The sequence below is a fragment of the Epinephelus lanceolatus genome, chromosome 5 (genome assembly GCF_041903045.1).
Source record: "Epinephelus lanceolatus isolate andai-2023 chromosome 5, ASM4190304v1, whole genome shotgun sequence".
NCBI classification, from domain to species: domain Eukaryota; kingdom Metazoa; phylum Chordata; class Actinopteri; order Perciformes; family Serranidae; genus Epinephelus; species Epinephelus lanceolatus.
In genome coordinates, this window is record NC_135738.1 from 42,041,815 (window position 1) to 42,102,762 (window position 60,948).

At 40.2% G+C, this 60,948-nt stretch overlaps 1 protein-coding gene across 1 annotated transcript; it reads right to left on the minus strand.

Annotated features, from left to right (window-relative positions):
- Nucleotides 1–9,200: 9,200 nt before the first annotated feature.
- On the minus strand, nt 9,201–56,129 carry trhr2 (thyrotropin releasing hormone receptor 2). The gene is made up of 6 exons (XM_033634757.2): nt 55,989–56,129; nt 44,975–45,794; nt 42,333–42,465; nt 41,750–41,901; nt 39,161–39,284; nt 9,201–18,649 (listed from the first exon to the last, which is right to left on the minus strand). The coding sequence occupies exons 2-6, from the start codon at nt 45,355–45,357 to the stop codon at nt 18,062–18,064; spliced, it is 1,380 nt and encodes a 459-aa protein (XP_033490648.1). The 5' UTR covers nt 45,358–45,794; nt 55,989–56,129; the 3' UTR covers nt 9,201–18,061.
- Nucleotides 56,130–60,948: the final 4,819 nt, after the last annotated feature.

The window sequence follows — 60,948 nt, forward strand, 5'->3', positions numbered from 1 at the left end:
CTCCACCATTAAAACACTGTTAAAAGTCTAGAATTATGTAACTTGGACAAAAACCAGTGCAGACTTTTCATTGGGTTGAAGTCTCTTCGAGCTGATTCAGTTCCAAAATTAACTGAAACTAATGGGGCCCCTGGAAGGTAGGAAAACCCCATTTAGAAATTACAGTGGCACTTGCATGAATTGGAAATTGTTTTTCATCCATCTATCTATCCATCCATCCATCCATTTTCAACCACTTATGGGTTGTGGGGACAGCAGGCTGAGCAAAGTACTCCAGCCTTAACCCAGCTACGCTTTCCAGCTCCTCCTTGGAGATCCTAAGGCATTCCCAGGCCAGACGAGATATGTAGTCCCTCCGGTGTGTTCTAGGTCTGCCTCTGGGCCTCCCACCAGTTGGACATGCTCGGAACACCTCCAACGGGAAGTGCCCAGGACGCATCCTGATCAGATGCCCAAGCCACCTCAACTAGCCCCTTTCAATGCAAAGAAGCAGCGGTTGTTCTCCAAGCTCCCTCTGGATGTCAGAGCTTATCACCCTATCTCTTAGGCTGAGCCCAGCTACCCTCCGGAGGAAATTCAATTCGGCCGCTTGTATCTGGGATCTCATTCTTCCAGGCACTATCCAGAGCTCATGACCATAAGTGAGGGTTGACGCTGCACCAGTCTGCTGGTCTATCTCACTGTTCTGGAGGTCACAGTGTGATGAAGCCAACAGAACCACATCATTTGCAAACGGCAGAAATGCAATTCTGAGGTCCCGAAACGGAATCCCTTTCTCCCCCCAGCTGCGCCTTGAGATCTTGTCCATGAATATCATGAACAGAATTGGTGACAAGGGGCAACCCTGGTGGAGGCCAACATCCACTGGAAATGTGTTTGACTTTGTGCTATGTATGCAGACACGGCTCTCACTTTGGTATTCCTGCAGTACCCCCTACAAGACTTCTCATGGGACATGGTCAAAAGCTTGCTTAAGTCCACAAAGCACACGTAGACTGGATAAGCAAACTCCCATGACCCCAACAGCAGCTCTGCAAGGGTAAAGAGCTGGTCGACTGGCATCGGGGGCAAGGTACATTGTGTGCACGGCAGCAGATAGGGGTGGGAACCTGGGTGTGCTGACCCCTGGTGCTGCAGACTGCAGACAATCACCCAAGACCAAGAGGCAGATGGTGCCTTACAATGCCCATATGCATGTTGCACACTTAAAGGGGCAATAAGCGAAATTCATCATTTCTAGATTGAAGGAATTAAAAAATTGCTATGTGAAGAATTAGAGGTGTAATTTCATCTGGAGTATAGCATGACCTCACACACCCTCTCTCTGTGTTGATCTCCAGCCCATTGTTTACAAGCTGGTCCGGCTGTGTGTTCATGTACGTTCATGTGAACCCCCCCCCCCCCATCCTCCTCCTCCTCCTCTCGGAGCCCTTGGCCCTCCCTATAAAACGCTACAGCCAGTGAGCAATGGCAGCGGTTATTTTCGAAATGAAATGGCAGAGAGCAGAACGTCCACCTGAAGAAGACCAAGATCTGACATTACCTCTAAAGAAACAACGGTTGTTGGCGAAGAAGTTGTCGGATAAAGAAAGGGACAGAACCTGGATTAACATTGGCCTTGCATTTCCAAGGTGGAGAGCACTGCGAGAGCTAAAGGGGCTACAATCTGACTTGGAGCTAGCTCTTCTTCTCCTGGACAGGTACAACATAAAGTCAAATGTCTGTTTTAGTTAGTGTTACAGTAACGTTAGGCACATGTCGCTATGTCGATTCAATTAAATTTAATGTTACAATCGTAGCATGGGTTAATGTCCGGAGCTTCAGTCCCAGCAATGGGTCAGGCGTTTCGGTTGTGTTAGGTGTGTAGCCCGGCAGCCCAGCTAATTTGCAGTTAGCATTGTAAAATGTAGCCCGGCGGGCAGTCTGGCGGCTGTGTTTAGCTATTCCCCTGCCTACTTCAATGATGATGGTACCTGTAATAAATGTAATATATTTGCTGAAATGGAAGCGAGGCTCAGTGACTAGAAGAGCTGGTAGAAGCGCTCCGTAGCTGCAAGCTACTCCAGTAGCCGTAGTAGCTCTAGTGCTAACTGTGGGAGCTAAAGCTAACATTCCTCTCTTCTCCGGGAGCCAGAGGAACCCCAGAGAAACATCTTCACCAACTCTTCACTGTGAGCCCGTGAGCCTGGCGGGCTCACGGGCTCACAGTGAAGAGTTGGAATGTTAGCATAGCAACCGACTAGTGCTAAGGCTAACGTCCCCACGCCAGAGCTCGCCGGAGCCGAGGAGCAGGCTCCCGGAACGTTAGCATAGCAGCCGACTAGTGCAGGCTAACGTCCCCACGCCAGAGCTCACCGGAGCCCAGAAGCAGGCTCCCGGAACGTTAGCATAGCAGCCGGCTAACGCTAACATCCCCACGCTTCTCGGCTCCAACTCACTGAGCCTGGCGGAGAAGTGTGAGCCCAGCTCCCGGCTCAGTTGGAGCTAGCGTGGCAGCCGAGTAAGTGCTAACGCTAACAGGAAAGCAGGGAAATAGCTAAACACAGCAGAGACCGAGAGTGAGTGAAAGACATTGCACAACAGCGAACCTAGCGGTGAAACGATTTCGCTTATTGCCCCTTTAAGCCCTTAGACAGGGAAAGATATATACATGTTAATTCCACTGAGTCTGACCACTGATTATAGTGCAGTAATACTGTAAATTAGATAACTATGTGTTGAAACATTGAAGCCAAACCCAAAAAACGACCAGGGATTTCAAAGGCAATATAAGATGTTAAACATATTATCAGGTGGCTGTAAACAACTGTTGTGCAGCTGTTTACAACAAAGTCTTTAAATCTGTATTTCTTTGTAAATTTTGCATTGATGCAGCAGAATGATAATGTTTGTCCATAGAGAAGGATCCTTCCTGCCACACACAGCAGCATGCAATATTCATAACCACCATATATGATGCATATAAATGATGCATAAGTTATGCTAAAGCACCACCTGTAATGTTCAAGAGCTGTCAAAGAAAATATTAAGTGTTAATCATTCCTCCTGGCACTGCATGCCTTATCTTTAATACACAGCTTCCAGCTCTGTTCTGTATGACTTGGTATCCTCATATTGTAGTATGTACTGTATGTAGGTTCTCAGCTCTAATATACTTGATAGTATCATTTGCTTTCTTTCATTTTAATGCTTTATTTATACATATGAATAGACATAAGTATTTATCAGATTTTATTATATACCTTATATAATATTATAATGCATATTATTATCATTATTGTTATTGACTCCATTTCTATTGGTGAATCATGACAAATTTCAGGTTTTCAAATCTTATTGTCACATACACTACTCCATGGTACAAAATAAAGTGAAATTCTTAAATGCCTTGCTTCAGAACAAATGTAACAAATAAATAAAATAAAAATGAATCTATCAAATGCAGTAGAAAAGTAATCTAACAAAAAGAAATAAAAACAAGATTAAAAGATAGAAACAATAAAAAACTGAGACACTGAAACAGTGACACCAAATAATATTATTAGTATGATTCAAATATTATTAGTATGATTCAGTGTTAGTAAGTTTCAAAACTGAAATATTATCACAACATAATATGTGCTGCACAGTTATTGGTTCAGGACCCAGCAACCTGCCCTCTCTCCCTACTCTTCCAATACAAACAGTTGGTCAGTGGCCTTCAGCATCACTCACCAATGCACTGAAGCACCCTTTGGTGTCTGTATGCAATGCACCACCCTAGCTAACAACCACCCTAAACAACTGATGTAGTTTAAACCTAACCACGTACTTCTGTTGGCTAAACCCAAAGAAGAACAACTAAAAATGAAGTCAACCCATGTTTAAAGTTTATTTTTAAACAAGACTATATGTATTTAAGAAGCGGAAACTGTACATTTCCTGTTAACATGGAAGTTTATTTTGAAAAAGCACAATGCGTGAAAGTGGAAATTTACCTAGCGCATCATAAGGTGATATGTAGGGCCACTGACCAAGTCTCAGTATTTCCATTCAGTATTTCTGCCTCAACTGTCACCATCCTGGAGAAGGTTACATTGTAATTTGTTATGCCACAAGTATCTTGAATCAGTGTATTGAAATTATGATTCCAATTTCCTCCAAAAGCGTAACTCCTGATGGTCACCAATAAAAACATTATCATTCACTAATTCACAGGGAGTAATGAGCCACAGGTGAACAGAGATGAGGTGGGTGTGGTGGACTGGCAGGAGCAGGAGATGTGTGGACAGGTAATAGGCTGTGGTGGAGAGGAGGGGTGAGAGGAAATATACTGAGTGAACTGAGAGAATGGCATGTTTGGCAGGAAAAGTGTACACTGTCACGCTGAGGTCATCCAGCTTGCTCTCTAGAGGTAGGTGATGAAAAAATCAATGTTTGTTGAATGAATCTGACTGTCTGAGTGTGTATGTGATGATAGAAGTGTGTTGAGGGTGCAAAAGAGTGGAATAAAATTCTGCAAAAAATTTAATAAAAACGAAGCAAGCACATTGGCTGCTATACCCACCTGCGCCATCTACAGCTCTGCTGTATCAAAAGACTGCTTTTACCACAAGTGTTCCTGGAGTTTTGACCTCTTCTGACTTTTTCCCCTTCTCTGTGGACCTTGGAAATAGCTTAGATTGTGCCAGAGATCCCTACTCTGCTTCTAATCATGTGATGTTTAGAGTGTTATGTTAGTTTACATTAAATTAATGAATTATTATCACGAATGCATGAATGTGTTAATTGCATTTTGCTGTTATACCACCTATGCTGCCATTACGGACACAAATCAAGAGACAGACCTGCCCCTCTTTTACCCCTTTTCCCACCAACATGGAACTGGTTCTGTTCTTGTTCCTGCACCTAATTTTGAACTGTTCAGAGCATTTCAACAGAAAATAAATTGGTTCACGTCCTGAAAAGTTGGTTCTCAGCTGGAACAAAAAAAACAACAAAAAAAAAACAGGTTTTCTTTGACCTGAAGTGTGAACCATGACATCAGTGGGCGTTATACATTCTACAGGTTCGAAAGAGAGGATGGAGAGGGCAATGATGGAGATTCGAGTAACTGTCAAAAGAGGGAAAAAATGAGCATGCAGTGGTCTCATTAATAGTTGGTCCATGCTTGTTTTCTGTGTAAAAACTAAAATCGGTGGTGACAGAAAAAAAGTCTGCTAGTAATCAATATAATCCACGATGTTTACTTCTGTCTTGCATTGTACAACACCCTCTGTTGATGACACATCCTTGGCTACAATGGTTCCACACAAAACTAGTGGAAACATGGGCTGGTTCCCTGGATAACTGCAAGGTTCCAAGAACCCTGAACAGAACCAGTTCAAGTACCAGAGCTAATTTCATCAAAAAGGGGTATCTCTCTCTCTCTAAAACTCAGAATAAACTCTGATTAAATATCAAATATAAACCAAGCTTCTGCTACTGTATTGCCTATTTCTCACCTAAAAGCCTAGCTGTAATAGCAAGAGTTTGTGAACAGGAAGTGGGCAGCATACTGTTTCCTGCATAGTGAGAATGGTGGCTGGAAAATCTTGGATCAAATGGTAAAACTAAGCAGCACTAATCAAATGTTTTCAGAAACATGTTTTCGCTTACTGCTTAACTGTAACACGAGATTGTTTGTAGCCAGCTGGCTGCCACTTTGTCAAAATGACAAGTTTGGACATCTCCCACCAGTGGAAAGCTTTTATTAGCCCAGCTAAGTGCAGTGCATTCTGGAAGTTGTAGGTCTTCTACTTCTTTAGCAAAAGTGAATGCCACAGTCCTTTTTCTGTTTTCTCTGGTCATAAGGCAACAATTTCAAAAGTATTTGCATCTTTCTATACTGCATAGATATCCTCATTTTATGAAAAGACTCTTCCCATCTTTCCTGTGGTGAAATACTTCTTTAAGTAAATTCCACCACTGGTAAAAGAACTTCTGTATATAAAATGAAACTGCATACATTCAGGACAATAAAATCTAAAAGTAGTACAGAGAATTGTGTTTATTATATTTATCTAAGACTTGTAAGTAGATATGGATGTGTCCAGTTGAGATCAGGTATTTTACCAGGAAATACTGAAACTGGATGGTGTGTCAGTGTGTAAGATTATGTTTTTCTTTTATTACTTGTATTAATATCATTAATGTTAATATATTTATTATCACACACACATAGATAATTGTGAACTTGCAATTGTATGACTCTGCACATGCACCTGAAGTCATTTCAATTTCCTTGGGGTGTCTCTGTCCCTCTCTCTCTTTAAGGATGTGGCATCTCAGTCACAGTGTTGATTGCAGTCTGGAGAGGCGAGATTTTTGGCCATGACAAGATGATGGGTAGATAGCTTTAGATTAGTTCCTCAGAGTAGGGCCAACCACCAAAACACACACACACACACACACACACACACGCAGGGGGAGTGAAACTTCTGAGAGAAACAGCTATCACTACAGAGCCAGACAAGGTCACTAAGTAAGAAGGAGAGAGACATCTGTCAGAGGAAAAGACAGACAGTCATTTTTAACACTGAGTTCCGTATGCGTTGACGATAGAGCTCAACTGGCATGTTTGATGCATTAGAGTCAAACTGAGTCTAGAGTCTGACTAGAAGTCAGAAATTACCCTTCAACCATATCAAACAACCACAAAGAGCCCTAGTAGCACTGTAGTGTAAGGATGACAGCAGGAATGTCAATCTGCTTTTCTGTCCGTTCAACATTTTGATCCAGATTACAACAAACACTGACAAGATTGTCATGAAATTTGGTATGGATGTTCACGGCTCCCTAAGGGTTGACTTTTAATTTACTGCCATCATCAGGTTGCTCAACCAACACTTACTCTGAAAATAATGGTGAGTTCAAAGGAACTTACGGTTTTCGTGGTCCACAGAGGTTGAAGTTTATGTTCTTCTCTCAAGTACCATCATGAGACCAAAAATTTTGCTTGTGCACAAAAGTGAAGTTGCAGAAGCGGTGGTGTAGTGGTTAAGCACTGTTACCTCACAGCAAGAGGGTTCCTGGTTCAAAGTGTGGTTCCTGGTGTGCAGAGTTTGCATGTTCTCCCTGTGTCAGTGTGGGTTTTCTCCAGGTACTCCAGCTTCCTCCCACAGTCCAAAGACTTGCAGTTTGGGGATAGGTTAATTGGTGACTCCAAATTGACTGTAGGTGTGAATGTGAGTGTGAATGGTTGTCTGTCTCTATGTGTTAGCTTTGCGATAGTCTGGCAACCTGTCCAGGGTGTACCCAGCCTCTCGCCCGATGTCAGCTGGGATAGGCTCCAGCCTCCCCCCCCACGACCCCCAAGAGAATAAATGGTTACGGAAATGAATGAATGAACAAACTGATTGAGTACATTCATAATCCACAGAGGATGAAGCTCTTCCATATTGGACACTCCATTTGCTTTGGTGGCACTACTCATCACTTTCTTGTTGTGGGGTGTAATAAACACTGCAGCATCTGGAAGCCTCTGGCCAAAGATTGGACTCAAGGGCTAATTTCTGCTCAATGTTAGATACATAAACGGATACAAGTTGAGCTCTCCGTCTATACTCTGCATTCATTCTGTCTGTATTTGTACACATTGCAGATTGAAGGGGCAGCGTAGCATAGTTTAAACAAGATATGACCAGAGGAGACAACAAAGACATAAAAATGGTGGATGTGAACAAATCTGTAATTAAGTGAATAGAATGAGCTGTCTGCATGTTGCAATGTATTCATGGCCTCACAGACCACCACAGACCACCACTGTCTACAACAGTGGTTCCCATCCCAACATTTTTCTTGAGGCACCCATATTTTTACCATTGTACATTGGACTTTATGTCCATGAGCTCATCCTCAGCCAGGAGGTTCTCCACATCATCTTCTTTTTTGAGGAATGGGTCTATGCGTCTTTTGAGACATGTTCATTATATCCGAGAAACACGAGTGCATCTCCTCCTGAGGCTGCCCCATGTGGTGGATGAACTGTCTGGCCAAAGCATCCGGTACCTTTCCTCTGGACTGTTCCACTGACAAGGGAAACTGTTGCAGGTCTCCCTTCGACAGTTTATTTTTTCTACTGTATATTCCATTTAATGCACAAATGCATCGCCTCTTTGCACTCTATTACATTGGCATTAGCGCCCTGCATGTGTTTGTTTGCCTCATTGTACAGACTGAATAAGTCTGCCATATATGAAGTCTTGAGAGAAACTCAAACTTAAGTTCAGGTCTTCACAGAGATGTTTGCTTGCCAGTGCGTGTCTGTGTATCAACAGACCACCCGCTGAAAAGTTAAAGGAAACAGTGGAGGAGTGGGGGCTTGAGGGTAATAGCGTGCGTTCACAACAACGCGAGGAACATCATCGCAGCAAACAACCCCACGAGAGTGACCTGATACTCGGTGGCTTGCTTTGCACACACACTTCAGCTCGACATCAATGATGGATTCAGTGTGTACCTCAAAAAAATAATCTCCGTGGCTGGCAAGCTAGTAAGCCACTTTAACCATAACATGGTCGCCAGCAAAGCCCTACAAGATAAGCAAAAGCAAATTGCACTGCCATGCCACCGGCTCATCCAGTCTACAAAGACGCAGTGGAATTCAGTTTGTGACATGTTTGACCGGCTAGTGGAGCAAAGGTAGGCTGTGGTAGCCATCCCATCCGACCAGACTGTCACCAAGCTAGATACAGCAAGAGCTGCAGGAGCTGCAGCTGCGCATCAGGTCTCCGCAATGCTCCCACCACCAATGCTCGATTAAGGAAAGTGCTTACAATTTGCAACCCTAGGTGCTGTCACTTCACTATGACACTTCGCCATCTCACCATCAGCTCCACTTACTTCCGTGTAAACTGCAGAAGGGATTTTTTTCACGTTACACTTGCCCATATCCTCGTGATACATATTTTTATAAATGTATTAATAAATTCAATCAGATTAATAACCCTTATGTATTTATGTTTGACAAATATATTAATTATATTTTGGCACATAACACATTAAAACTATAACAACCCTTAAAATGTATGGCTCTTTGGCACCCCCTTAAGAGGGTTATGCCCCCTCAGTTGGGAACCACTGTTTTTGAAAACCACCATTCAGAATTTACAGCCATAGTAGTATACTCAAAAAAGTGTACCACCAGAGGTAACAGTCCAAAAGATTTGTGACTAAGACGCTTCAACAAATATGTTTTATTGACTTTTGCAAAATACAGAAAGAAAGCCACTGTACTGCACATGCTAACTATGAAATCACAAACCAGAGCGCATTGCATATTTCTCAACACAATAAAACATCATCTTGCTGCAACAATACAGATAAAGCCACTTTAAAAATCAATACCTTTGAAAACCTGTAATTACAGAACATTTAAAACACAACAAACCAGCAGCTCTCCAGGGCTCAATAATGACAGAATTACACACACACACACACACACACACACACACACACACACACACACACACACACACACTAGCGTATCCAACGGAGTTCTACAATGCTACTGTCAGTCAATCCACACACTGGAATTATCTAAAATGAAAAATATGGTATAATATCCAATCTAAGTCATTTTAAAGGGGTTTTTTAAGTGTGCAGTACAGATATAAGTGGGTGAGTCACTGTGTTCTGTGTTAGCATTTTAGAAATAATTACATATACTCATCCAACTGTTTCTACTCAAGTGGCAGTCAGAGAATTCATATACCATGAAAAAAATTTCACTCCGACACTCTTCACAACTCCCTGCCAGGAAAGCATGCACACACATGCCCGATTCTACAAACACACACATCCAGACATACATAAACACAGTAAAATAAAGACTTAAAAATTGCACCCAACAGCTGCCAATACACACATAAAGGTGTTACAGAGAAAATGTTTTTAACGTAGAACATTCTAAAACTTCATCACCAAACGACTTGTTACACCACATATGTATATACATATATATATATATATATATATATATATATATATATATATATATGTGTGTGTGTATTTATATATATACACATATACATATATAGACTAAGCACAAAAAGTAACGACATTTGTGTTTGGTAGATTATTTCTTTGTTGTAACAATGCTTCTTGGCAATTAATCTTATACCGTTGGAAAGCCTGAGTATGTGGGTTGCGCCCATGCCAAATCTTCTCAGCCTTTTTGTGCTGTTGCTATTGACTCTCCCAAATATTAACTATCCTATTAACTATTATATAGTATATAAAATGGTACAATGTGTGCAACAATAAAGTGTTAGAATAACATAACAGTAGCATTATTATTAATTACTAAACATGATTTACTTCATTGTTTGTTAACAGTAAAACAATTATAATTACATTTCAATTAACTTTCAATTTACCATTTATTAGTGAAGCTTGTTACAAAGGGTTACCCTTTTTTTGCCCTTTAATTGTATGGAGTGTCATATTGTGGCATATTTCAGCTATTTGATTTGGTTCACCAATTGCAAATTCAGCTTTCACTAACTTCATTCCCAGTCACAGATGGCCTCTGTGTTAGGCAAGATAGTACTGATAAATACACTGTACGCTACTTATCCAGCACCAAATGACAGACAGAAAAAGTAAGCAACTAGATGCTAAACATATTGGACCACTCTGCACCTTTTTACAATGCTAATATGTCTTTACTGTGTTTACAGCTTGTTGCACTACCCCTATGTAGTCCAAAAAAAACATTACATTTTTCTTAAAGTTTTAATAAGGCTGCAAATGTTTTAGGCTATTTTCATTAAACATCAGCACTGCTAAATACACATAGCACATTTTGAAAAAGCTAAAATATCCTGTAAATAAACCAGAATAAATTTTGTTTACTCAGTGGCAATAAAACAGACTATTTTGAGCATAAAAACACAAACATATTTTGTATACCAATCACGTCAATAAGCCAACTCGATCCAGCAGGATCAGTGTAGGCATGCAGCGCATTCTAGAGATCCCAGAAAACTCAAAGTGAAAAACAATCCAATCATAACTTACTTATCACTGACAGCACTGCACATCATTATTTACAGTAAGGAACAAGAACATGTTGGCCATACTTACATGCTTACAAACCTTCCTTTATTCCCAAAAAGATTTAAAAAAAAAAAAAAAAAAAAAGTCCTGTAGCTAATAAATCCTCATATTGACTGAGTCTTAAAGAAAGTTATTTAAACTCACTTTCTTACATTAAAAATGATACCAGGGAGCTAATATCACTCAATATAGTGTTGACAGTTAGTGTTCTCGACAGCTAAAGGGTAAGCTGACTTATAGGACAAGTTTATGGAAACAAATAATTGCCATAAGGTTTGAGTCTAAGTAAATGTAATCACTACTGAGTACAACTTCATTTCTAACATTTAAATCTATAATATTTAGGTCCCAAATATGGTAATGCAAGATTGAAATATAAGTTTTAATTATATAATGAAAAAACTGCACTTTTTTCACAGTTTACATCTGTGTCTGTAAAAACATGAATGCTTCACACACATCTTCCCCCCCAGCAGCACTGAAGGTCTTTACACCCAAGGTGGACACCCAAGATTACTGTCACCAGTTTCGTATCAGACCAAATGCCTGTTCCTGAGATATGACATTGAATAATGGCCAGAAAAGCGTTTTTGTGGAACATTATGATGTCACAGTGAAGTTGACCTTTGACCTTTGGGCTATTAAATGTCATCACTTCATCATTAAATCCTACATTTGTGTGATATTTTGTCATAACTAGTCTATAAATACTTAAATTGTGGCCAAAACCATCTTTTGTGAGATCACCGTGACCTTGACCACCAATAAGTTCATTGTTGAGCCAAGGTGTTCTTTAGATATTGCGTTCACAAGGATGCGACAGATGAGGTCACAGTGACCTTGACCCTTTGACCACCAAATTCTAACCAGCTCACCACTGAGTTCCAGTGAATGTTTGTGCCAAATATGAGGGCATTCCCTTAAGGTGTTCTTGAGAGATCTGGTTCACGAGAAAAGGACATGAAAGCTGAACCACAACATAGTGCCTCCAGCCACAACTATCATCAGCGGGAAGGGAAGAAAAGTACTGCACAACTTAAAACTGTCTATTAAAATAGATTTTTAAAGAAAAATATATCAGTGCTTAATTTTCACAATTAGATATTAAGGTGCTTAAAAGATTCCAAACTTTATGGCCAATACAGTATGTATTTCCAAGTTCCCCAACACCTGGTGTAGACTAATTCTCAATAAATTTTCTGTTTCATGAAAAAAATAACTATTTTTTGTATAGTTGAGTTTAGTTTTAAAACTGTTTAAAAACATATTCTCATTAAGGCAAACTGCTGAGCATTAAGATGTCAGCTGAAAATACATATGCAGAAATACATAAAAACACTAACTGACACTAACAGTAGCCATCTTACCCAGAGTCTGCTGGAAGACAGATATTGATTATATCTGTGTCCAATGCATATTTGTGTCCAGGACACATTTAGCCTGGCTTAGCACAAAGACTGGAAGCAAAAAGACTGTTATTAGATCTGCCCTAATAACAATTTGCTAAGTTTAATCTTCTTTTATTTAGCACGTATAGACATGTGAATGAAGGTAAAAAGTTTGCTAGCTGTTCCCAGTGTGTCTCATGCCCAGCTTAGCATGGGAGACATGTTAAGTGGGGAAAAAATGCTAAGATTGGCTACCCATGAGCTGGATTTCTGTACTGGACCCAAAAAAAGATGAAATCAATACCAATCCTCTGATCATGGGTAAGATAGCAAAAATGAAACTTAATGAAAGAGTATAATGCATGCAAGGCCATAACAATCTTATTTTAAAACATGTAAATTTCATGATGACAGCCCAACAGATTGGTTTGGATATTGGCAAAATTTCTTCTGATCCTTGACTCCAGAACCTAATTTGCAGGACAGATTAAAAATCACCTCTCAACAAAGTGAAAATGAACAAGTAGTTCCATGTACATCTCTGTCTTGAAATGAGGCTTTTATCCTTAACCAACTGACTGTTGAGTGCTCAAGCAGCTAGCTAAGGTAAATCACAGAGGAGTGCACACTGTTACACAGTATGAGAAAATGTCACTCTTACTTAAGCTATATGGTATATTTTGTAATGCTCCTCATGTTCTCTTCATCAGTGAGGATAAACTGGGTAAGTACGGTTTATGGATAAATAGTTGCATCCTAGTTGCACATATTTGTCTTTGGTATGCTTGTAAGCTGATACTCACTTAAAGTATAATTACATGTCTGTCCAGAATTGTTTGCTATAAAATATTTCTAAACACTGCATTAACACTGTTCAATACAGTTCAGGGGGAAACAGCTTACACCATTTTTTGATCTGCTAGAATAAAGAAATACTTTTTTCAAGTCTAAAAATATTAAACTCTAGTTTACAGTTTACACACCACAGGTTTATCAAAAGAAAGGAGCAAACAGTAGGACACCAGTGTTTCTATGTTGTCCAGGCTCATTAAAACTGACTATGTGTTAAGATCTACCACTCTCTCTCTGTGTCTTTCAGCCAGCAAGAGGTCGTCACCTTAAACCAGCAGACAAACCTTGAACTGTTTATAAGACTATGTACAGAAATGGGAATACATGAGCAGTGTGTTTTTGGTTTTAAAATGATGATGATGATGATGATGATGTGATGATAACACTGATAAAGATAAAAATGATAATGACAATAAATATAATGTTAAATTTGATATTGTTTAACGCCAGGTTCAGACTACACAATAACAGCCCAATTATAGCCATGTAGTGTGTCATAGTAGATGACAACATCCCAACAGAAAGTCTAGCATGTTTGATTTTCTCTTTGTCTTCCACAACTTCTCCTGGCACAGCCTTCACTGTGACCAATAGTTCCATTGTTCTTTGTTTCTAAACTAAGAGCGATCTGCTGCTGTGGTCAACTGAATTGTAACAACACCCCAGTTTTACTGGCATTTCCTCTAGGGTCTTTTACCACACAGAGTAAAAAAGTAAAAAATGATGGCGCAGCAGGGACACTTTAGCAACCCGGCGAGTACTGCCATTAGCATCAAGCTAGCAAAGAATGTTGTTTCTTCACAATGGAGAGGGATAAAAAGGAATAAAATTCACAAATAGTGTCTTGGCTTTTACTTACCACAACTGCAGAGGGTACCAGTTTCATTTGAAACAGACTACATTAGAAATGGGCCTTTACTTCCAGACACAGGCCTTTATTTCTCATTCCCTCTGTATTTTTCTATTTTTATTTTTAATTGTCTCCCTGTTGAAGTTAATGCATCGCTCCATCTTTTCAAATTCAACACTTCCTGTATCCATTTAAAATGAAAAGCCCCTTATAATTTCGGTTGAGAGTATCTCCTCATTTTCTAGAGAGGCTTTTATTGTGAAACATTTGCAGGAACTTATTGTGAAGGATTCAGTGACTTACATAGCTTTCATGTGGTACTTTAAATGTAGCTCCTCCCATCTTGTGGCATGTTTTATGTTACTACAAAAACATTTGAGCTGGAGCATGAACAGCAACAGTGACTTAAATAATAATAATAATAATAATAATAATAATAATAATAATAATAAGACAAGAATAATCCAATGACATCACACATGTCGTGAATGATGACTAGCGATGATTGGTCGTGGACCAACATGTCTGTCTTGTTTGTCGGCCAAATCACGGCACCTAATCTGACATAGTGACTGTCAGAACAGACAAAAATGTTGTGTAGTCTGAACCTGGCAAAATGAATACATTTTATTTAACGATTTGGATTATAAAGTGTGGCAACTTAATGGCTGTGTTGCTCACAATAATTTGTAACCATTGTTGTTAAAAATAATCCGCAAAAGAAGACTAGGTCTCCAAAGCATCATGATATGTCCCTCTCAAGGGATTTAGATTTCACTTACTTCTTAACTTGGTAAGTAATTTATTACAAGCTACAAAAAAGCAGGTCTTAATAATCAAAGGGCAAATGTGCTACATTGACAATAAAACCACTGATAGTTACCCAAAGATTAGTAGTCTCAGGTTAGGACTGTTAGTGCAGCCCAGTGTAATCATATTTGACATGTCATGTCCTGTAACTATGAGCCTGTTTAAACATCTGTTAACATGTATTTTGGTGATCCGAAGACAAGTGGACCACCAAGACATATTGCTGTTCACACCTGTGTCTATCATGCATCTTCAGCTGACCATCTGGTTCAGACTTCATTACTGCCTACGTCACGTACGCTAGAAGGTCAAGGGTCCTGCGCAGTTATTACATCCACACTCTCACCGGCTTCTCACTAAAATGCCCGCAAGTCACGTTTTGTCGATACAGCTGGAGATATCGCTGTCAGCAAAAATTCACTTTTTCCATAGAGCAAAAGGTGGCCAGTCATGCTCCACTCGTTGTAAAATAGGAAAATGATATCCCTTTTCCTCCAACATTAGTGTTTGTATGCTTGTAAATGGGGGAACACATGCTAAAAATAGATAATAGACGCCTTTCCAATTGCCAGTAGATTAGAACCGCGTACACAGCTCTGTAGTAGATGAGATTACCTTTCTGGTTTTTTTTTGTTTTGTTTTGTTTGTTTTTTTGGTGTCTTACATTCAACATCATGGACAGGCTTTAAAACAGGTTAATAAACAGTAAAGCAGCATGGAAGCCAATGAAAGTGTTCACATTGGTAACTTCTTTTTTCTTTTAATGTTGTACTTATTTAGCCCGTTTCAAACTCGATGTCAACTAAATTTGGATCAATGTTCAAGTGCTGCTTGGGTGGAGAATATTTTGTAGAGGCCTGTCATTGCATCTTGCCAGTAAAAGAGCTACAATTGACCTATGGCTAAGTCCCACCCTCAAACGCGATGAGCCAATCACAGTGAGTAAAGCCATTCCCATACACTCGGACATTCTCTGCCTGGACGTTCATTGAAATGCATTACAGAAAGTCAGTTTTGTTCGGTTTTATGAGCTTTTTCAGAGATTTTTAGTTTAAAAATGGTCAAACGGTGTGCATGGGGTACATGCAACTCCGACACAAGGTATTCTGAGAGGCTGGGCGACGGCGTGTATTTTTTACACTTTAAACCACATCCCAACCGAGAAAAGTGTCTCCTTTGGATAAAGTTGTGTGGTAACGTTAGACCACAACATCAACTCAACGTGAATAAGATTAACAAGGATGTCTACATCTGTTTTAAGGTAAGTCAACATTGTGTTTGAGGCAACATATTGTCACTTTGCTGGAAAGAAATATAAAGTTATCTTTAACATCTCTAGCTAACGTCAGCTAAAGTTAGCCTCATTAGCCTATTTTGTTCTAGTTTTGTACTTTGGTGATTTGCATCATTGTTAGCTGTTGCCCAAAGGGCTCTAGTTAAGCTAACGTTAACTTCTGGAGCGTAGCTTCATTAATTTATCTGTAATCGCAGAGATAACAAAGGTTGGCAAACGTTATGCTGAATGATTCAGTGTAAATACTGCAGCACCAAACTAACGCAGAGACACTCTTGGTAAAGATGGTAAAAAGGCCGTTATCCTTTTCTCATATTCTGAGCCAAAAACCTTAACTTAAGTGACACTTTAACTTGTTGTCTTTGATGGTGATGGCAACGAGATGCGGTTCACAAGCGTACTCTGTGACCTTTAAATTTTGGCTTGTAATTTAAGCTTTTCATCCACCTTCTCAACAATAAAATGATGAATATATCCCTCCAACGTTGAGGCCCTTTTGGTTACTTCTCAATGACATCTGATCATGTCCCTAAAAATCATCAATTGCCTCCTGCGAAACTGTGACACCTGCCATAGCGCCGGTCACTGAGTGTTGATAGTTTGGAGCTAGAGCTGATAAATACACATGACTACTGCAGAGTCATTTGACCCGTGTGTAAATGCAGATTGTAACCTTTCCCATTCAAAACAAAAGCCACATGTTAGCAGGTGTTAGTGGGTTTTTGGTGCAGTGGGAAAGGGGCTTTATAGAGCATTAGTGCGCTGTCACCAAAACAACCACATCCTGCACTGATGATGAAGTCCTTGTGAAGGATGCTTCAGGATGCATTCGCATTTACACTACAAAACAGACACAATCAAATTTGTCCCAGGCCACCTCACCAAGTGGTCTGAATGATCGGATCCCAATACGTCTTGGCGTTCATTTACACTTTAGTGCTGTCCACTTGTCATCGTATCACCCGAGATGCAGGTATAAACAGGCTCAGCAGTTCACACAAATAATTACCCCATACCTGACCTTTAACACTGTTGGGTTAACTAAATCTTCTAAACAGATTTGTTTTTTATCTTTTCTTAACTTACGTACTAGAAAAAAAAAGAAAGTGTTTCTTTTAAAGCAGTTGGGGGTTTTTTTCTCACTGAATCTCAGCAGTAAATCACAGTCGACTGGAGAATGTGTGACAGATTAGAAAACAGGAACACAATCATAGAATAAGTGCTTTGATTAGTGATGGAAATGTTGAAAAGATCATTGTGTTGTCTTTTTTACACACAAAAGTGTCACGTCAAATTCTTCTGTACAAGATGTTAGATATGACAAATTAGTTAAATTGCAGTATATACAGTCTTCCAAAGGCAAATTAATCCTTTTTTGTTTTTGATTCATAATATCTGACTTCCATTACACCACTAGATGAAACAGATTCTAGTTCAGGAGTTCGTTATGGTCTTGATTCAGTACAAGAACCAGTCTGCTGTGTATTTTTGGAGCGTAAAAACTGCTTTAAATAAAACATATGCAGCCTCTCTTCTATAAACTTTGATTCATTTACAAGCTCACATTTTTACATGCAATTTTGAACAGATTTTGTGGCCTAAGAAATTCCATGCCACAGTGTGCAATGCACCCTTCATCCCTCATCTCTTAACATGTGGCCTCAGTGGTCAAGGTGAAATCTACCACTTTTAAATCATGAAGTAAATGCAAGTCACATGTTTCTTTACTCTTTTATCGTTACCTAAAACTCCATTTATTCATATCCTACCATATGGTGACATGAAAATTTACATGCTTTCCTGCTGATCGTTTGTTATTTGTCTGTCTGCAAAATTAACTGTGGTATCATTTAATGAAGCCCAAACCAACTCCTCATTACCAGATGGCACCGTCTCAGCCGGACCACCATTCAAACCAACAGTAGCTGTGCTGATGTCGATGGGATGATCTGCTTTCTTGCCATTGACTGTTGCTGTCTCCTGATGACTGCTTCCATTCTGCTTTGTATTCAGGTCAGTTGCAGTATTCAGGATCGCTCTCCTTACTTTTTCATTTGTTCCATTGCTATTGGCCTGGGACGATCGGATGTCTCGTACGGTGCTGAAGCCAGTCTGGATCATCGACAGTGTCCTCTGATTTCCCTCTGGCCGCTGGCAGCGGTAAAGCCCTCGAAATGCTGAGCGAAACTTCTGAGACATGGCGTTGTATATCACAGGGTTTATAGCACTGTTGGCATAGATGCATGTTCGACAAAACAGGAGGAACCAGTCATCCAGATATGGTGTGGACACAAAAGAGTTGATCAAAACTAAAGTCCGGTAGGGCATCCACAGTAGAGCAAATAGAATCACCACTACTGCCAGCATCTTTGTCACCTGTCGGGAAAGAAGCAGAGATACAGTCATTCAAAATCCTTTACAGCAGCTGTTATCAGAATTTTGTGTAAATGAAGCCTCTAATGCCGGGTTCAGGCTACATGACATTTTGATCTGTTCCAGCAGTCACTATGTCAGATTAGGGGGTTGTGGAGTCATAAAGTCTTGCCATGACTTGGCCGACAGACATGACAGACTTCAAGGTGGTCAATGTGACATTGCATCCGTCTCATTCTTGTGAACACAATATCACACAAACACCTTGAGGGAATGTCTTCAAATTTGGCAAAAACATCCACTTGGACACAACAAGGAACTAATTAGATTTTGGTGGTCGTGGGTCAAAGGTCAAGGTCACTGTGACATTGTCTGACTCACTTCTTGGAAGGGCACACATGGCCACCCTGGTAGAATTGTTGCCCCTCTTGGCAATAATAATTGGAGGCCAACATTACTGACGTGCTGACGTATTGCGGTAAGCTAGTTGTGTCATTTCCGTTGTGTTTCTGTGACAGCGTCTCTGTACTGCTCTGGTGAATTCTGCTAGCCTGCTTTCTCACTTCAGTTGCTTTAACGTCTACTTCAAGTCTTAACCCACAGTGGTTCTGTTTAAGCACTTATAGCTCTCCTCCTTTCTACGACTTTCTCGCTAATCTCTTAGCTGTTGTTTGCACGTTACTAGCCTTGGTAGCTACATTAGCTTTACAGTTAGGCTTCTCCTTCTGCTCTTTCTTGCTCGGTGTGCCAAATGTTCAGTTATGCCTCTTCCTCCTTTAGCGACAGTGGTAATTGTAATAAGTGTAGCTTATTTGCTGCGTTGGAGGCGAGGCTTAGTGAATTAGAAGCGCGGCTCCACACCATGGAAAACCATTCAGTAGCTGCGGTAGTTAGCCAGTCCCCTGTAGCCGGTGCGGAGCCACATAGCATAGCCTTAGCCTCTGCTAACTGTCCTCCGGCAACTCCCGTTCAGCCGGGAGGCTGGGTAACTGTTCGTCAGAGGCGCAGCTCCAAGCCGAAGCCCACGGCTCACCACCAGCCTGTTCACATTTCCAACCGCTTTTCCCCACTCAGCGACACACCCGCTGAGGATAAAACTCTGGTTATTGGCAGCTCTATTCTGAGGAACGTGAAGTTAGCAACACCAGCGGCCATAGTCAAATGTATCCCTGGGCCCAGAGCAGGCGACATTGAATCAAATTTAAAACTGCTGGCTAAAGCTAAACGTAGATTCAGTAAGATTGTTATTCACGTCTGCGGCAATGACACCCGGTTACGCCAATCGGAGGTCACTAAAATTAATATTGCCTCGGTGTGTGAATATGCAAAAACGATGTTGGACTCCGTAGTTTTCTCTGGACCCCTCCCAAATCTGACCAGTGATGACATGTTTAGCCGCATGTCATCATTTAATCGCTGGCTGTCCAGGTGGTGTCCAGCAAACGATGTGGGTTTCGTTAATAATTGGCAAACTTTCTGGGGAAAACCTGGTCTTATTAGGAGAGACGGCATTCATCCCACTTTGGATGGAGCTGCTCTCATTTCTAGGAACCTGGCAAACTTTATTAGTAAATCAAATCCCTGACAACCCAGAGTTGAGATCAGGACTCAGAGTCGCAGTCCTATACGCCTCTCTGAGCTTCTAGTTCAGTTACCCAGCCATAGTTTTCATAGTTTTATACAAACGGTGTCTGTCCCCCGACCACCTAAATTATTTAAATCTAAAATTAAACAAAGAGGAGTTGTGCATAACAACCTCATAAAAATTAAAACCTCTTCTGTGACAGAAAGACAAAACAGGAGAATTAAATGCGGACTGTTAAATATCAGGTCTCTATCGTCTAAAGCAGTGTTAGTAAACGAATTAATATCAGATAATCATATTGATTTACTCAGTCTCACAGAAACCTGGCTGTGTCAAGATGAATATGTCAGTCTCAATGAATCCACTCCTCCCAGTCATAATAATACCCACATTCCTCGAGGCAGCGGCCAAGGAGGGGGAGTTGCAGCCATTTTTAACTCTAGTCTGTTAATCAGCCCTAAACCTAAACTAGATTATAATTCATTTGAAAGCCTCGTTCTTAGTCTTTTACATCCGACCTGGAAAACCTCGCAGCCACTTTTATTTGTTATAGTGTACCGTGCTCCTGGCCCCTATTCTGAATTTGTATCTGAATTCTCAGAGTTTTTATCCAGTTTAGTTCTTAAATCAGATAAAGTTATTATTGTAGGCGATTTTAACATTCATGTCGACGTTGATAATGACTCCCCTGGCTACCGCGTTTATCTCATTATTAGACTCCATTGGCTTCAGTCAGGGTGTACATGAACCCATTCATTGTTTTAACCATACCCTCGATCTAGTTCTGACGTATGGAATTGAAATTGATAACCTAAAAGTCTTTCCACAGAATCCCTCGCTATCGGATCATTATCTGATTACTTTTGATTTCTTTTTACCCGATTACACGCCACTCAGCAACAGTTACTATACTAGATGTTTATCAGATAGTGCTGTCGCAAAATTTAAGGAAAAGATTTCTCCGTCGTTAAATTCAATACCAAGTCCCTCAGTAACAGAGGTTTCCCGTACCGACTTTGATCATTTTGTCGATAGTGCCGTAGGCTCGCTGCAAACAACACTTGACTCTGTAGCTCCTCTTAAAAAGAAGTTAAAAAAGCAAAGAAAGTTCGCTCCTTGGTATAACTCTCAAACCCGTAAATTAAAACAAATATCGCGAAAATTTGAAAGGAATTGGCGATTAACCAAACTGGAAGAATCTCGTTTAATCTGGACAGACAGTCTCAAAACTTATAAGAGGGGCCTCCGCAATGCCAGAGCAAACTATTACTCAGCAGAAGAAAACAAGAACAACCCCAGGTTTCTTTTCAGCACTGTAGCCAGGCTGACTGAGAGTCAAAGCTCTATTGAGCCTTGTATTCCTTTAGCCCTTAGCAGTAATGATTTTATGAGCTTTTTTAATGACAAAATTCTAACTATTAGAGGCAAAATTCATGACCTCCTGTCCTCAGATAGTACCTATCTAACCTCAAACACAGCTGTAAGACCTAATATATATTTAGATTGCTTCTCCCCAATTTCTCTTCAAGAATTGACAGCAGTGATTTCTTCATCTAAACCATCAACGTGTCTCTTAGACCCCATCCCAACTAGGCTACTTAAGGAGGTCTTTCCTTTAGTTAACACTCATATATTAGATATGACCAATATATCCTTATTAACAGGCTATGTACCACAGTCTTTTAAGGTAGCTGTAATTAAACCTCTACTAAAAAAGCCCACCCTGGATCCAGAGATGTTAGCCAACTATAGACCAATATCTAATCTTCCCTTTATGTCAAAGATCCTTGAGAAAGTAGTCGCAGACCAGCTGTGTGATTTTCTCCATGATAATAATTTATTTGAGGAATTTCAGTCAGGATTTAGAGTGCATCATAGCACTGAGACAGCACTAGTTAAAATTACAAATGACCTTCTGATTGCTTCAGACAAAGGACTTGTCTCTGTACTTGTTTTATTAGATCTTAGTGCGGCGTTTGACACAATTGACCATCAAATTCTACTGCAGAGACTGGATCACTTAATTGGCCTAAAAGGTTCTGTACTAAGCTGGTTTAAATCTTATTTATCTGATCATTTTCAATTTGTTGACGTTCGTAATGAATCATCCTTACGTACCAAAGTTTGTTTTGGAGTTCCGCAAGGTTCTGTGCTCGGACCAATCCTATTTACTCTATATATGCTTCCTTTAGGTAACATCATTAGAAATCACTCTATAAATTTCCATTGTTATGCGGATGATACTCAGTTGTATTTATCGATGAAGCCAGAAGAAAGTAATCAATTAACTAAACTCCATAACTGCCTTAAAGACATAAAAACTTGGATGAGCACCAATTTCCTGATGTTAAATTCAGACAAAACTGAAGTTATTGTTCTTGCCCCCAAACAACTCAGAGACTCTTTATCTGATGACATAGTTTCTCTAGATGGCATTGCTCTGGCCTCTAGCACTACCGTAAGAAACCTCGGAGTAATATTTGATCAAGATTTGTCTTTTAATTCTCATTTAAAACAAACCTCACGGACTGCATTTTTTCATCTGCGTAATATTGCGAAAATTAGGCCTATCCTGACCCGAAAAGATGCAGAAAAATTGGTCCACGCTTTTGTTACCTCTAGGCTGGATTACTGTAACTCTCTATTATCAGGTAGCTCTAGTAAGTCTTTAAAAACTCTCCAGCTAATTCAGAATGCAGCAGCACGTGTACTAACAGGAACTAAGAAACGAGATCATATTTCTCCTGTTTTAGCTTCTCTGCACTGGCTCCCTGTAAAATCCAGAATTTAATTTAAAATCTTACTGTTAACTTATAAAGCTCTAAATGGTCAAGCTCCATCATATCTTAGAGAGCTCATAGTGCCATATTATCCCACCAGAACACTGCGCTCTGAGAACGCAGGGTTACTCGTGGTCCCTAAAGTCTCCAAAAGTAGATCAGGAGCCAGAGCCTTCAGCTATCAGGCTCCTCTCCTGTGGAATCATCTTCCTGTTACGGTCCGGGAGGCAGACACCGTCTCCACATTTAAGACTAGACTTAAGACTTTCCTCTTTGATAAAGCTCATAGTTAGGGCTGGCTCAGGCTTGCCCTGTACCAGCCCCTAGTTAGGCTGACTTAGGCCTAGTCTACCGGAGGACCCCCTATAATACACCGGGCACCTTCTCTCCTTCTCTCTCTCTCTCTCGTATCCTATTACTGCATCTTGCTAACTCGGCCATTCTGGATGTCACTAACTCGGCTTCTTCTCCGGAGCCTTTGTGCTCCACTGTCTCTCAGATTAACTCATATCGCAGCGGTGCCTGGACAGCGTGACGTGTGTGGTTGTGCTGCTGCCGTGGTCCTGCCAGATGCCTCCTGCTGCTGCTGCCATCATTAGTCATTAGTCATACTTCTACTGTTATTATACACATATGACTATTGTCACACATGTATACTGCCAGATATTAATACATACTTTCAACATATTGTACCACAGTAGCCAGAACTATAACTATAATATTATTACTTTCAATAATGTTGTTGTAAGCTACTGTTATTACCTGCATCTCTCTCTCTGTCTCTCTCTCTCTCTGTCTCTCTCTCTCTCTCTCTCTCTCTCTGTCTCATTGTGTCATGCGGATTACTGTTAATTTATTATGCTGATCTGTTCTGTACGACATCTATTGCACGTCTGTCCATCCTGGAAGAGGGATCCCTCCTCAGTTGCTCTTCCTGAGGTTTCTACCGTTTTTTTTCCCCGTTAAAGGGTTTTTTTGGGGAGTTTTTCCTTATCCGCTGCGAGGGTCATAAGGACAGAGGGATGTCGTATGCTATAAAGCCCTGTGAGGCAAATTGTGATTTGTGATATTGGGCTTTATAAATAAAATTGATTGATTGATTGACAAGGCTGTGGCACACACTTATTTGAGCTAGCGCTATGGTAGTGGTATGTTGTGAAACTAACCAAAGGCATACGCTGGTACAAAGTATGTCATGCTAGCTTGTCTGCAGGGGGACTAAATAATGCTCCATATTTTTAGGCTAAATTTTGGCAAGGACAGAAATTAGCATGGTGATTTTAAAGGGGTCCCTTGAACTCTCACCTCAAGATATCTGAATGACAATGGGCTCTATGGGTACCCACAAGTCTCCCCTTAACTTGAGATGGCTTGTTCCCAGTAAATGTTTCGTTTCTTACAAAAAATGTACTTCTTCAAATTAAAGCTGGATATTTGTCTCTTTAAGAAAGGGACAACCAACATATTTTAAAAACAATTAATGAGATACATAAGACACCAAAACAGGATTGTTGTGGAGCTCAGAATGTTCCGTCAGAAATGAGTGTACTTTATTGATATCCAGGGGGAGAATTTAAGAGATCAGTATAGTCTATGCACATTAGCTAATTAGTAATATGAACTGTAAAATAAGAAACCAGTATCCAATGATTTTCAATTGTGCGTATACTTCAAAAGCATAATCAAATTCCTTAAATTTAGTTGTGGCTTTTGGTTTTGGTGTGCCACCCCAAGACTTTTAGCGGCCCTATCTAGCCACCACTATGAAAAATTTCTGGGGTTGCCACTGTTATCTTCTCCTTGTACTATTAGTGTCTTGATGAACCTTTCCCAGCAGGAAAAAAACAAACAGGTGTTGGAAAAGTGGAGGAGCAGTCGATACATAATCAGGGGTGTCTAATATTCAGACAAATGTGCTAATACAAACACAAAATCTATATCAAGTAATACCAGCCAACCAACAGAACTAAAGATACAGCAGAGGGGCATTCAACCTGAAATGGCAAATCGCTGCAGTATCTCAGAAATATATGTGTGTGTGTGTGTGTGTGTGTGTGAGAGAGAGAGAGAGAGAGAGAGAGAGAGTGCACGCATGTGCGCACACATTTTCTTTGTGTGTACAACACCCTCCATGCCTTGACCCTCCTCCTCATCCAACCCCACCACTGGCTGGTGACCATGGTAACAGCTCAGACATTTCTGTACCCCTGCGAGACAGAGGGTGGAACAGAGCCAGTCAGCCTGTAAGACTCAAGTGATTAGCCTTATCAGTTGCCAGTAACACACCTACTCCCTCCAAGCCTAACCCTGCAGCCAAGTTCTCAGCCACCTTCAGTGTGCCAAGTTGATACCAGGTATCATGCACAGACATCCTCTCAGCAAATCCTATTTGAGATAAGGGTATGTGTCCGAGCCTCATGTGGTGAGTCAGTGACAGCCACCTCAGCAGGTAGTTAAAAGGAGAAGGTGGTGCACAACAAAATGTTTAATTGAACAAGAAGGAGGCGGGAAGGAGAGCTTCCTAATTATCTCTGCACTGCCATAATGAGATGGAAAGCATCAGGGTGACATTTTCAATATGCATAATGACTGTAATTATGTGGTGGCAGGATACTTGACTCCCGCATTACAAACAGATCTGATTTTTCTGCTAGCATCATCATCCTCCCAGACATAATCCAGAATCCAGTGGATGCACAGTTCGACCCACTGAGCCAAAGAATTCGCACTTAGCCTATGATGCTATCAACTCGCCCAGGGCAACAATGACCGTGCTTCCCCATCTCCCATCTTCCCTCAACATGCACTTGAGGAGATCACAGACATGAAGAAACTCTCAGAGATTAAAACTGTACAATCTCACACCACACTGTATTAATCTCCAATCATAAAAGTGCCATTCTTTGGTGTACACAAGTTTATCAAACTCCTATCAGATTGAGCTGGCCTATCAAACGATGAATGAAAGAGCATGAAGTGCCTATTGAAGAACTGAGAGAGTGAAATCATCTGCGGTATTAAGAACACTTCAATGTAAATCCCAAATCACATTATGCAAATCTTCTGCTCCTAGATGGAGCCCCTTGAACACGAGATTAGGATCTTCTCGCTGCTCTCACATGAGACCTCAGTCTCACCGAGGCCTGTGTTCATGCAAAGACATGCACATAGTGACACAGTGCCTATGCTAAAGGTCGCAGGGGAAGGTGAAGCACTCAAGAGCCATTAAATTAAAGGGTTATTGTTGAATCTGTGACTTTGTACACCCTCTAGAAACTGCATATGTAATTCTTAGTTGCAACATGGAAGACGTCTTTTCAAGGCATCCAGCAGTCCAGAATTAAAATAGTTTTTCTGCAGAGACATTGGGCCTCATGTATGAGTCCTGCCCACGCACAGATTTCATCTTAAATTGTGCATGTAAATTTTTGTTTTTTAAACTTTTCAACAAAATTTGCACACTTCCCGCTTGTTCTTTGGTAAAATCGAAATTTAAGGGTTCACTCTATGAAAAGTAAGTCAGTGCCACACCTCGGCCTCTTCTTCCCGGCGTAGGCTCCTGAAGGAAGCGGTGCGCCGTCACTCTGGCAGCTTCCCTCACCGTGATCCAGTGGAGATTCCCCCGACCAGTGACAAGTTGCCTCCGGCTCCCCCTTCATTTTCATCCTCGCCTCCTCGCCCTCTGTTCCCCCCGACAACTGCAATAATTGGGGACTCCATCATCAGAAACGTCCGCTTTCTTAATGCTATCACCCACTGCTTTCCAGGCTCCACCGCTCCAATTCTCCTCCAAAAAATCCCGCAGCTGCTGGGCTCACTCCCATCCTCAGTCAAAAAACTGATTATACACATAGGTTTTAATGATACATCTCTTCGCCAGTCCTAGGTGACAAAGGAGCATTTTAAAGAACTTTTTAACTTTCTGAGTGGCTGCGGGAAGTCTGTTTTTATCTCTGGGCCCCTCCCCTCCTTCGCCCGTGGTGCGCTGCGTTTCTGTAGGCTTCTCAGCTTGAGCTCCTGGCTCCAAGCCGCCTGCACTCTGAGCGGGTTCAGTTTCATTGATAACTTCAATTTGTTTTGGAACTGCTCCGAGTTTTACAGAGCTGACGGTGTCCACCCCTCTGGTCTGGGCAGCAGGGTACTCACTCACAACATCCAGCACGCTGTTCAAACCACAACATCCACACGTGTCTGACTGACTTCCCCCTCTTCCTCGGTAGTGCTGCCGCCACAGGTCACCACCTCCACCACTAGCGCCCCCAGCTGCCCTCCTCCGGTATTGAAAATCAAGCAAACAGTAGTAAACAGCAATTCAAATGAATCGGAAGTGGAAAGTCTTCCAGACAGTAAACAACTCACGAACAATCTGGGACTCAAAAGCAAAACCTAAGGGTATATTAGGCGGACATCTAAATATACGAAGCTTAAAATCAAAAAGTGATCAGGTCAACCACCTGCTAACAGAGTCAAATCTAGACTTTGTTGGTCTATCAGAAACATGGCTACATAAAAACTCTCCCAGTGCTGCTGTTTTAGTTCCAGGTTACGTCACTTACAGGAAAGACCGTACAGATGCAAAGGGGGGCAGGGTTATGATCTATGTGAGAGACACTATCCGTTGCAGTGAGATTGAATGGCAAGGTTTAAATGATTTAGAGTGTGTTGGATTAAACATGGTTCTTGCACCTCAGATGGCCTTTACAATAATAGTTTTATACCGGCCACCATCTGCTAACATTGGCTTTTATGATCAGTTCAAGGAAATGTTATATCAGTGCGACTTCAAGAAGGAGGTCATAGTGATGGGTGATCTTAATATAAACTGGGAGGACAAAATCTCAAGGAAAAAGTTGAAACAAATCACAGATAGTTTTAACTTAACTCAGATGGTTAAAGGTCCAACACAAATTACAAACAATACCAGCACCCAAATTGATCTGATCCTCACCAACAGGCCTGAAAGGATTACAAAGACATACAACATGGTAACTGGGCTATCAGATCATAACATGGTACTCATATCAAGAAAATTAACTAGCAGGCGGTTTACAACACATTCTGGAAATAAGGAGTTTATTGGTATACCAAAAAACAAGCAGGAACATTTCAAAACAGCCATACAACAAATAGAATGGGACAACTTGTTATTGAACAGTGATCTGGAAATAACTACCCAAAACTTTACAGAGAAATTACAAACTAAAATCAGTGAATTTGCTGTTAAAATAAAACGGAAAAACAGGAAACAAACTCTTCCCTGGATAAACGATAATATAAAACAACTAATGAAGGACAGAGACAACGCCTTTAAAATGGCCACTAAGTCCAAACTGAGCAGTGACAGGCAGAAATTTGCAATGTTAAGGAACAGTGACAAGGCAACTGAGAAAAGCAAAAGCAGACTTTTTCACCAAGATTATTGAAAACTGTCATGGGAACTCAAAATCCATGTGGAGTCAAATCAATAAACTGACTGGAAAAGACATTTCTGTTAGAAATACAATTCAACTAAAGGTCAATGACACAATAATACATGATCCAGCTGAGGTGGCACAAGTACTTAACAAATACTTTGTTGAATCAGTAGAAACCATAGCCCAGAGTTTCACTGCCCAATGTAAACATATACACACCGTCACTACTGGCAGCTGTGGTACAAATGAACCCCCATTACATCCAATTCTAGTATCCAGGTCTGAAGTTGCAAGAGTGATCACATCTCTCAAGTCCTCAAGAGCTACAGATGTATATGGAATGGACATACTAATGATAAAAGAAATCTATCCTTCAATAATTGGCCCATTAACACACATCATAAATATCTCACTGAGTGAGGGGAAATTCCCAGAATCATGGAAACTGGCTACTGTCATTCCCATATTCAAAAGTGGTGACCCTCTCCTTACCTCCAACTATAGGCCTGTTAGCATTTTACCCACTGTGTCAAAGGTATACAAGAAACTGGTCATCAAGCAAATCACTAATCACCTCAATTACAGCTCCTTCTCTCTGCATCCAATGCAATTTGGATTCAGGGCCAATCATTCTACAGAAACCGCAATATGCTACTTTATGGAAAGGGTTAAAGCATCAATGGACATAGGAGGGTCAGTGGGGGCTGTTTTCCTTGACCTGCGGAAAGCATTTGACACTGTTAACCACTCAATTCTACTGAACAAACTCCTGAACTTCAATCTCTCCATGGAATTCATCAGCCTCATCAAATCCTACCTCTCATCTCGTTCTCAAATTGTTAGAATTGAAAATCGTAACTCCAACCCCTTGCAATTATCAACTGGTGTCCCACAAGGTTCAGTACTCGGTCCTATTGTATGTGTGATAATTGTGATATATTAATGTATGCTGATGACACAGTTATAATTGGTCATGGAAAAACACCAGAGGAAGTTGCAACAAAGATAGCAGATGCTATGTTATTAGTCACAGCCTGGCTTAAACTGTCCTGTCTGCAACTTAACCTGTCAAAAACAGTCTGTATGTTTTTCTCTAAGAAAAAAACAAACATAAATGTGATGCCTGATGTTTTCATCTCTGGATAGAGGGTACAGGTGGTTACAGAATACAAATACCTAGAACTGCACATAGATTCAAACCTCAGCTTCAAAACCCACATTAAGAAAGTCAGGAACAAAGTTACGTTCAGTTTATCAAACTTCAGATTCATCAGGGACTCGTTTTCAACTGAAGCAGCCAAGATGTACTTCTTTGCGATGGTTCTCTCCCACATCACATACTGTCTGACAAGTTGGTCTACTGCAAACACCACAATAATGAAAACAATAGAATCATTATATAAACACAAGCACTTAAAATATTAGACAAGAAACCTTTCAGATTTCATCATTGTCATATACTGAATAAATATGAATTGCTTAGTTGGGAAAACCTCATAATATTCAAAAACATCTGTCTGGTATATAAGATCTTGCATGGTTCAGCTCCTCCTGCTCTATCTGGATACGTTAATACCAGATCTTCTGGTAATAGGGGTACGAGAGGTGCAGTGAGGGGAGACTGCACAATTCCCTTAAGAAAAACTACATTCAGTCAGGCAGTTTTCTCCTTCAGAGCATCACATCAATGGAATTCAGTACCACAATCAATCAGAGTATCTCCATCATATCATTCATTCAAGCGCAATGCCAAGAAATGGCTTGTTGAAACACAAACGTGAACATTAATGTTTGCCTCACTATTATATAGGAGTGCATCATGCAATTGTGGGTTATTGTCACTCAACGGTATGTGTGTGCCATACAGAATGTTTATCTTGTAAATAATGTTTATCTTTAATGGGTTATTTTTTTATATATATTGGATGTTGTATTTTATTGATGCCTTTAACAACTGGCAAAGGGACTACCAATGAAAATTAGCCTCTCGGCTATTTTGGGTGCATTTTACTTTTTTTTTTTTTTTTAAATGTTGATTAATGTACATTGTCCCTTTTCAAATAAACAAATAAACTAAACTAAACTAAATTAAGTACATACAAAGCCAACTTCAAAATCCAGGTAAAGCCACAATAAATTTGTCTAATGAGTTTGTCACACAACAGAAAAATGTGTTATTAACCACCCAGCAAAATTCAAATGATTAAAAAAATTGCCAGGTAAAAGATTTAAAATTGTGAAAAAAATGAACAGTAGGCTACTCTCTGCTCTGAGACACTGGGGACGTGTCCACTGATGGAGCTGAAGATCAAGCTGCTGCAAAGGGACAGACTCTTATTAATCTAGATGCAAAGTGACATACACAATCCTGGAGCCAAAGAATGAGCAATCACGCAAATAGAGACTCTCGTTAGCAGCTAACTCAGTAGCTCAAAGCACACACATCACCTTGCCAAAGGATGAGCCGAAGAAAGAGCTGCTGTGCAGCTACAGGCTCTTGTTAGTTGCTAACCCAGTAGCACACAGTCTATGACAGCACACACACCCTCCGAAACAAAGAATGAGAGAGCCACTGTACAGGGATAGCCTCTCGTTGAGCAGCTAACTGCAGCTTACATTAGCACAAAGCACACACCCACAGCAGTAAGCAGTTACTGCCAGCAGGTGGGGTAGCTGATTCAGCTAGAAAGACTGAAAGGTACGATAGTGATGGCTGTTATGCTTTTCTTTATATGATTGTGGCATTTACCAAAGATGTTGATGTAAAATGTTTTTATGAGCCTGAAAGAGCTAAGAGAGCTTGTGGAATGTAGCGAACTCAGCGGGGTGTGGAAGTTAGTAGTTAGTAGCAACGTAGTTAAACAAGGATGGGTCCAGTGCATCATCAAGCCATGATTTTAGGCATGCCCAAAAAATCCTGGACATAAAGTGGTGAAAAACAGTTTAAAGGCCCAGACACACCAAACTGACATCAAAGACTACAGCTGATGGCCAACCAGCTCGTGTGCTCTGTGCCTGTGTGCGAGGAAATAACTCTTCACACCAGCAGGCTGCGCTAGTCTTTAATTGTTATTCAAAAAGGGAAACCAAAAGACTGTCTTGACACTAGTTAGCCAATTAGCACATTAACATGTTTCAATGTTGAAAGAGCAGAGCACATTTACCCTGGGCTAGTGAACAATAATACGAACCATATGGAAACATTTCTGCTGAAGAATCCACATGTTTAAAGAAAAATAATCTTACCTCATGTAACAAGTTTGTTTCCATCTCACTCCCTCTTGACTTTAGCTCTTTGTTTACTGCCCTTACATTCATTTCTCTGCTCGTGCACTGAGTTCAACTGCTTATCAGAGTGATTTCATTCACCAACGGGCTCTGCCATCTCTGATGCTGATTCAACATGCTGAATCAGCTCTAAAAAAAAAGTCGAAATGGGCTGACGAGGGCCAGTGATGCGGGACGCACCACAAGGAGTAAGGCAACAGGCGCTCACATACAGCTCAACATTGATCATCAGCTCGGTTTGTCAGGGCCTTAACCGTCCAACTCTACAGGACACCACAGTTCTCAGTCTTTTCACGTTTTCAAGAAGTATTTTATAATAAGTATAATGTGTTTCAAGAGGAATCACTGATTTTGCTTTGCCCAGACTGATGACAATAAAGCAATTTATTTTATGATTACACAGAAGAAACATGTTCAACAACTATTTATCCATTTAAAGAATATACATAAATTTCCTTTTTGCAAACAGTTTACACATAGATTCATTCTGCTCAAGTTTCATGAATGAGACTTAAGACCCTTAATAATTGTAAATGTTTACATGTATTAAAGATGAATTGGCCTACCCTAAATGACAAATAAATTAGACCAGTATGCACACTCACACACACACACACACACACACACACACACAAACACAAACACGCGAGTCCAAGGGGAGCACACAGGCAAGGGTGCCGTTGAAGATGAGTGGCTTATTGGTAAGTGTTATGATAGAATTTTCAAAAGTCTGTATTACTACCTTTCAACATAAATCCAACTTCTATTTAGTTCAGGGGCAATCTGATATCACTATGGCTTATGACACTGCTTACCAACCCACAGACCCAGCAGGAGGTGGCCTATAACCAGATACTGACACTTACTCGCTGTGTGTAGCGCGCTCAGGTATACTCAGAGGCCGGTGGCTATGCCTAGATACAGCAGGTGGTATGCCTTTATACACACTTGAAAAAGTGTGTGAAATAGCCATGGCCTGCTGTGTTCTTCACAACATTGCAATGCCCCCCATCTAACCAGCCACCACCTGAAGACATGGAGGTTGATGGTTTCATGGAACCTGACCACAGACGTGGCTTTGAAGCTTGTAAGTGACTCATTTCACTTTTGTCACATTGTAAAAAACCTAGATCTACACTGTCATAGCATTTATTTGATAAAGGGTTTATTTTATTGTCTTTTAAAGGTATATTTTTTTCTTTGACTGTCATTTATTTATGAAAAAGTTGTTTTTTTCCCTTTTTGCTGCCCTTAGGAGGCATTTCCTTTCTTTTTTCTTTCTTTTCATCTTTTGTTAGTGTCTTGTTAGGTTGTGGTTTGCACACAGCACTTAAGTCTGCTGCCATTATTTGGGTTTATTGATGCGTTTCCCTTTGCTAATTACAAATTGTGTGGCACACGCATCCAATTTAAGATCAAACGCAATTCAATAACATACTCAGGTGGGTAAGAACAGACTTGTTGTTAGCACACGTTTCGTGAATCCCACATAGGATTTTCTAATTTTCCTCTTACTGCTTTTGTCCAAGAACAAATATAGGAGAAAATTAAGAAAACATTCATGCATGGAGCCCATTGTTTGATGACTAGCAGTTTAAGCACTTTAACAGCTTGGAAGGGTATTAAACCCTCCCAGTTTAATCATGAGTACAAACAATGAGCAACTGTGTTAGAAAATATCTGGTTCTTAGATAAAAAGTCAAAAGTACAAGCCTGTGAACAGAAAACCCTAAAAGCTGCAAACACTAATATTTTAATATCTATCCATCCATATTCAACCACCATCCAGCTCCTTCTAGGGGAGCCCGAGGGGTTCCCAGGCCAGCTGAGATACATATTCCCTCAAGCATGATCTAGGTCTGCCCTGGGGTCTCTAACAGGTGGTGCCCAGGCAGCATCCTGATCAGATCAGATGTTTTAATGTCTGCAATGGAAAAAATGATTGTGACAGGCCTCACTCATAGTTATGAACCAATGATTGTATATAAAGACGAACAACAGGTCTACACTTCATCCCACTGCACACCAACAAAATCATCCCAGATACACGTGCTGCCATCTTCGTCATTTGGAGACAGAGTCACAGCAATCTCTACGCTGTCGACTTTTGTCTATAGACCAGTCTGACGAATCATGAGCAGCACCATTTATAGCCAGCACACCAATTGGCACACACAGCTGTCAGTCATGACCTCAAACCACCTTTTTATAGCATCAAATAATTAAAAAATAATTTATCAGAAAAATGAACACTTGAACAGATAATAATACATAATAACAGATAAACCTACCTAAAATGACGGAAAGCATTTTTGGGAGAAAATAAAAAATTTCAACATGTACTTTTTTAGTTCGGCCCATGTTCCATCCGCTAACATGGAGAGGGCAGGGTTTATGAACTATACTGCAGCCAGCCACAAGGGGGTGATCTAGATGTTTTGGCCTCATATTTTGGAAGCTTTCATGCCATCCATACTTATTATACAGTATATTTAATGAACCCATATAGAATTATTAGGTCTAAAGAGCTTTTTAGCTTCATTCAGCTCACTGTTTTGGTTTTACAGAACTCAGATTGACTGTATGGGTTACTCCAATCAGGCTCATCAACCTCGCTTCTAGGGGCTGATAAGCCACCTGTACTCTAGCTGGTTACATTGTGGAGAATGGAATGGAAAAATCAATATTGGATTTACATTCATCAGGTGAACATAAACACCACTCCAGATAAAGAACTGCTGAATGTGTGGAAAGATAATCGTTTGCTAACGAGTTTAACACAGCCACTTTATAGGGTGATAATACACAGCTTGTTTCCACTGCCCTCAAGTGGCCACCAGAAGAAAATCTTGGTATTACAGGTGTTTGCAAACCATTGGTTTGTAACATTTGTGCACTTCATATGTAACATATCACAACATATCCTTAAACAACAGTTTGTATTATAATTCGACAAAAATGCACACACACAACGTGCCAGATGATGTCCTACAAATTAACACCCCACAAATGACGTTGCATACTCAACGTAAAATTACACAGTTAATGTAAAGTTACATACTTAACATAACGTTACTGAGGGTAGGTTTAGGCAAGTAAAGTTACTGTGGTTAGGGCTAGGGAAAGAAACATGGCGACAGCATACTTCAGTCACGTCTTGTGATTGCAGCCTTTGCAAATATGTGGGGTATACACAAATTATTGGCTCGTGATTATGTAGGATATGTATGAATTTTGATGCATTACTGTTTATAGAAAAACTTTCAAACAATGCATGAGAACAGCCTTCATATCAAGATTTCTAAAGTGATGTAATATAGGAGCTGATTTTTTTTCATTAGGATGGCGTAATTAAAAGCGGGTGTTTTAAACCAAAACATGATTTTTTTTCCTAACCATAACAAAGTGGTTTATGTGCCTAAATCTAACCACATGTCATACCACATGCCTTGTTGAAACAAAAAGAAATGTTAAGTGTTTGTATCAGCTATATAATAACTTTAAAATGTACAATGGTAATATTTATTCCAGTGATTGAGTTGCTAAAAACATGAATTTAAGTTTCTGAAAAATGATAATCCTTAAATTTCAGTTCTGGTTAATTTCGACATGACTCTAGTTATAATAACACAGATCTGACAGTTCAGCTCGCAATTGCATGTCAACCACTGCAGGCAGGAAACACTCCTTGATTGGCTATTATATTAAAAATGCATCAGAAGATTTTACAGTGCAGCCAAACAAACCCTGAGCTAAGAGGCTTTGCATTGCAGGCTTCTTTGATAGGTATTTTCGTCAGAGCACCGTCAATGCACCATGGCTGTTCATGAAACTAAATACATAACAGCAGAATGTAATAGTTATTCATATGCAATCATACAAACTGGGATTCATGCCAATAAATATGAGGTGACAAGAGGATGAGCATAAGCAATGTTCTCATTGTGAAAATCATTTAATTTCACCTTTGTGAAATATATATATATATATATATATATATATATATGTAACCGTGGTAGTGAAGTCATTATTTTCCACATTTATATAGCCTGCATGAAACAACACAGTAAGAACACATAGGGTGAAGTACCTAAGATTGGGTTTTAGTAGTCCACCCGCAGAGCACTGTAGTTTCACCATGGCAGACCAAAGTCAATAACAGTTGTCTTTTCCTAAGTCCTTATGAATTTTTCTTGACATCTGTCCTTGACCTAATAACATTTTCTATTGAAGTCAAGGAAAAGTGTTCAGGAAAAGATATGGGATGTTGTTGTTTTTTTACTATTAGACAGCAGCCTTAAGAACTTTGCACACAAAATCCATATTTTATGTATGCATTTATTTATCATACAGTAACTGAGTCCAATATGCTTTATCATTCTATGCAATGTGAACATTTTCAATATGAGACAAAAAGGAAAGAAACACTTGCTCCTACACTATCGCTCTCTCTCTCTCCCTCTCTCTCTCTCTCTTTCTCTCTCTGTCTGTGTTCTGTGTGCAGTCTTCATCATCTATCATCATCCACCTGAATATTACTAGGTCTATCTGACCTGTTCAAAGAAAGCTATCGGAATTATGAAATGATACTGTGCAGTGCACCTGTTCCTCTCTCTCGCAATGTACGTGTCCCACAAGTTACGCCACATTTTCTTCACTGCATCTTGGTCAAACAACTCTCTCTTTGACAGATTCAAAAAAATTGAAGAAAATCAAGCCTACTCTCAAACTTTAATGATGGATGAAAGTTTGGAGCAGACTTGGTGTGCAAAGGCCTTAAGATTGGGTAGCACATTAGATGATCTTGAAAAAGACTGGGGAAAGAGGGCTGGTATACACAGGGAAGTTAATGACAGAATGGGGAAGAAGTGTACTAGTGGGTGATGGGATCGTATGACTGAGAATGGCGGGAACACACCCAGAGCAATTACAGCGCAGCATTATCCGAAGGATAATGTGACCTTTCAAAAAAGCAAACTGGCTGTCAGCCCCAGACAGTATTCAATTGTGTTAAGGATGTGGTGTTAAGGATGCATTGTGAGCAAGCGTTTCTGTTGGCTAGTCCCATTCTGTGTATTTCATGTTAGGTAATACCTGTTTTTGTATTGAGTGAGTTGGAGATTTGTATTCCTGGCAATTACCAAGTTTACAGACTTCTATTCAGAGGTCAGAGCCAGGATTGATGTTTGCAGTATCTTAGCCCTTGTAGACTGTAACACTGTGGAACCAACTCTCCCTAAAAACAAATCCTGCCAACACTATTTTACATAAGACACAAATCTATGCCAAAGGTATTCAGAAACTTCTATAACCTACTCATTGAAATCAAACGAAAGTAATTATAAAATTATACATTTTTGAAAAAAATCTTTTTACTCTGTGTTTTAAAAGTAATTTGAAAAGGTCAAGGGGCCCCTTCAAGGGGTACTTAATCTCTCTAAACAGATATCTGCATATGTATGCAGAACTGGTAGGCAGCAGTACAAAATATTGGTATTGGAAGTGTTCCATTTGTAGTTCAAGTAGTATTAACCAATTACATTTGAGTGGGCTTTGGTTGTCTGCAGGTAAACAGTCCATGTGGAGAGCAAAAATAGCGGAACACATTGGCAGAAATGCAATTTCGCAACCCATCAGCCACTGCCTGACAGCGATTTAGCTTTTTATCAGCTTTTTCCAAATTTATTGCATTTATATGCACATATTTGTTCATAGAGATTTGCCAAAATGTCATCTGGAACTGTTTCAAATTGCTAATCCAGTTAAAACCATGTGGCGCACATGGAGTCTTGGCCTGGCTACACCAGAACATTTGCCACAGAGGCTTTATTGTCGTCACATGAATAGCTGATGGGTTCCAAGGGCTACCAGACAGACATAACTGTAGGAACACAACACTGTCACCAAAATAGAGGGATACAAGAATTGAAGCTCTAGCTAAAGTTCAGGCAGGAACACTTCCATGCGTATTTTTTTCTTTCTCACACTTACATTTACTTCTTGCACGCATGCATACTCTCTGTCTCTAGCTGTCAGTGTCCGGGGGTGTCAGTTGAGTCATCAGCTGTTCTACAGCTGATTCACAATCAGCCAATAGCACATATTTAAATATGGTTCTTTCATGCTGCAGTTGTAAGCTCCCGCTTCACCTCCCCATCACAGCCTAATGTTCACGGAATCATCAACCTCCTCTGCCTCATCAGCCATCAGCCTCAGCGTCATCAGCCACTACCACCTCCACCAGTGTCTGGACTCCAAAGGGGGATTTATCTTGCTGCTGCTCAGATGTCCCTCGATCCCAAAAAATCTCTCTCTCATATCTGTGGCAAAGACATCTGTAAAATCTAAACTCTGTTAAATCATACTCTGTATTAAATATTATCTTTACATCATTCATCTGTCTCTCCAGATTGAAATGCATGGTTGGTTGCAGGATTTTAAATATGATATTTTATATTTTCTGCCTCACACAATGCAGTAGTAAGTTTTTTAAATCAGTAAAAAAACAATAAAACAAAATTTGTGATTTTAAAAACGGTTATTCTTTACTTGTGGCTCCATCACGATGCCTGTCTGATTTATCTCCTAGAGTTAAAACACCAATGCCACACTCAGACAGCAGGTTTCAGCTGCTGTTAAACAATCAGACAAGCACTTCATTTGGAGCATACAGGGGTGCTGACCTGCTTTTGTCCTCTTGTAAATGTAATAATCCTAAGAGGACCAAGGCTTTACAGTGATTCAGTCATAACCTAACTGGGTTTTTATTGTTCAAATATAAGAACATTTTCATACAAAAATGCTGAAACAAAAGAAAAAAACACTGACATTCAGTGACATATACTTCTACTGCTTTTATATTTAATACAAATCTCTGTACTGTGACTTTTCAACTGCCATACAACTTTTGAAAGAACAAAATGTGCATGCAAAACTAGTCCCTTCTGCATTAAAAAGAACATTGTCATAAACCTGAGTGGATAAAGGCATGTAAAGGTAGATGCTTTTAAGACCAAAAAGCCTGAGAGACTGTATTCTACATCCAAGAATATAGAGACAAAGCAGCACTCTACCAGTACCACGCAACCTAGGAGAGAGAGCTTCCTCAGTAAGAAGCCTCTTTGACTGAACAGCCCAAGGAGAAGAAGCCATTACCGCCACGATTGCCTTCGGGGCCTCGTAGCAGCCAGGACAGAGAGCCGACAAGAGGCCACTTCTCTGAGGCAATGGACGGCAGGGGCATCATCACCATGCTGTTAAGAGGGACTCATGGCCTCTATATTCCCACCAGATCACAGACACGCAGCCAAAGACGAGTCTGAGGTCAAATGTGACTAAAGCTATCGCACAGCAATTACTTGATAGACAAGACAAGATGTAAGAGCAAGATAGGAGAATGTGGGAGGGGTTAATGGGAAAGGGGTTGAATGTAGGATGAGGCAGAAACCTGTTTCCTGGAGGAGAGCGCGCTCTTTGGCCGGCCCTGGCGACCCCCCTTCCCCACTTCAGAGGCTTCGCGGCAGCTCCGACGCAATGTGGTGGCACTAGTGTCAGGATGGTTGGGCAGAGGGCTGGAGGGACACAAGCAGCTTGTCAGATTTGTATGTTTGGTTTCTTGATTAAATGAGGGTGTATTCGAATGTAACAACTGAACCGCCAGAAAAAATGCTGACATTGTATATTTATGAAAACCAAGGATATATTACATTTGCACATTATTATGTTGCAGATGCATGAAACTTTATATTTGAACAGTGCTGTGGTTAACATGTGGTTAGGTTTAGGCACAAAAAACACTTGGTTATGGTGAAATAAAAGATAATGTTTTGGCCTAAAATACATGATTTCTGGGGCACAATCCTCACGTGAAAAGCACTGTTGTCTCAGTAAAAAACAGCTACTTTTTATGCCACTATCTCAACAATCAAAGCAGTAATCTCTCGGTAAGAACAAATCACTTTTTGCGGCACCTAAAAACACCCAAGTTTGGTGCTTAAAAAGCCGCTGGAAACACGGCAATGAATCGCTAAATCACAACTGGTTTTGTTGTTGGTCTTTAACAGTGGTCTGCAGCTTGGCAGCCATTTCAGCTTGGCAGCCAACCATCCACTATCCCCTCCACCTCCTGTTGACAAAGTCAGCTCATATACTGTGTCACTGTAGAAACATTGATATGATACGTATGAAGATTGCAAATGTTACATAATTGTAGTTTGCAGAAACATACAATGCCAGCCTTTTATTCTGGCGAGCATTTAGTATCTTTGTTTGTCAGCAGATATGTCCCCTAAAAGACAAGCATTTATTGTTATTTGCCCATAATTGTTTCTGTCTAGTTGGAGAAACTTCTGAAACAACCTTTTAGAGCACCACCATTATAACAGACAATTGCCCAAGACAATATTTTAATTTTATTTTTTAAGGCTTTTAATATGAGCCACAATGTTGAAGTAAGCCAACTATAAATGTGTTTCCTGCCTTGTTTCACTCCAAAATTCAATACTGCAAGAAAGGTCAAAAATGCCTTAAACATGTATGTTGTCTTTTTTTTTCTCATCTGAATTTGACATGCACAAATAACTATAATCTATACTAACAATGGTATTAGGCAATTTTGTGATTACTTTGTGATTTTAAGATAACTTTAAACCAGAAAAAGTAAAAGCTTTTTTGGCCGCTGTCTTTAGGAACAACAGGAACAGGTTGCCAAAACAATTGACATACTGTCATATTATAAAGTTACAGTTATAGCTAGAAAGCCACTGGCTATTTACACATCCAGCAGAAACACAGCAACATTAACAGTTGTTCTAAGTTTGGACTTTTAACTCTGCTTTAGTCTCCGCCAACCTCTGAGTGAAATATCTGGCTCTTAAGCTGCATAAAGGCTCCACTATATTCACCAGCTAGTTGCTAACTTGGTTTGTCTGCTGTTTGGTGGTGTTTTTTCACTAACAACAGCTGTCTGCTGCAACTGGAAATGAAGCTTATGAGAGCAGTAAGAATGAAACAAGACAATAAACTGAGAGGTGCTCACATGCTCCATAGAGCAGACCAAAACTGTACAGGTGATTACAGCTAGAGATGCACCAATCAATCGCCTGGTTACCGGTATCACTTTTCAGCTTGATTGGCCATGACCGGTGACAAGCCAGTCAGTCTCAAATATAGCCCATCCTGTGCACATCCAATTTGCATGCACGCATCACCAGTGGCTCACATTGCATGCACAGTGAGTTCACAGCCATTGCAAATGGTTCTCATTCCCAGGTCGTAAAAATACACATTGTTAGCAATTTTCAGACCCTGGTGACTTTATTTCTGAAATGCAACTAGCAACAACTTTAGCGATTTATTGAGACCATCAGGGAAAAAGGTGTTATTCATTCCATTGCATGCTGTTCAGAGTAATTGCAGTTTTGGAGAAAATGTAAAAGTTATTTAAAAGTCAATGTTCTATTATGAGCATTCAACTGAATTTTCATTAGGGCAAAGTTGAAAAATCGGAATCTGCAGGTCAAAATTAAAAAAAAAATTGGGAATGAGACTTAGCCAAGAAAATTGCAATTGGTGCATCTCTAGTTATAGTTCTCTGTGGGTTTATCACTATGAGCCACTCCTTTCACCTTATACTCATTTGTTTGATACATTCTTAATATAAAATTAGTGATTAGTGCAATTCAAAAAAAGATCAACAAATGCAAAAGTTATGAAGGTGTTAGTTGGTAATTATCATTAATCTTGTATCTAAAGTGAGTTTTCAACTTCAAGCAGAGTCAGATATCTTGAATTTTAGTCCCCAGTTTAGGTCAATCTCCAAAACCACGCTTCATTATGTTTTCCATAATGAAGCATGAATTCCTTTAATTTGACTCCCTGCCTGGTAGATACCCATCACATAACACAACTCTTTCCACAGGCTTAGTACTCCACATGATAATTACACTGATACATTGAATATGTAAAATTGATGGAATTACCCTTGATAATGAATTAAGTCATTCATTAATATGGTTTGAAAGACCTTTTACAGTACCTGAGGTAGAGGATGTGTGCTATCAAGCCATACAGCACAATGGCGAGGAGCAGCGGGATTACGTAGAAAATGGCAAAGTCGATGAGGTAGATGGGCAGGTAGAGCTCGCGTTTCACTCTGTAGCCACACTGCACATGTCCATCCTTACTGACCTGCATGTCACACAGTTATCACAGAGATGCTATTACATAACAGGCAAGTGGCTCCGGGATCAGATGCTCATAATCTTTCACATCTCATCACAATAATGCCATTCCTCTCAGAAATGGCACAGAGCTCTTAAAAACCTTTTCACATTCACCTGCAGTTAAACCAGCATATGGACAAAAGAGGCTATTACAAATGTTCTATTCCTCAGCTTGTGATTCATGTACCCACTGAAACACAATGCACTCCCTGTGAGGGGTACTTTTTATATTTGTACCCTTCGCTTTATCTGTGTATTTATACACTGAGAAAGTTACTGTGGCCACAGTACATGTGCTTTATTTTTGAATCAGTAATCTAGGTTGCTCTGCTGTTGCTGTGGTACTAAACCAGTAACACACAACATGTAATGTAGAATGTAATGTATTTATCTAACCTGAATGTCCACCAGGAAAAACCACAGCATGCAGTAGACACAGGTGAAGATCCAAACGCCAGCAATGATCCGCTTGGCCCGGGACACTGTGCAGACTGTCTGAGCCTTCATTGGATGGCAGATAGCTATGTACCTGTATGCAAAGAGCAGGGTTAAACACAACCATGGCTTTTAATATTTTTAACTGCCAACAATCTGTACATGCAACAATGTTATTTATGCAATGCTTTTCTCATTTTTATTATCTAAAACTGCAGTAGAGCAGTTGCTGTGGGTAACAGCTCCTCCTCACATGTTGTATATATGAGTGTGTATGAGTTTTGCTGTGTATTCATTTATTCATCAATGCAGTTGGCATAAAAATTAAAAATACAGAGAAAGACTGTTGGTCAGATTATTTGTACAGTTTTTTTAAATATCTTTTTTTGCCCTGGTCACACCAAGACAAGAGAAATCGACTGATCTGATATGTAAAAAATCTCCTTCGGCTCTTTCACAATGTTTCATAATTTATTAAACTGATTTATTTATTTATTTATTTTTTGTATTTGCAAAAGAGATGATGATTGAAATATTGAATTCATTATAGTGGTATTAAATGGAATAAGATGCACATCTGTCTGTCTCTTTTGCTGCTGCAGCCTTTATGTTAATCTATCAGTTTGTGGTGTGCTTAAAGTGTTGAAATGTCATTAGATCTAAGCTAATAACATCGCTTTCATGACATTTACATAATGAATAGGTGATTCAAGAGCTTATTCTGACATGAGACAAACTTGTTAAATTAAAGCGGAACTCCCGGATTCAATCTGGACCCTCTTTTCCCCTGTTTTCATGTTTAGGTGATTTGTGGGTACAACATTTTTTTTTAAATTGGTCCAGTGTTTAGAGAGAATGCTGCAGCCAGGAGGAGTGAAACAAGCCACTCAGGGCAGGTGCATCCTGTCAATTTTTGTTCATTAAAAGTGCTTTTTTGTCACTAACAGACTCAGATTTTTATTATGAGTGTCTGACAACATCATGGAAAGGACCTTACAGAGAAATGGATTATTTTTTCTTTTTGTTTTGTTTTTCCAAGTCTCACGAGTACAGAATGCGTTCAGTGTATGAATATTTAGCTGATCTCGACAAAGACCTATGTACACATGTTGTTTAAACATGGGTAAATACTACTGGTGTGTCACATTTGATGTCAAAGGCAGGCCAGAATACAGGTTAGTAAACAGTAGAAAGTAGCATGGAGGTCAGTGAAAATGTTACAGCGGTTACTTCTTTATATATATATATTTATTTTTTTCACAGTGTTAGCCAGGGGAAACCGAGGAAGATGGGTGCTAGGTTTCCACAATGACAGTGCATTAACGGCTGTAGAGGCACTATAAATGTACAAAGAGAACTGGATGCAGCGTTGGAGCTGGGACCTGGTACATTCCTATGAGAGTTGCTCAGTGGTGCATGAAGCCCCAAAAGGTCTATTTCCATGGTATAACAACACCCAGATATTCTGCATCATGGGGCCCATACAGCAAGTGCACTGGGGACTTCAGGTGGCCGAATGGCTAACTTCCAGTTTGGCACTCCACTTACTTGATTGGGGGTATAACAATTCAATCGTGTGGCTCTTCTTGACTTTTGAACCACATGGATCAAATTCTGATGGTGAAACATGTCATTTTGCAGGGGTTGTGACACTCACTTATCCACAGATTTACAGATGTCTCTTTCACAATGCAGGTCTATGGAAAAAAGTATTTTTGGGAAACATGACGTGATTAGCCAGGTGGGACCATCCTGATTATGTGAGCTCAACATTCTGTTTAACTCTCTGTATCAGTCTGGACTCAATGCTGCCCCAAACACTTTCAGTGGGTGGGAGTAGGCCTACTCTTGACCAACATACTTCAGCCAATCATGGAAACCAAACACCAGGGAATGTCTTTTTCATCACCAACAGAGCCAGTTGATAAATTAATCTTTAGTCAAATCCAGTTGGAAAACCAGCGAAAAATGTCTTTTCCTCCCAGAAACTCCACAAGCGCATACCATACAACACAATACTGTGTTTACTAATGTAAGAGTTAGCGCTTATTGCTTCAGGAGTCGCCATTACTGTTCTGCAAACTGCTGCCTGCATTTTACATTACCAGCTACAACGCAGTCCCTGATTGGTTGCTTACATTGTCAACTACAGTGCAGGTCCCTGATTGGCCCCAGTTGGATGTTAATTTCTGGATGCAAAGCGAGCAGCACTGAGTCCAGACTGATACAGATGGCGAAACAGAATGTTGAGCTCACGTCATCTAGATAGTCCTACAATGCTCACATGATAGACCCAGACGATGTAAATACATGTTTAGCCACTATAAAGCGACTGTAAAATTGGCGTCAGAGCCCAGTGCTGTTCCTGGGGACTTGATGAGCACAATGCTACAATGAGCTACCCAGTGGGACACACTTGCATTAACATACATACCATTACCCCACTATTATTACATGGCAAATAGTGCTATGTGAACATTGCAATTTAAAGACAATGCATTCTCTATTGAAATTAAAATGAATACCAATAAGAGCTCAAACCAGCACAATCCAGCAAAAGCTGTACTGAGAGCAGTTGTAGTTGGTCGTTTGGTCATCCTCACCTCTCCACAGTGAAGGCGGTGATGGAGCAGGAGGACACATTGATGCCCAGGTACTGAAGGTAGGTGATCCCCAAACAGCCAGCGTGGCCAAAGACCCATGTGCCTGTCAGACTGTGCGACACGTTGGGCAGCCCGGCTGCTACCAGCACCGTCAGGTCAGCTATGGCCAGGCTGACTAGGTAACAGTTGGTGGGTGTCCGCATGTGGCGCGTGGTGAGGACTACAAGGACCACCATGATGTTCCCCACAATGCCCACGCCACACACCAGCAGGACCAGGAACACTGACACTGTCTTGTACTCCAATGACTCAGAGACGGCGGCACTGGGACTCAGAGAGATGTTGGTTGGGGTGTCAATTCTGGAGCTCACGTTGTCAGACATATCTGCTAGCAGCTGGCCTTTTTATACCACAAGTGTTTGTTAATCACAGGTTACATTCATTTCATTAATGTGATGAGGGGCATGACTCTGAAATGTCACCATGTTTTTTCTCCTTCATTAGAGCATTAACTCTAATTTAAAGCCAATGCAGTTAAAAGTAGCATGTGATATTGACTGCTGTGAAGCTTAAGGATCTCACAGCTTTGATTATCACTGTAGTGGAAGAAACAGCTGTGAATTTTGTTTTCAGAAGTCTTTGATCACTGAGAAGGGGAAATGAACACTGTGCTTGTTTTCTTCTCTCTGATATATCCTTTTGTTATCCAGCTCACTGCCCCTTTTCTATCGTCCTTTTAACTAATGAAGAAGAGTAAAAAAGAACATGTTGAATATGATTCCCAGTCTTCCAAACACCGCTCAGGCCCCCATGGAGTCACCTGGAAATAGAAAAGCAGTTCAATTAATTGGACAAATAGGGAATTGTATTGACAATAACCTTTGGATTGGCTTTGGACTTTAATATTTCAGTGTCAAACACACATTAACACAGAAACAGAATTTCTCTTTGGGACTCCCTCAGGTATCTGCAGTCCTGGCTGAATCAGTTGATAAATGTGGGGGATGAAAGAACAAAGCAAGCTAGTAGTTTCAAATGGCAATGCTGTAATTGCAGAAAATATGTAAGGAAAAGGTCAGCACTATGTTAATTTTCTCTGGAATAGTTTCTTAAATACAAGGTATCATGTGAACAAAGTTGACATTTTGTCCCACGGGTGGTTCTAGAGTAAGGCTTATTTGTCCAATGGTTTCATCCTCCAGTGAGAATTTGCTCACTGAATTTCACGGCAATCTGATCATTACATTTTATATTTCTTCTTTTTGGCTAGATTGCTACAGGGATACTGGATAGATGCTACAGGAAAGGTCAGCATGCAGGTCACAGGAGAAATAGTTAGGATTAACTCTCTGATCAATGCAAATTGTCTTAATTGTTATCATATCATGTTCTGGCCAAGAGTGCTGCAGAAACAAGTCCTAAAATGTGCCCTTCTGGTTCCCTCGTCTCAAAGTCAGTGGGTTTTTGGCAGAAGTGTGGACTCAGGTCAAACTCGAGTCACAAATTTGATTCTACTTTAGACTCCACAAAATCGAGAAAGACTTGGAACTCGACTAGGACTTTACCAGCAGTGACTCATGACTTTAAGCTACTTACTTAACATAGTTAGTGAGCTAATGCATAGCTATGATTACTATTCCCTTATTAAAATAACATTACATTTGGTGAAGAGCACATTATGACTTGTTTTGGACTTGACTTGGGACTTGAAGGCAAAGACTTAAGACTTACTTGTGACTTGCAAAACAATGACTTAGTCCCACCCCTGTTTTTTTGATTAGATGCCTGAAATAAAATCTACGATTAACACAAGCTTAAGAGATTTTCACATTTTGTTCTATGGCATAAAGTACCTCAGTAAATACCTTACTCGTAAATTTGCTAACATGTGGCTGATTGAGACTACAAAACATCATCAAGCTCAACACGGCTTTACAGTCTTGCTGTAGTGACGACACTGAAGTCATGTGACTGTAGTGTAGTTCATTTATAGCCTATTGTTAGCATTTTACAACTGCCTTTGCACATCAGAAATCATAAAAGTGGTGTTTATTTGTGAAGATTATCTTGCTGAACAATAATCTCCAATAACCCGAAGTCCAATGGACAAATACCATAGGCTTTTTGTCGAGGGAACCAGGGCGATGCTAATTTCCGCTTGGCCGACAAAAAACATAATCGCTCTAGCTCTTAGATTTGGAGATACCTTGCATATTTCCCTTGACTTAATCATTATTTTTTCCTTAACTTGGTGAAGACTCAATAATCTGGTTGTGTCTGGTGACTACAGCTGATTGGGAAGCTTAAAATTGCATCAACATTGTACTGCAGTTTTTAGACTGTATTTGTTTCCATTCACCATCTAAAGGATTTGTGTTTACTGTAGTTCTGATCTCATCATTTATCTGAAAGATTATTCTTTTCATGATCTGTCATGTTCCAATTTAATGTGTATCATGGATAATAAGGGGAGAAAGTGTTTGGCAACACTCCAATTTCTTACTGCTGTCTGACAGTAATGAACAATTTATTGTCTATCACTGTCATGTCTATTCAGTCACTCATGACCTGGTAAATCAGTTACTCTGCGTCAGGCAGAACTATTTCAATGTGAGCTGTAATTACGTGGTTTCCATCTCCGAAAACAGCTACGCTATGAAATTATCACTTCACATGAGTACAAAATTCTCTCATTGTGTTGCTATCCATCCACAATCTAAAACAGTGTCTGGAATTTTTCAAAACTGTGATGTATCCAATACCCACTTAATTTGTCTAATTTATACTGCTGCAGCCTCATATTAGCTTGGGCTAAACTTCAGAGCGCATATTTGCACAGAATGAAGACGGGAATTGCATCTGGAGGGACACTATTCATGGCCAGTGTGAAGAGGAGAAATTAATACAGCAGCCAATTGCTGAATTGTCTTAAGACACAAAGACACAAACTGACATTGCTTCAGATAATGCTTGAGTCAGAACAATGTCCTATTTCACTGAAATTGTGTTTATTTGATCCCTTATTCATTGCACCATTTCTTTGCAGATATAATGCAAGTAAGGGAGCTGTGGATAAAATTAATGGAAATGAGACATACCCTTTGTCAAAGACCAAAGTATTGATCAATGGCACATTTCTCACCTGATGACAGTGCGAAAGGAAAGGTAGTGAGGTCATCAAAAACACTAAGAACCATCCTTTAGCAACCATGAATTTCCAAAACAAATGTCACAGCATTGCAGCCAGTAGTAAAAAGAAATCAACAAAATAGATCTTGCCCTGGAGTATTGGCCATACCAACAGATCAATTGCGCTGCACAGCTTTAAAGGAACAGTTTGTATGATTTAGGGAGATTTAGGGGCATCTAGCCATGAGAATTGCAAATTGCAATCAGTTGAACCTTCTCCAGATAGAAATTCCTTCAATGTTCATTGTTCAGGAGATTTTTACCAAGAGCAGAATCATCCACAAAGGTCTCTTACTCTCAAGAATAAAAGGACCATGTGATTAAAACAGATAAAAATACTGAATAAAGTTTCACAATACAAATTAGTGTTTCTTAGCCTAGCATCTGTTAATCTATGCTCACCTTTTTCTCTGATAACTTAACATCTAGACGTTCCGGAGATTTTTACCAGGAGCCAAATTATCCACAGAGGTCCTTTCCTCTCCAGAACAAATAGACCTAATGATTTAAACCAGTAAAAACACTGAATAAAGTTTCACGTAAAAAAGGGGCTGCTAATTACAGTAGCTGACACAAAAATGCAAAAAAAAAGAGTGTGTCCCTATCTAGAGCCAGTGTTTGGTTTGTCTGTTCTTGGCTACTGTAGAAACATGACAGTTCAACATGGCAATCTCCAGGACGCACCCCCTATGTAGTTATAAATAGCCTGAGGCAGTGATACTCAACATAAGTCCCGTGGGCCAGATAGCGTGTGCGTGTGCTTTATCAAAATAAACTTAGAATGTAGGTTAATGTAGGCTGTAGGTTGTTTTAAGATTTACTTCCTTCAGCTAAGGCAACGAAAGCATGTGGTTAGGTTTAGAAAAAAAACCATCATAGGTTGCTTAAAGTAAGTACACTTGTAGCTAATGTAATATAATGTCAGTCCATAAAAAAGTCCAGAATTTCTCTGACCCATCCACCTCAGTGACCCGCCTACCCAATACCGACTTTCTCGCTCTTTATACTATTTAGTTTCCCTGAGTATCATCAAATAATGCCACCCAGGTTGTCTCATACCGACACTAAAGGGTACCTGTGAGCAGCGGTGTCTGACACTGATGGGCCACTGACCAAACGTCGGTATCTGATGAGATGGGAGTGAGACCAAGTTGAACAGAGGCACTGGCTAAGCCCCGACTGTCCTCATATCCTAGAAACACCCCTGCAGACACCCGACCTGTGCGTGGCTACTTTGACTGGTTCTTGGCCTCCTGTGCTTTTACAAAAGTGACCCCAGGCAAAGTAAGTTGAGTGTCCCTGTTTTTAAAGAAATCACAACTATTATTATTTTCAGGTGATTCTTCACCAAAGAAATCACATTTATTAAACTGTATTATATTTCTGCCAATACAGCCCCATAAATCCTACACACTGGACCTCTAAATGATGCTGGAATAAAAACGGAAGCCCCCTAATGTTCCTCTGAAGGTTTGCAGGCCTCAAATTGAGATCCAGAGCCGAAGTCATGTCTGGTGGAGCTTTAATTAGATCCAATGTGCATAAGCATTAATGGGCAATATTCAAATGAACCGTTCTGGTGCTGCTGAGCATGCAATGTAACAAATAACCCCTAATTCTGCACTCAAGGCGTAAACACACTCAATGAGTGCATTAGGATCATTTTAACATAATGTCTGGCAAAACATTGAAATCAGTGTAAAGTTTATTCGCCCTTCATAATGCACTTGTGATGCCTCCTAGTGAATTTCTGCTAAAGTTACAGCCATATTCCTAAAATCCTTCTTAAACTATAACTACTTCAACAGATTTTGAGGTTATCAGAGGACAAAATGTGAACCAATTTTTCCATCTAAAGAATCCAGAGGTTTGTTTTGAGGTTTCACATTCTGCTGAAAGCTAATTAACCAGTGTGCAACAGTGAAACTCTGCAAGGCATCTGTTGCTCTTTCACTCATCTTCCAGCCCAGTCACACACACATATTGGACATCCCCTCCTGAGGGCCGCCTCTAATAAATTGAGGTGGACATGAAATGAAAGTAATTTAGTTGCACTTTTCTGCCATCAATCAGACGGCATCCACTCTTCATTCCATTACACACGCACATCCACAGCTCAGTGGAGCTGATCTGCTGCACATTTCTGACTATTCATCATTCTTGGCTGAGTGAGGTGCCTCAGGTTGGGGGGCCTTAGTTCCTGTTGGACTGTAGTTTACATTCACAGATGCAACTTATCTTGTCAACATGAGAAATGAATTAAGGGGATAAAGCAACTTATCAATCTGAGATCTTAAATCAACATATGCACATAGATGAATTTCTGTCTTAAAGGAATTGTTTGACATTGTTGGAAATACGCATATTCACTTTCTTGCTGAGAGTTGATAGCACACACATATCTGTATGGTCAACATAAGGCTACAACCAGACAACCATCAAAACTCCACAAAGTGACTGTTCCCGGCCAAGATATATCAAACTGTAACTCCCTGTAAAAAACCACAGCCTATTGCTTTTTCACTTCAATTTTGGCAAATCAGCCATTTTCCTCTGTCAGCAGAAGAAAATGTTGGCATTGTACATGTCCATAAACCAGATCAGTTACAATTGTACATTTCATATGTAGGCCTATCATATTAATGTTTCTACAGTGACATAATGTATGAGCTGACTTTGTCATCTGGAGGTGGAGGGGATGGTGGATGGCGTTACACTTAGGTGAGATGCCTGCCATACTGCAGACCATTGCACACTACTGTTCTAGCTGTTTTCCTGTTTCTAGTCTTTATCCTTCCTTTATGACTAAACTCTGGACCAAAGCTTTAACACACACAGTTTATGCAAGTATATTTGGCTTGAAATAAACTAGTAACTTGACTGACTAAACTAGATTGTTTTGGTGTGAGCTGCTGAGTGTTGGAGGTATCAGCTGTAGAGATGTCTGCCTTCTCGCCAATAGAACTAGATGAACTAGATGACTTGTGGTGCTCAAAGCGCAAAAAATAAAATTGAAAAAATGTTTTTTTTTAAAAAAAAACTCAACAGCAATGTCTCTTTCCAAATATCATTAACCCTTACACAAGATAATCCACAGAGATTGCTGTGAGGAGCAGAGACAGCTGGTTTAAATGGGCTAGCAGAGCTAAGCGCTGCCTATCTTTTACAATAAAGACAAGAAAATTATTAAATTAAAGAAAATTGATTGTTTTTGGTGGAACCTATAGCAGCAACAGCACTAAAATACTCAGAAAAACGCAGGATTTATCTAAATGGGCTGATTTTTTACAGCCCATACTCCTACAATCAGCTCCCAATCATTAATAACAATCATAAATTCAAATCAAATAAATTAATTCAGCCCAGGCCACTGACTTTTGGCCAATGACAGTGCATGGAAGTACAGTGAGGGCCTGCCCGCTGTTACTGTAGTGGCAGAGTGAGCGTTGAGTCTTGTGAATTGCGTTAGCATCATGCTGAACGAGGTGGATTATTTTAAATGCTGTCTATCGAGCGAGACCTCATCCAAAAATCATCGGACTTAAATGACTTGGTGATTAACCTGTTTGCATCCCAGACAGGCCGTAGATGTGAGCTTCTCTTCAAATAAGGTAGGCCCAAGTAGGGCTGGGCGGTGTTCGCGGTGACGGTAACTTGAGCCGCGGTACCGCTTTTGTGGTTACCTTCATACCGCAGTAGTCCGGCTACGGCGGCAGAACGGGGACCGCTGCCGGTGGCCTGGCGACCGCACCAAACCCAGGCCCGCGGGAGAAGGGGGCCCGGGAGCCGCCGGCCCTCCCTCTTCCCTCTAACGTTTATACATACTATATAACGTTTTACACACAATAATAGATGGATTAGCAACCGTTTTACTTCTGACAATAAATAGTTTCCATCCTAGACTTGTATGGCTTTTTAAATTGTTTTATTTAAGGTGTAAAAAAAAAAAAAGAGAGAAGACGATACCGCGATATCATACCATCACCTCATCCCCCTAGATATTGATTTTAGGCCATACCGCCCAGCCCTAGGCCCAAGCCCTAACCTTTTATTAAAGAAGCATTACTCCTTTCCTTTACCTTTCCTGTCTGTGTGTACAACGGAAAATAGTTAGTGTGTGTGTGTGTGTGTGTGTGTGTGTGTGTGTGTGCATGTGTGCGCATGCATGTGAGCAAGCCAGCCAGAGAGAGAGAGGGAGAGAGAGAGCGAGACAGAGAGAGCTTTTGGCATCAGAACATTTTTGTAGTTAGCCTAATTCTCTAGTTTTGTTGTAGTGCATTGTTGCTGTAGCCTGGTACTGTATCTGGGTGTGATGTTACTGTTACTCCAGCTGAACTATTGATCAGTATAGGCCATAGGCCTAATGCTTAGCCCTCCCACCCAATTTCACCACGAGCCGCTCCTGGTGAGGAGTTTCATGTAGCACCTTTTTTCTCTCTATCAAAGCACAACCCAACCGCAGCATAGAAGGATGCCTGCCTCTACTGCTAGCTCACCTTGCTACCTAGCTAGGTAACTTTACAGCTCAGCTGAGGAGGACACCATTAATGATATATATTTATATATTAGGTATGAGTAGATGCAGTCTTCCTTATGCACAGTTATATGGTTGACAACTCTGGTGGAAAGAAAATAGTTCCTATCAGTGGTGTAGTGGTAGTTGATGAGGTGGGTGTACTACTAGGTAGATAGGTAGGTTACTGATGAGGAAGTGGGCATACTCTCCTATATATTACAATGGCTTTTTAGCTGAAAAAAAAAAAAAAAATAGGTGGAGGGACCCTCCACTACACCACTGGTTCCTAAATGAAATTGCTAACAAGGTCTGACATTGATGTGAAAACCACCAGCACTTGCACTTGGTTGATTGTCATCCACGTCAGTTTCATCAGCGCTGCTCAAAATATTCTCCATTCATTTTATCTCTGCTTACAATCTTAATTTATGTTGAATTACATTTCAGGGATTCCATTGTTGAAGTATTTTCATTTTAAATGTAGTATTTTGACATCATTATGTATATATATATATATATATATATATATATATATATATATATATATATATATATATATACATATGTGTGTGTGTATATATATATATGTATATAAATTTATTCTAAAATAATATTTCAGAGATTTCTCTGTGTGCCGCTAGAGGGAGCTTGTACCATAGTTTAAAAAACAGTGGATAACACAAACAGTGTACGTTTTGACACATAAAATTAGCAACTGTCATAAATACGTGCAAGTCAGCAAACACTTCAGCATAGGGGGAACCCTGGTTTTGTATTTTTGTTTATCATGGCAGTAAGAATAGCACTGATTTTCCATTTCAACTTATATCTGTTTTAAAGAGTGACTAGACCTAAAATCACTAATTTTTATTAGTGTTGTTGATGGATTTACATCCAAATCTTGACTTTTCAGTGCAAAGTATTTGATTTCCACATACTGTGTTATTAACAAAAACTGCCCTCCTCTGGTTGAAACCCAGCTATTGCAATTTAGTTTTACTGTTGGCTAATCTGGTGGCAGGTAACATGTGTTTGCAGTTGGAGTGTCTTGATCTACTGGTATTAACAATAAGTATGAAATTTAAAAATGAAATCTTGATATCATGTTAATGACACACATATGATTATATCGTGCAAGTAGTCCAGTGCCTTTAAAATATTCTGTTTCTTTCCATTCTCACATTGTCTCCTTTCCCTAACACCAGTTGGTTGCCTTTTTACTAACAAAATAGTTTAATTGCTCTTTTTGTGTAGTTGTGGTTACAGACCCTCTCTCTCCACCTCCAGTCTTCATATTTTAAGTGTAATTAATTTGCCAAACAAGAAAAATTGCACAATGAACAGAGTTAAAGATGAATATGACTGATAGCATGCATTTTTGTCCCCCAAAATTTCTATAAATATTGTGATAATATTGTTATCTGGAACTCTTTTGGCCACCATAATCATGCATCATAAATCTGATATCGTGCCAACCCGAGGTGGCAGCTTTCGTCACCAACATCCTCCCCCTCTCCTCCGCAGCTGTGTCCAACATCCCCACCACCCGCACCCCCAGTGATATTATATAAAGCCTCCATTATTTATTATTTCTCCTCAAAAAAATTAATTATACCTTTAAAATGTATGCATGAGTGCTACATGCAAAACAGTGACAGTGTTAAGTACCAACAAATATAAATAATACTTCACTCACAAGATGACCATATAACAATTCATGAGTGTTACCCGGAATTTGTGAAGAAACCTTTGTTTGTATTGCATGCCTCCACGGAAAAACGCAAACATGTTGGATTATGCTGCACAACTTGTGGGTCCAGGTCTCATTTATCCAGTTGTACGTTCAGTACATTACAATACATTGAATTTTACTACAAAAACCTTAGTATTTAAAACCTAAAGGGGCGCACCATTTCTAGATTAAGAATTCCAATATGTTATCTCCATGGCCAGGAAAAGTTCAAGCAGTATTTGTGAACATAATTTACTCTCTCTAAACCAGAAACCAATAAAAAAATCAAAATTGTGGTGTAGAATGTAGAACATCTTTCAAAGTCCATTATCTGTGGAGCAGCTTATGACTTTATACCCAATGACATCACAAATTGGAGTTTTAGCACTCTAGCTTTTGGATCTGGAAAAGAATTGTCCATTTTTACAAATATTTTTGGACTGTCTTAGGCCATAGGAATAACACATGTGATTTTTTTATATGGGTGTAGTTCCCCTTAAAAGTGAGATTTATCTATGCTCTCTGCAAATCCAGACTCAAATACTACTTTATTTTTTGTTTAGTTTTTTTGTTGAAAATGCTTATGTCTGGGAAGTACTGAGCAAACGACTGACATAGATTATACTGCATGAGTTGAGTGAGAGTTTGTTAAAGGATGTTTTGATATAGATTTGTTTGCAATTTTCCATGGAGGCATACTCGAAAAACAAAACGTTCTTATTGAATTCAAGGCAGCATGTCACGACTAGTGGATTAATAAATTGTCATTTAGTGGGTCAAATATTCCGTTAAAATAAATAAGCCTCTGGGCAGACAGCCAATCATAGTTTATCTTAATGAGGTGGCACCATGGATGGCCAGCCAGGTATTGGGGGATGGGTCATGCCACCCCAGGCCATCCACTGGATATGCCCCTGACCACAGCTGCCCCGCTGCACAGTAGCAATTAGTATACAACAGTGTGGCATTGGTGTGACAGGTGAGTCACTATAAATTTGAAAGAATGAAACAGCATGGAGATTTGCTCAGCCTATAAAGTTATACAAGACAACTGTCAGCAAAAGCAATAGCATGAAATTGCTCAGGAAATGTATTTAGTTGGAAAACTAGACCTATCCTTTGAGAGTTCAGGGAAATATTTTGACAGAAATTGGGAGAAGTGGATAATTTGAATTCAACAAAATGCAAAGGAGTGACATAACTGTTCAGTTTTGAAAAAAGAGTGCAATACGAATGGATATGTGTGAGTTCCCCCATCACAACTTGTTATGTTGTGTTTGTGCTACTGTCACATTTGGCTGTTTGCAGACCTGAAATTAATTGAAAATGAATAAAGTATCAGAAAAGACAACTTTCAAATCATGCACTTCCTTCTCCCTTAATATTACTATCATCATTATTATTATTATTTCTAGTATTATTATTATTTATCATCATTATTATTATTATCTTTTTTTGTGTTATACCTTACACTGTAAATGAATGAATGACATTGGTGTTAGTATGGCATGGCTGGCTAATGATGACTTGTAATTCTATTCTTACTTATTTGCAAGAGAAAATAATTGGTTATTTACCTTTTGTGTCTTTGCATCATGTCAGCTTCCTCCAAAGTCTTCTTCAGCCTGTGTGTCTCTTCACAAAATAAAATGCGTTATTTTTTTTCTCAGAGTGTGTGTTGTGTCAGTCGCTGGTTAAAGCCAGGTCGGCAGCACAGCCTTGCTGTTGTCTACATAGTGTACAACACAGTGCCCTGCCACTACTCACTGAGCTCCGTCACAGTCACACACACTTACGAGGGAAGCAGCACTTGTGCCTTCAAAATAAAAGTGCCTCCACTTATATACCATCAGGAAAATGCCATTAGAATTATGCAACTCATATCAGTGGTAATTAAAGCTGTGGTGGGCTGAGTTTGATCAAGGTCATACTCTTAAGCCCCTGTCAAAGACACAAATTAAATAGCTTCCAACAGGCTAATATGATATACATTATTATATCATTTACAGTTTCTCTGTATAGGTTGATGTTTGACTCTTGCTAATCACTTAATGGAGGTTATTTGTCATCTATCTTTTTATCACAGTTGGTGGGCTGCCATTTAGAAAGGTCAAAATAATGTGTGACACAGTAGAAAGAAATGTTGTTGTGAGACTTGTCGATGTCCATCCATATAGGCTATGAGACATAGACATTAAGTTCATTACCTTGCATGAGCTATCTCAGAATCAGAAACACTCTTGTTGGCAGACTACACATTAAAAAGATCATGGTATCAGTTAAAATAACTACATATGGGGAGAAAGTGACATCAGTTTACATACTTTGAGTAATAATGTGAAGTTAGTAAAGTCACGTACAGTTGCATGTAAATGTTTGGGCACCCCTGGTCAAAATTGCTTTCACTGTGAACAACTAAGTAAGTAAAAGATAAATTGATTTCCAAAAGGCAAAATTTAAGATGACACATTTCTTTAATATTTTAAGCAAGATTACTTTATAATTTCAATCTTTTTCTATTTCAAAATAACAAAAATGGGAAAGGGCCTGCATGTAGTAAAAGTTTGGGCACCCTGCATGGTCAATACTTAGTAGGGCACCCTTTGGAAAATATCACAGCTTCTTTCAGTTATTTTTTGGGGGATTTTATAGTCTCCCGCCTTGACTACTGTAATGCCTTGTTCACCTGCTTAAAGAGGCAACAGATAGGATTCAGGTTTTTTTAGCTCGCTGCCACCTAGCGTCAGCGGTGTTGTTCGCACTGTCGCAACGACCAAATTGACCGTGGGGATCAGAGATAATCAATCAAATGTAGGCTGTAAAGCCCTCACATTTATGGCCAGTGACCGACATGATCTCCCTGCTCTCCAGGGCAGGGAGAGCTGTGTGGACTAATGTTAACTGATTTTGATGCTCTTCAGTCTAAGGCCGTTGCAGTGAAAAGTCCAGTGTTCACAGCTGGGCGTAACTTAGCTGGGCGATGTCCGTCGATAGCTGCCTCCGTGAGAAGAGAACAGAAGGAAGGGAGGGGGATATCACTGTCCGTATCGCTGCCGTAGAATGGCAACGAGGATGTCAGCCGACCAACACTCGCTACCCGGTCCCTGGTTGCGGCGATTTGCGATGCAGGCCAGCTAGGAATTAACTAGCAGCCAGTACAGTACAATCGTCTCTCGTCTAGCTAACATTTAGCCGTGTCACTTACTGATCCATTAGAAAGAAAGCTAGCTGGACACCGGTTTTGGAGCCTCTTTGGTCACAGAGCTCCCTCCATCTCTTGAACACCTGACTGAGGTTTACTCTTGTTCTTCCTCTTTTTTTATCACTCTCCTTTTTGCTCTTCTTTGCCTCCTCACACAGATTAGCTTGTTTTCTTTCGCTAGGCCGTTTTTCACTTGTTTCCAAATTTTGTCCGTCTGCCATTGTGCTCGTGACTCAACTATCTCATGCCCAACTCCTCATAAGGACCAGCTCCAGTCCCTGATTGGCTGACCGACCAGTTTTGCAATACATGATGCGTTTCCTGCCGTAAAGCAGATTCTTTCCGCGAAATTTCGCCCCTGATGGCAGAAGCTTGCAAAGCCACTAAGTAACCTATGTAACGCTGACAGTCTGATTTTACTGTGGCCACTACCCTGTGCGACCCACATTATTTTCATAATGATATATTTAGGAAAAAATGCTGTCTGTTGCCTCTTTAAACAATCAATCTATACATCTATACTATTCTGGCCTCCCTGCATTGGTTTCCTGTGTCTTTTAGAATTCACTTTAAAGTTCTTTTAATCACATACAAGGCTCTCAATGATCTGCCTCCGGAGTATATAACTGAGCTTCTCACATCATACCACCCAAACAGGCCCCACAGGTCTGCTAACGTGGGTCTTCTAACTGTTCCAGAGTCCAGTTTAAAGACAAAAGGTGATCGAGCCTTTTCAGTTCTTGCTCCTCAGCTTTGGAACAGCCTCCCACTGAGCATTAGATCAGCTGACTCTGTTCACGTCTTTAAATCTCGTCTGAAAACGTACTTTTGGAATTTCCTGACAGACTAACTGTGTGTATGGGAGTGTATGTATATGCAGCCATGTGTATATGTATGCATGCGCACTACGTGTATATGTTGGTGGAGATGTATGTATATGATTATATCACTTTTGTATTTTCTTTTTCCATTCCAAAAGTGCTCTACAAATAAAGTTATCATTATTATTATTTTCACCCATTTTTCCTGCAAAAGGCTTCTAGCTCTGTGAGATTCTTGGGCCATCTTGCATGCACTGCTCTTTTGAGGTCTATCCACATATTTTTAATGATGTTTAGGTCGGGGGACTGTGAGGGCCATGGCAAAACCTTCAGCTTGTGCCTCTTGAGGTAGTCCATTGTGGATTTTGAGGTATGTTCAGGATCATTGTCCTGTTGTAGAAGCCATCCTCTCTTCATCTTCAGCTTTTTTACAGATGGTGTGATGTTTGCTTCCAGAATTTGCTGGAATTTAACTGAATCCATTCTTCCTTCTACCTGTGAAATGTTCCCTGTACCACTGGCTGCAACACCAGCCCAAAGCATGATCAATCCACTCCTGTGTATTACAGTTAGACAGGTGTTCATTTCATGAAATTCTGCATCCCTTTTTTTCTCCAAACATACCTTTGCTCATTGCGTCCAAAAAGTTCTATTTTACCTTCATTAGTCCACAGGACTTGTTTCCAAAAAGCATCAGGCTTACTTAGATGTTCCTTTGCAAACTTCTGACGCTGAATTTTGTGAAGAGGACACAGCAAAGGTTTTCTCCTGATGACTCTTCCATGAAGGTCGAATTTGTACAGGTGTCACTGCACAGTAGAACAGTGCACCACCACTCCAGAGTCTGATAAATCTTTCTGCAGGTCTTTTGCAGTCAAACAGTGGTTTTGATTTGCCTTTCTGGCAATCCTACAAGGAGCTCATTCAGCATGTTTTCATGGTCTTCCAGACCTCAACATGACCTCCACAGTTCCTGTTAAAGGGCCAGTGTGTAATATTTGGCATGGTTTATTGTCAATCTGAATCTGAATCTGAATATTCTACCCATTAATATGTTTATACAAGTGTATGATCGCTATAAAATAAAATTCGTTTGGTTTTCGTAGCCTTATAGTTATGCTTTTATATATATATATACAGTACAGGCCAAAAGTTTGGACACACTTTCTCATTCAATGCGTTTTCTTTATTTTCATGACTATTTACATTGTAGATTCTCACTGAAGGCATCAAAACTATGAATGAACACATGTGGAGTTATGTACTTAACAAAAAAAGGTGAAATAACTGAAAACATGTTTTATATTCTAGTTTCTTCAAAATAGCCACCCTTTGCTCTGATTACTGCTTTGCACACTCTTGGCATTCTCTCCATGAGCTTCAAGAGGTAGTCACCTGAAATGGTTTTCCAACAGTCTTGAAGGAGTTCCCAGAGGTGTTTAGCACTTGTTGGCCCCTTTGCCTTCACTCTGCGGTCCAGGTCACCCCAAACTATCTGGATTGGGTTCAGGTCCGGTGACTGTGGAGGCCAGGTCATCTGCCGCAGCACTCCATCACTCTCCTTCTTGGTCAAATAGCCCTTACACAGCCTGGAGGTGTGTTTGGGGTCATTGTCCTGTTGAAAAATAAATGATCGTCCAACTAACGCAAACCGGATGGGATGGCATGTCGCTGCAGGATGCTGTGGTAGCCATGCTGGTTCAGTGTGCCTTCAATTTTGAATAAATCCCCAACAGTGTCACCAGCAAAACACCCCCACACCATCACACCTCCTCCTCCATGCTTCACAGTGGGAACCAGGCATGTGGAATCCATCCGTTCACCTTTTCTGCGTCTCACAAAGACACGGCGGTTGGAACCAAAGATCTCAAATTTGGACTCATCAGACCAAAGCACAGATTTCCACTGGTCTAATGTCCATTCCTTGTGTTTCTTGGCCCAAACAAATCTCTTCTGCATGTTGCCTCTCCTTAGCAGTGGTTTCCTAGCAGCTATTTGACCATGAAGGCCTGATTGGCGCAGTCTCCTCTTAACAGTTGTTCTAGAGATGGGTCTGCTGCTAGAACTCTGTGTGGCATTCATCTGGTCTCTGATCTGAGCTGCTGTTAACTTGCCATTTCTGAGGCTGGTGACTCGGATGAACTTATCCTCAGAAGCAGAGGTGACTCTTGGTCTTCCTTTCCTGGGTCAGTCCTCATGTGTGCCAGTTTCGTTGTAGCGCTTGATGGTTTTTGCGACTCCACTTGGGGACACATTTAAAGTTTTCGCAATTTTCTGGACTGACTGACCTTCATTTCTTAAAGTAATGATGGCCACTCGTTTTTCTTTAGTTAGCTGATTGGTTCTTGCCATAATATGAATTTTAACAGTTGTCCAATAGGGCTGTCGGCTGTGTATTAACCTGACTTCTGCACAACACAACTGATGGTCCCAACCCCATTGATAAAGCAAGAAATTCCACTAATTAACCCTGATAAGGCACACCTGTGAAGTGGAAACCATTTCAGGTGACTA

Coding starts and splice junctions, on each gene's coding strand:
- trhr2 (XM_033634757.2), bottom strand. CDS start 45,357: ATGTCTGACAACGTGAGCTCCAGAATTGACACCCCAACCAACATCTCT. Junction 41,902..42,332: donor TTTTCCTGGTGGACATTCAG/GTTAGATAAATA, acceptor TGTGACATGCAG/GTCAGTAAGGATGGACATGT. Junction 39,285..41,749: donor GCACACATCCTCTACCTCAG/GTACTGTAAAAG, acceptor GTGTCCCTCCAG/CCCTCTGCCCAACCATCCTG.